The sequence below is a fragment of the Vitis vinifera genome, chromosome 13 (genome assembly GCF_030704535.1).
Source record: "Vitis vinifera cultivar Pinot Noir 40024 chromosome 13, ASM3070453v1".
NCBI lineage: Eukaryota > Viridiplantae > Streptophyta > Magnoliopsida > Vitales > Vitaceae > Vitis > Vitis vinifera.
Window position 1 is genome coordinate 21,441,171 of NC_081817.1, and position 72,089 is coordinate 21,513,259.

General features: G+C 32.4%; 3 protein-coding genes across 6 annotated transcripts in view; 2 read left to right on the forward strand and 1 right to left on the reverse strand.

Annotated features, from left to right (window-relative positions):
• Positions 1-3,657, reverse strand: part of LOC100245449 (uncharacterized) — a 7,492-nt gene extending 3,835 nt beyond the window's left edge. The window contains exons 1-4 of one of the 2 annotated variants that reach the window (XM_002265746.4): positions 3,392-3,657; positions 837-964; positions 409-644; positions 73-331 (exon numbers count right to left, since the gene is read on the reverse strand). In XM_002265746.4, coding sequence (XP_002265782.2) covers positions 73-331; positions 409-644; positions 837-863 — 522 coding nt within the window. In that variant the 5' untranslated portion in view covers positions 864-964; positions 3,392-3,657. Of the gene's footprint in view, positions 1-72; positions 332-408; positions 661-836; positions 965-3,391 lie in introns of both variants that reach the window. The other variant, XM_010660756.3, reaches the window with a different exon arrangement.
• A 15,538-nt stretch (positions 3,658-19,195) lies between these two features.
• Positions 19,196-43,284, forward strand: LOC100243733 (ABC transporter I family member 6, chloroplastic). Of its 3 annotated transcripts, none has more exons than XM_002267167.4 (7): positions 19,196-19,650; positions 24,712-24,762; positions 29,059-29,280; positions 30,051-30,173; positions 31,278-31,454; positions 32,853-32,953; positions 43,112-43,284. In XM_002267167.4, exons 1-6 carry the CDS (start codon positions 19,351-19,353, stop codon positions 32,943-32,945), a joined length of 966 nt encoding a protein of 321 aa, XP_002267203.1. In that variant the 5' UTR covers positions 19,196-19,350; the 3' UTR covers positions 32,946-32,953; positions 43,112-43,284. The 3 variants fall into 3 exon arrangements, 2 of the variants coding, with proteins under 2 accessions (XP_002267203.1, XP_059597871.1); XR_009467404.1 differs by lacking the exon at positions 43,112-43,284 and adding an exon at positions 31,660-31,817 and having other exon boundaries at positions 19,308-19,650; positions 32,853-32,951; XM_059741888.1 differs by lacking the exons at positions 32,853-32,953; positions 43,112-43,284 and adding an exon at positions 31,660-31,818 and having other exon boundaries at positions 19,308-19,650.
• Positions 43,285-58,455: 15,171 nt separating this feature from the next.
• Positions 58,456-59,831, forward strand: LOC100248873 (probable carboxylesterase 15). The gene has a single exon (XM_002266933.5). The coding sequence runs from the start codon at positions 58,654-58,656 to the stop codon at positions 59,662-59,664; it is 1,011 nt and encodes a 336-aa protein (XP_002266969.3). The 5' UTR covers positions 58,456-58,653; the 3' UTR covers positions 59,665-59,831.
• Positions 59,832-72,089: the final 12,258 nt, after the last annotated feature.

A 72,089-nucleotide genomic window follows, 5' to 3' on the forward strand; every position in this document is an offset into this window, starting at 1 on the left:
GGAACAATAGCCTTTCTCACATTTATCACAGGGAAGCAAGTAAGATGACAAGTAATCAGAGAATCATCAAACCTGGTTTAGCATCCACTTGAACCCAACTGCAGCAACACAATCATTTTTTGCAGCACTACTGATCCACTCTAGGTTATAGATAGTATCTAAAGTTCTTTGAATTGTTTCCATACTTTGTCTTCTTTGCTTCAAGGAAAAAACCTCCCCATTTGAACTAATATTGGGATGACTGTTTAATAACGTTTCAAACCACCCACTTCCTGATCTCTGCATGGACAAAATAACAAAGAACCGGACTGGGGTACATTTGCATTCCTCCCTGATAAAGTGAATTTTGTGGGTTAGGCATAATAATTGAATATGGAAGTGACAAGGTATATAGGGATGAAAATTGACCTGCTATAAGTCTTGGGCTGAGGAAAATGTACATAGACTAGTTCTTCTGGTGGAATGCCATTGATAGAACAAGTTCTCTCAACCCTCGTGAAGGAAATTTTTGTCGGTTTTGATGGCACAGTTACCCGTGTGAGGGATACACCACAGATATATACCCCAAATGCCATGATTAAAAACAAAAGAACCAGCCAAAACACATATGGTGATTTCTTTGATGCCCTGGATGAAAATACAATCTGCAAAAAGGATCAACTAGACAACTACAGTAAGTAAATCCTATATGTTGAGAAAACAATTAGAATGTTATTAGGTTGCCTTTTCTGATAATAATCCAAACTTTAATGAGAGAAAGCCCAAAAAAATAAAATAAAAATTATAAGGAAGAGGGATCATTTGAAAAAGATGAATAATCAGGCTAGCAGCCATACCTCCTTGTCCATTATTATGTTCCTCATGCAAACAAAGATGGTGACAAGGCATCATTTCATTGAACTAGCTGTGTTGTCTTAACCAGAACACTCACTTTGATCCTCCTCAGAAATATCATCAGTAATACCTGCAAAATGCATTGTGAACTATCATTCTTTCTTTACAATTTATCAATGCTTGAACCCTTCCACAAGCTATGATAAAATGGATTGTGATAGAAACCGAACAAAAATGAAGAAAGAAACCATGACAAATGGAACACCTCATTACCACTATTTCTTTATGGGTAAATAGCAATATATTAAAACAAGGTACTCCAGAAAAGTGTCCCAAAGCACACAGGAAGTATACAAAGAATGCTTAAGAGCAACTCAAAAAAGAGTAGGGGACCAACAAAAACAACATCCCCTTAAACAGAGCCCAACCAAATGGAACAACTCATTACCACTCCAACTTGGATGTAACAAGTGATGAAATATATTGATAATCAAGGGAAAAAGGTATTGGAATTAAGACTAGAGTTAGTGAAATTCAGTGCCTCCAGAAATCCACCCCACCTCCTTGGTTCCATTCGTATTGGATTAGCATTTTTCCTCACTGGTGTTAGGTTTAGGTTCAGTTTCATTTTTTCAACCTTATTGGGATCAGATCTGATTCCATTCAAAAGCGTTATAGCTAGAATCTAACACTTAATTTTTGTAGGCATAGTCTTGGGATGTGTCTTACTCAGAATCCTACTTAAAGGTAGAATACCATACCAACAAGTGTCAATTCAATGCATGAATGATAACATGCTTCATATTGAGTTCAGAGCCCAACCTAATTTGACTGATGCTCTCTGATAAATATAAATCTTTCCAAGAGGTGCTGTTATTACCAAACTTGATATTGCAACTTAGTAAACTAGTAAGAAGCAAGCAAAGAAAATAAAATTGCTCAGGGTTAACCACCTTTAAACAATCCTAGACCAATCCAAAAAGCTATGAGGTAAGACTGTTTCAAAGCTGATCCCAAGCACTCAAAATCCCCAAATCCTCCTGTTCTTGTTCCAATGCACTAAAACAAGCATAAAGGAGCCACCATCCAAACTTTTTAGAGTGCCTTACCCACAAAACTTCCATGGTAGTTGATCAATGACTCATTCATTGACTACCAAATCACCCAAGAAATCCCAAACCAAAACAATAACAAACAAAACAAAACAAAAGATGCCACAAATTGCTGACCTTCCCACAATGGATGAGACTGGTTGGCAAATTCCCCCCTGAACTTATATAGGCCAACCAACTAATCAAGGGCCCACACTGCCACAGGTCAGTCTTTAAAATTCGTCGCAAACCACTTCCCAAATAAAATGTTTGAAAGAAACAAAAATGGAACCTTCAAAACCTCCTTTGCAAGAAACCAACAGGACCACCCAAAGATAATGATTTACAAAAGGATTGAGAGTGTCTTAGGCAGTGTTTGTATACAAACTCTTTTTAGTGGAAGTGTTTTTTGTATAAGTGCTTTTAGGAGAATCACTTATCAAGTACTTCTCCAAAAAGCATTACTAGTGATTTTTTTAACTTTTTAAAAATGTCATCTGAATTTTCTTAAACACCTTTTTTTTTTTTTCAAAAATGCTTTTTATATAAGTTCCAAATGGACTCCTAATAAAAAAAAATGCTCATTTACACTGCTCTGGACCACACTGCCCAAGCACCTCTGAATTGGATTGCATAAGGCACTGCTCTACCAACTATAAAAGCCAATCATGAAAAATCCTCGTAAAACAAGGATTCCAACGACCCAAGCAGCTCCCATTAACCCACACGCATATCCTTCTCCTAGGAAAAGAGCCACCCCTTCCTTAGCTTTTCAGAAGCCAAAGCTCCCTTTCCCTTCCTAGAGTATCCAACCTAACCTTCTTACTAATTTTCCCTAATACGGCCCATATCCACTAAGGATTCCTTCTCCCCAGCAAATCTCCATTCTCCACAACCATTTTCCCTATAGCATAGTTAAGTAACTAGGGTTCACTGAGTTGAGTTGAGCATTCCCATATATAACTTAACCCCCTCAGCATTATCTTTCAGAGAGAGGTATATTGGTTTGTACTCCCCACATACAAATCCCTCCCCCTTCCAAATCAACAACTAATTCTTTCTCAAGAGGGAAAAAATAAATAAATAACAAAGGAGGAATCCTCCTTTTAGTGTAAACTTTCCCATTATTTTCTGTTTGGTTTCTAAGAAAAAAAATTTTTTAAAATGCAGAAAAAATAGAAAATTTTAAAACCAAGAAAATGCAGCATCATACAGTGACAAAGCTCCTCAATTTTTTTCTCAACGAAAATTAACCATCAAACATTAAACACAATGACAGCCACTTTCTGGGTGATAACCAAAAAAAACGAAAAAAAAAAAAATCAAAACAGTTAGAATCTAAAAGACAAATTAAAACCCAGAAACAAACACTACACTCCCATAATTATCGTGCATGAAAAAAGGAAAAAAAAAAAAAACAACAAACAAACAAAGGCAAAGAAAAATAGAGGGGATTTGAAGCTTACCAGACAGAGCTGAAGCTAGAAGCAGGCATTTGAGAAACCCTACTTCTCTATTCTATAGACCATTACCCAGCAGCGAACTCGGAAGGCTGTTTCCTTGCAGAAGATGAAAACTAGAAGAAAAGAAAAGAACAGAAAAAATTGTTGAATGATTTCACAGAGAAACTGAAGCTTCTATGACAGCTCAACAAGAGCGCTGGAGTCATACTAGTTTCCACTCGTCTAATTCCGGTGTTGGTGGGAATAATTGAATTCTTTTTTTCCTATACATTTTGTGATTAATTGATTAAAACAGACGAAAATATCTCAAATTTATAAAATTAATCTTTTACATTTTTTAATTTGAAAAGTAACCTACTTTTACCATAAATACCCTTCAATATTTTCACTATTTACATATATCTTTTAAAAAAAATGTTATTTTTACGAGAAAAAAGTGAGGGTATTCTGGTTCAAAATGGATATGTTTTTAATAAAAAAATGAAAGGTTAAATTTGTAATTTCATATTTATTATCCTATTTAATTGAAAAATAGAGAAAAAGAAGGAAAAATGAATAAAATACTTTTGCAAAGAAATAAAAAATAATAATATCCAAAAATTAATCTGCTTTCTTTCATTGACCTCTAAATAAATTAGTTTTTCCTTTTATCCCTCTTTTTTTTATTTAGTTTACTTCCAACTTTTAAAAAATTTCATCGAAGTTGAATTGATATGGCCATTTATATCGGAAAAGTTATCAATTATCATTGTTCGGGATTATAATATCCAATGAAATATTTAATTAAAAAAGTTGAAATAACATCCATTTTAAAAATTATTTAGTTAAAAAGTTTAATTAATATGGTCATTTATATCATTTGGGATCATATACCTATAATATCCAATGAAATATTTAATTTAAAAAGTTGAAATAATATCCATTTAAAAAAATATATATATTTGGTTAAAAATGTAAAATAATCCTCAAATTATGAATTTAATATTTCTCTATTTTTTTTTTTAAAAAAAAAAAAGGGTAACTCATTTTTTATATAAATGTCCTTTATCATTTCAAATATTTACATTTAAATTTTTAAATAAAGTATTAATTTTTAAAAAAATAATCAGGATATTTTTTATTAAAATAATACCTAAAAAAAATATAAATGGTTAAATTTCAAAAATTGAGTTTTCACTACCTTTTAATCAAATGAACCTTTAAAAAAACAATTTATATTAAAAAAAAATAATTGGTAGTAGATAAGGATGAAAATATTTTCCAATGATAATTTAAAATATGGAGGTCTTTCAATCAAGAACAATTAAAGTTCATAAAAAAATTTAGAGTATGTTTGATAATTGTTTTTAAAAAACTATTTTTTATCCTTTAAAAAAATGGATTTGATAATAAAAAAATAAAAAATTATTTTATGTTCTTAAAAATAAAAAATAAAGTGTTTTCAAGTTACATCTTTTTATTATTTTAATGTTTTGTAATGATTATTTTAAAAAATAATCATATAAATATAAAAAATTATTAAAAATAAAGCATTACATATAAAAATTATTTTATAAACATAAAAAATAGATTAAAAATATTTCAAGTTCCAAATAGAGATTTTTTTTACAAAATATCAAGGGTCTGCTTAATAACTGTTTTTTAAGATAATTCTGAAAAATAGTTTTTGAGAACCGTTTTTAAAAATTGTTATCTAATTTTTGTATAATAAAAGTTTGTTTGAAAATATAAAATGTTTTTAACCTATTTTTAGTGTTTTAAAAACAATTTTTATATCTGGTGTTTTATTTATAATCCTTCTAATAAATATTTAAAAAAAAATCTTTTAGAAAACAAGTAAAAGATGTTTTGTGAAAACAACCTAAGAAAAGAAATAGAAAATAGTTTTTAGTTGTCAAATATGTTTTCTAATATTATTTTTTGTTTTCAATAACAAAAAATTATTTTAAAAAATAATTCCCAAACAAACCTTAAAGAATCGTTTTTAAACAGTGTTCTCAAAAATTGTTTTTGAAAATAATTATTGATCTGGATCTTGGTTCCTCCCGCAAGTATAATGTAAAAGTAATATTGTCGTCACTTCAAATCAAAAAAATTAGTTTATATTTATTTAATATTTATACATAAATTATTTAATTATATATTATATTGTGGTTTCATGTATTAAATATGTTCCCATATATTAGACCACTAAATGGATCTAACCGGAGGTACCGTACGGGAGAGGACCGAATCCAAGGAGGATCACGTGATCTGCATGTGTGCGTACCGTGGGAAGAAGACCACCAGAGTTGTCGAAGGCCGTGTACTTCCACTAGATTCTGGAGCGGACGCGCTTTCCTCGTGGGATGGTTTAATCAGGATATGGGCCCACCACACTTTAGGCCCAATCCATCAAGCTATAATCATTTAGAATTATAACCTACAATTAATATTAATTTCACTAATTAGAAATATTTTTGAATAAAAAATTAGAATTTTTTTATGTTATGTGAATTTATTTTCCCTTTTTGAAAATATCAGAAATCTGAGTAGAAAATAAAAAAATAAAAAAATAAAAGTTTGATTAATATGTAATTGAAAAATATTTAATTGAATTTTAAAAATATTTAAATGAATTTAAAAAATATATTATTCAACTCAAGTGGAGTGTCAACAACTTTATTATCTATTAACACGTAATAAAAAATGAGATTTTATACATATTTAATTAAAGACAAAATATATTCGTAGGAGATGTGTCAATCTCAATGCCAAGAAAGTAACACAAAGATCGAAGATTTTTTACCTCAAAAGAATTATATAGGTCAGGATTTGATATCATTCTTATAAGGAACAAGCAACACAATATCTTCAATAATGTACTCAATAAACATATCTAAATCATACAAACTATGTATTAATCAAAATCCAAGATTTATTGAACCAAGCTTTTCAAACCTAGCATGAATAACCTGCTTAAGGCTATACAAGACACAATAGAGTGTACATCCTTGATTTGATTGATGTGGTCACCCACGATGAGGTTGTGTATAAACTAATTCTTTAAGGTTAACATTTATCCTCCTTATGTCATGACCAACGAGATATGACTTCCAAATTATGGAATAGGTTAAAACTCAACTTATGATGATTATGGTATATTTACCAATCCTGCTACATAAGTGTCATATGCCGTTCTATATTAAACGCAATGAGAATTTCAAACAAGTAAATGAGTGAAGTTCGAGTTTTTCATTCATAAAGGGTTATTAGGTAGGACTCCAAGAAATCTATGTATGACACGTGCTTATAATTATAGTCAATATTGTGCAAACTTCGCATTACAGTACCATTATTGTATTATGAAACCACATCAGACTTTTTTTTACTATTAAAGGGAATTATTATAATGCATTTTGTATACATTTTTTATATTTAATGAAATAAAGTATTTATTTTAGATTAATATTGAGCTAACACTTTTAAAATTCATATTTCTTATCAGTACACATTGTATTATTATTATCACAAAATTATAGAATATATATATATATATATATATCGACGATAAAACAATTTTAGTATGTGTGTTATTATTTCTTTTATCATTTATTGAATTTTTTTTTCCAACCTTTCTTTGACATTGATATTTTTTGTTCAAATTTATATCCGATATTTTCAATATTTTTTGAAAATTTATCCATCGATATTTATGATATTTTAATCTCTGGGTAGAACGAAAGATGTTAGATTTATTTATTTATTTATTTTTACAACAATGATGATGATTATTTGTATTATTATTAATAATTATTATTTGAAAATAAAAATTAAAAATAATATTTTTTTTATTAGTGTTACCTTATCTTAGATATTAGATGTAGGGATAGTGAATGGATTTAATTTTTAATAATAATTGATTGAAGTGTAATTGTGAAGCAACATTTTGAGTAGAACACAATGGAAGAAGCAAAGCCTCTCCTACCACAACCGTAGCCAATCTCACTTCCAATCAAAACTCATTGAATTCACACCTTCTCTCTTTCAATCCCTAATCATATTCAACTTGACCTATCCTTATTCCTTACCTAATTTACATCTTTTCATTAAAAAGACCCAATGGTTTCCAATGTGAACTGCTAAACCCTCATATCTTTCTCAAATTTTACAAATACGTGTCACTTGCTGAGAACCGAGACCACACATCCTAGTATTTGTCTTGATCAATTGAGCTATCCTGACGAGTAAAAAGGATATGAAATACTTTTAGCCACTCTAAACATACATTCGTAAATAATTAAAAAAATATAACATCAATTAGTTAAAATGAGTGAAATAATCCTTGAATTTATGAATCTAATCATTTCTATTTTTAATTGAAAAATAACATATTTTTGATATAAATGCTCTTTACCATTTTAAGTATTTATATGTAAGTTTTAAAGTAAAAAGTTATTTTTATAAGAAAATAATGATGATATTTTTGTCTTGAGTATAAAAAAACGATGAAAGATTAAATTTCAAAATTGAGGGAGTTCAATTATCAGTTTAATCAAACAACCCTTATTTTATATTATCTTATTTATATGTCAAATGTTGTTTTTACATGTTAAAAATATCTATAAGTTGATTATTATATTTCTTTTTATTTTTGAAAACTAATAATTTGAAAAACTAAATAACATATTTTTTACATATTCCAAAATATTAGAATTAATTATTATTATAATTTTTAATTGCTAATTATTTGCTTAATAATTAAAAAATAATTACAACTTCTAATTTAAGAAATGGTATCAAATCTTAATTTTTATTTTTCAAAATTAATTGGAATTATTGGTTTTAATAGTTATTTCAATTAATTTGAATTTAAACAAATTATTAAAATTAATGGTAGTTGATTTTTGTTATAAAATATGAGATTCTGTACCACTATGGTAACTTGTGGATGATCATCCATAAATATCTTATGTAACTCCTTATAAAAGAGAGAGACCCCTAATGAAATTCAAGAGAGTTTTTTTATACATTTTATTCTCTTCCTACATTCTAATTTCTCTTTCTTGTTTTCTTCTCCTTTCACTTTATAATTTTACAACACGTTATCAGCACGAATAGTCTTTATAAGAGAAATAAAAAGACTCTTCTCTCTTCTTTCTCACAAAAGGTATGTGATAAACTTATATCATGATTTTCTATTTTATTACCCTTTGATATTTATTTTCATTTATTTTATTTGAATACATAAATATATATAATCCCTATAACCAGAAGTTATGGGGTAAATTATAAATTATGGGGTAAATTCATAACCAGAAGTTATGAAAAATATGTGCAATTCTTATAACCAAAAGTTATGAGGAAAAATTACAGAATTACAGATACATAACCAGAAGTTATGTATATGATCTCTAATTATTTATTTTTAATTATATGATATAACTAGAAGTTATACCAAACAATATTACAACTAGAAGCTATAAAATAAATAAATAAATAAATGTTCATAGCCTAAAGTTATGCACAAATTTATATAAAAAATAGTTCATATCCTGAAGCTATGTACAAATTTAAATATTTTCTTGTTCTGACAAAATAATCATGGCCTGAAGCTATGAAAGATATTAACTTTTAATTTCTTTAATTTCTTTTAATTATATTGTGTAACTAGAAGTTATACATAAATAGTTCATAGCCTGAAGCTATGTACAAATTTGCATATTTTCTTGTTCTGACAAAATGATCATAATTCAAAGTTAAGAAAAATATTGGCTTTTAATTTTTATTTTGTACTCACTTATTTTTCACAACAGGAATTATGGAAAACAATTTTTATTAACAATAGTTTCATAGTCAGAAGCTATGCATACAATTTATAATTCTCTTGTATAACTAGAAGTTATTCAAAACAAAATTATCAATGAATCTTGGAGCTATGATCAAAGAAGCAAATCAAGCATCCTTGTAGGATCGCACAAAAACACTAATTTTCCTTCGTCATCATCTCCATGAAGGTTTAATAAAAAATGAGTTTTTGATGAGAAATCACCAGTTTCGTCCAACTATATCTGAATCATTCCCTGAAGTGAATGTAATATTGTCCCAAACTCATGGACAATGACGAGGACGTGGTCGTGGAAGAAATCCCCGATACCATGGTTCTTATAGTAATAATTCACCAAATTCTCAGAAAAGGAAAGCCTCATTGCACCACCAGAAGTGGAATAATATTAAGGTAAAACAAGAAAATGGGAAGTGTTTATTAGATAAACCTCCTAAGAACCATGAGAATAATTGTTATATATATAACAACATAGGCACTAGTAGATGTGAGATCATCCTTGTTTCCAGCCCAGTCAGAATCGGAAAAGGCATGTAGAGAGAAGGGGAGAGTCATGGTAAAGTTGAATGCCATCACTAGAGGAACCACATAGATAGCGCAGGAGACGTTTCACAACGATCCAATGTTCTGTAGTTGGCTGATGCATGTATTGAGAAAGCTTGTTAACAGCAAAGGCAATGTCTGGTCGTGTGATCAGTAAGTATTGTAAACTGCCAACAATTGTTCTATACTCTGTGGGATCCTTGAGGGGAGAGCCTGAGTGCAATGTAATGTGAGGACTGGTAGGTAATGGAGTATGTACTGGTTTAGCATCCATCATTTTTGTGCGAGTAAGAAGATCAACAATGTAACTCGTTGAGAGAGGAGTATACCATGATCATTTGGAATAACTTCTACACGAAGAAAATATGATAAGTGCCCCAGATCTTTTAGAGAAAATTGGTGAGCAAGCAGCTGCATAAACTTGTGAACCATAGTATCATCATTTCCGGTAAGAATGATGTCATCCACATAAACCAGAAGATAGAGAAGGTTACCACCAGTGGTTAGAACAAAAAGAGATGTATCGGCATAAGAATTGTGAAAACCCGAAGCAATAAGGAATTTGCGAAGCTCGTGGTACCATGCTCGTGGAGCTTGTTTAAGCCCATAAATTGCTTTCCGAAGCTTGCAAACATGAGTTGGATTATCTAAATCAACAAAACCTGGAGGTTGAGACATATAAACATCTTCAGAGAGATGACCTTGCAAAAAGGCATTTTTACATCCAGTTGTCGTAGAGACCAACCACGACTCACAGCAAGGCTAAGAACTAAACGGATTGTAGCAGGCTTCACCACAGGACTGAAAGTGTCATGATAGTCAATTCCTGGTCGCTGATGAAAGCCTTTCGCAACCAAGCGTACTTTGTGCTTATCAATAGAACCATCAGAGTGACGTTTAGTTTGAAAAATCCACTTACATCCAACTATATTGTGAATAGAATCTGATGGAACAAGCTCCCATGTCCCATTTCGAACAAGAGCATCATATTCTTCAGACATGGCCCAACGCCATTTTGGATCTTTGAGAGCTTGGGTCATAGTGGTTGGTTCTACATCACAAGGGTGAAAGAGTTGTGTGGAGAGATTAAGTTTCTGGATTGGTTTTCAAATGTTGTTTTTGGCTCTAGTGGTCATTAAATGTGGGGGTGGTGGCTGTGAAGTGGTGTTAGGGACAGAGATAGATGTGTTTGGTTGGGTGTTGGGTGAAAGCATGGAGGTGGTTGGTTGGATTTCAGGTGAAGGCAGAGAGATGGTTGGGTGAATAGTAGACTCATGTGATATGTGTGGGGTTGTGTTGGTAGCAGGGAACGAAGCATCACATGAGAGCTGTCCTTGAGGTTGAACTGCAGATGGTGTGTTGAATGTCCCAGTGGAAGCCTGGTTGGTAGGAACTGTGATGATGGGAGGAATCCATGTGGAGGTAGTGTCGAGTTGTGGACAGGCAGATGGCATGGATAAAGGAAGAGAGGAGAAGACAGACTCAACAAATTTGACATGAAGAGAGACATACATTCTAGATGTGGGAGGATGATAGTACAGATAATCACTTTGAGTAAGAGAATAGCCGAGAAAAATACAAGGCTTGGAACGAGACTCAAGTTTGTGAGATGAATAAGGACGTAACCATGGGTAGCACAAACAACCGAAAATCCTAAGTTTAGAGTAGTTTGGGGGAGAGCCAAAAATGTTTTCATAGGGAGATGATAGATTTAGTGTAGAAGTGGGCATACGATTTATTAGGTAAACAGCAGTGGCAAAAGCATGAGTCCAAAACGTTAAAGGAAGTGATGCATGAGAGAGGAAAGTGAGACCTGTTTCGACAATGTGATGATGACGTCTTTCAAAGTACCCATTGTGTTCAAGAGTGTGTGGTGGAGTAGTAAGGTGAGTAATCCCATGGGTAGTAAGAAAAGTTCGAAGAGCCAAGTATTCACCACCATTATCGGAATAAAGTGTATGAATTTTCTTTTGAAATTGTGTTTCCACAAGGGCTTTTAATCTGATAAACACGGTTTTAACTTCAAATTTCTGTTGAAGGGGATAAAACCAAATGTATTTAGTGAAGTGATCAACAAATATGACATAATATTTAAAACCGTTATGAGAGATAACAGGGGAAGTCCACACATCAAAGAAAATAATTTCAAGTGGTTGAGAGGAGACAATAGTAGATGTAGAGAAAGGTAATTTATGGCTTTTATTGCAGTGACAAGCATTACGCAAAAAATCAGAGATAAGAGAGGAAAACAGGTCTAACTGATAATGCGAAACAATGTGTTTTAAAATAGGAAAAGCATGATGGCCTAATCTACGATGCCACTCAGAGGAAGAAGTTTTGACACTAGAAAAAGCTACTGATGGAGCTGTTGGGGAAGAGGAAACCGACCATTCATACACCCCATCCTTCGTGTGACCCTTCAAAAGGATTGCCCCCGTGCGAAGTTCCTTCACATGAAAAGAGGATGGTAAGAATTCAACAGAGACATTGTTAGATGTACAAAATTGAGAAATGGAAATTAGATTCTTTCTCATGCTAGGGACACATAAAACATTGTCTAATTTAAATGATGTGTTATGAGTGGTAAAAGATGTAGAACCAGTGTGAGTTATAGGAAGACTTGATCCATCGCCAATCATAATGTCATCGGAAACAGTGTAAGGTGTATAGAGAAATAGATTACTTAGGTCGGCAGTGACATGATGAGAAGCACCACTGTCCAGTAGCCATTGCGGAGTGGTGGGAGTAGTGTTGGCTGCAAAATGAGCTCGAGGTTGCCATGGTGACAGAGTGTTGTTCACTAGTGCAACTGGAGCTGTATTGGGTTGATTTGGCACCAAGCGAAAAGAGGGACATCTGTTGGCAGTGTGCCTCTGTATTCCATATATCTGGCAATAACCAAGATAAGCTCGAGAAAGAGGTCGTTGGCTGCGAGAAGAGTTTTGTCCAGCGTTAGGAAACGCGGGGGAGCGATTGTTGGTATTAGTTGAGGGACGCCAATCTGTTCTGTTGTTACCAGAGTGTGTTGATGGATGCCAATTGTTGCTGGTATTACCAGAGTTGAAAGATGGACGCCAACTTGTAGTGTTATGATTTGCAGGATTTGCTGAGGCTAGAAAATGAGAGGGTTCAGATTTTGCACCTTGAAAAGACGCTTCAAAATTTAGAAGCTTTTCATGGAGCTCATCGAACATGATCATGGTATCGCGGGCTTGAACTGCACGTATAATCTCTTTATAGTCATCCCCAAGACCATCAAGAATTTTGTCTATGAGGTCATCTTCATTCATTGGTGCCCCAAGAATAGCAAGTTCATTAGCTCGACACTTCACCAATTGAAGAAACTTTGTAACAGTTTGAGACCCCTTGGTTAGATTTTTAATTTGATTCTTTACCTGCTTGATGCGCCCTCGAGATGGCTTGGCATATGTGTTTTCCAGGATCAACCAAGCTTTCGCTGATGTTTTGGCTCTAGCAATGAACGGGATAATTGTGGGAGAAAGAGATCCAACTAAAGCATTAAGGATTAGTTGGTCTTGTCTAATCCAGGTGTTGTGAGCAGGATTTGGTACAGTGGTGTTGTTTTGAGTGATAGTGGAGGGTGGACAAGGTTTGGATCCATCTATATATCCTAAGAGGTCATAACTGACAAAGAGAGTGTGGAATTGAAGTTTCCAGGAGATGTAATTGGCTGTGGTGAGTTTGAGTGGGGCTTGGGCAGAAATATTAATGGATATGAGAGAAGTGTTTGGTTCATTTGTGTTTTGAATAACAGGTGGAAAGTTGGAATTATTGGTTGTTGTCATGGTACTGGTGGCTGGAGAAGAGAGCAGCAACAATTAAATGCTCTGATACCATATAACAATGAGAGAAATAAAGGAACAAAGGAATAGAGGAAAGGGAATACACCACACACGACTTCTCATTAAAGTAGCAGATATAAATACAAGAGATTGTAACCGATTGGAAACTTATCCCTAAAGATAAGTGTTTGTAACATATTAGAAACTTATCCCTAAAGATAAGTGTTTGTAACATATTGGAAACTTATCCCTAAAGATAAGTGTAAGCTGTAACTTAAAATACAAATTCAAGAATTAAACAAACTAAAGTAGTTACAACAATTTATGAGAAGGAATCGGGAGACATCTCTAATAATATATGTGGTATGAAGGGGTATTGGTCGCGTACCTATCGTACACCTAAACATTTGGTCGACCTTTACCAAACATCAATAAAAGGAAATGAAGTTGAAATGAACTTCATTGATAGTGATGACTAAGTGGATCTAACCCATTTAGATGTTTCGGATTTCTTTGAGAATCTTAATGGGAAAATTGACCATCTAATTGGTGATGAAATGTTTGTTATGATTAAACGTTATGTTTTTATTTAGTTCTTTACAAATAGGTTTATTTTTGTTATCATCTTTGAACACATTGTTCATCTTTTATAGTTTATTTCACATTTTATTATTTATCATTTAAATTCTTTTCTTTATTTATATTTGAAGATACATGGATCTCTCTCATACCTTGATCCATCACTACAATTAGTTTGATTATTGAAATATTTCCTAGTTATTTCATGTATAAATTGCTCCACACTTACAAAATCAAATGTGTGAGATACTTACGAAATATATAACTTTAAATTATCTTTTCATATTTGTTTTATTGTGTTATATGTGCTCTCATTGTTTTTACACAATTTATTAAGTAAAGTTATCATTGATAACTAATATTTTTCCATTGATTTTAACTTTTCCTCTATGATAATATTTATTCAACTCTATAAAGATGAAGTCTTTATGACAATGTTTTATGACTTGTTACTTTGATGAAACTCTTGTTTCATTGATTGAACAACATCGATGACAAACAATGTTAATACTATATCAGGTGATAGAAACCTAATTAAAGGCTCCAAAAGAGCTTATACCATGTCACAAGTAGTATTTGATTCCATGTGAATGGCACTTTATACGATACTAGATCCAGAAGAATCTTGTAAGACCAACTTGGTCCCCCGGGGTAAAAGATCATATGGATATACATTATAAAACTAAAAGTTTTTATTTAGTGACTAGTCTACTTATACACTTAAAAGGTAGAATGACATGTTGTGCAGATTATCATTTTAATGAAACAATTTTCTCGTCGTTAGGAGGAGAAGAGTTAGTTCCAGAAGAACGGAGTGAAATTATTTGGAATGCATTAACTTTGACTCATCTTGATTCTCATACAAATCAATGTGAACTAGAAGTTCAAAGGATCATTCATTTGCAAAATTTTGCAAATCAATTAAAAGATGCATTCATTATTACAAAGAAAGTGACAAAGTCATATATCTCGGCTGCAAATACTCCAACACAGATTGATGTCCCTGTAGGATAGTTAACAAATTAATCTAAGATACACCTGAAGCGTGGTACACTTGACAGCTTAAAAGATGTAACTCTCCGGAAGATGAGAACCCAAGAAAAACTTGACACTCTAAAAGAGGCCATAAAAAATAACTGATTAGTTTAAAATTGATAAATCTATAGCCCCAGAAGAGACACAAATAATGTAGAAAGCCCCTGAAGAGGCAAATATTGAATAAGAAGCCCTTGAAGAGGCACATATTGAATAAGAAGCCCCTGAAGAGGCATAGGTACGTGAAAATTGTGAGATCTCAATAAGTTATGTATACACGGGAGAAAAATGAGATCAAAATAATATTATTATTAACAATATTTTCACTTTCCAAGTGGCCTCCAATATCATAAGAAATGATGAAGATCCTGAACCACGAAATATGGAAGAATGCCGACAAAGAAATTATTAACCAAAATGGAAAGAAGCTATACAGACAAAGTTAAACTCATTAACAAAATGAGAAGTTTTTGGACCTGTAGTCCAAACACCTGAAGATGTAAAACCTATTGGGTACAAATGAGTATTTGTACAAAAACGCAATGAGAATAATGAGATCATAAGATATAAAGTGCGATTAGTAGCATAAGGTTTCTTGTAGAAACCTAGTATTGACTACGAGGAAACATTCTCTTCCGTCATGGACGCAATCACATTTCGTTTCTTAATTAATTTGATAGTCCCAAAAGGACTAGATATGCGTCTCATGAATGTTATTACAACATATTTATATGAATTCATGGATAATGATATATACATGAAAATCCTTGAAGGATTTAAATTGCCTAAAGCAAATTGTACAAAGCCTCGTAACATGTACTCAATCAAGTTACAACGATTCTTGTATGAATTAAAGCAATCTGGACGCATGTGGTACAATCGCCTTAGAGAATACTTGCTAAAAGAAGGGTATATGAATAATCCTATATGTCCATGCATCTTCATTAAGAAATCAGAAACCAGATTTGCAATTATTGCAGTGTATGTAGATGACTTAAATCTTATTAGAACTCTTGAAGAGCTCACAAGAACAACAAATTACTTGATAAAAGAATTTGAGATGAAAGATCTTGGACAAACAAAATTTTATCTTGTCCCGTAGATCAAGCATTTTCAAAATAGAGTTTTAGTACATCAATCAACATACATTAAGAAAGTTTTGAGCGTTTTTATATGGATAAAACACATTCTTTAAGTTCTCCAATGGTTATCGAATCACTTGATGTGAAAAATGACCCATTTCGTCCTTGTGAAAAAGATGAAGAATTGCTTGGTCCTGAAGTACCATATCTTAGTGCTATTGGTGCACTTATATATCTTGCCAATTGTACACATTCAAACATTGCTCTTTCTGTCAATTTATTAGCAAGATACAGTTCTGCTCCAACTCGAAGACATTGGAATGGTATCAAACATATATCGCGTTATCTTTGCGGAACTATTAGTATGAGTCTATTTTACTCAAGGGAATCAAAGCAACAATTGCTTGGATATGCAGATGCAGAATATCTTTCAAATCCATGTAAAAGTAAGTCACAAACATGGTATGTGTTTAATTACAATGGTACTACTATCTCATAGAGATCTATCAAACAAACAATGGTGGTTACATTATCAAATCATTCAGAAATTCTTACAATTCATGAAGCAAGTCGTGAATGTGTATGACTAAGGTCAATGATCCAACATATACAAGAAACATGTGGACTACCTTCCATCAGAGGCAATGCAACCATGTTACATGAAGATAATGCTGCTTGTATTGCACAAATTAAGGAGGATTCAAAAAATGTGACAAAACTAAGTATATCTCCCTAAATTCTTCTATACTAATGAGCTCCAAAAGAAAAGTGAGATCGATGTTCAATAGATTCGGTCATGCAATAATAAAACAGATTTATTCACAAAGGCATTACCTTTGACCACATTGAAAAAGTTAAGGTATGACTTTGGAATACGAAGATTGAGAGATTTACCATTTGAAATGTTGAAGAAATCATAATCATGTTTACATTAGGGGGAGAATGATAATATGAATATACTGCACTTTTTTTTTTTCCTTAGTCCAGGTTTTGTCCCAATGGGTTTTACTGGCAAGGTTTTTAACGAGGCAGTTGTAGTGATCCAAAAGAATATTGTACTCTTTTTCCTTCACTAGGGTTTTTTCCCATAGGGTTTTTCCTAGTAAGGTTTTAATGAGACATATTCTTATAATCATCCCAGGAGGAGTGTTATAAAATATGAGATTTTGTACCACTATGGTAACTTGTGGATGATCATCCATAAATATCTTGTGTAAACTCCCTATTAAAAGAAAACACCCCTAATGAAATTCAAGAGAGTTTTTTTATGCATTATATTTTCTTCCTATATTCTAATTTCTCTTCCTTGTTTTCTTTTCCTTTCACTTTATAATTTTACAACAATTTTGGTTTTATTATAGGATAAGAGGTTAAATTTTGAAAGTTTATAGAAAATTAATTTTTAATCCAAATTTTATAATATTTAGGTTGGTATTTTTATTTTTGAATAATAAGCTATTAATTGTTTATGAGAATTTGATCAATTATGAGGTAAAAATTATGATTGCATGATTTACATCTAGTAGAATTTTGGTTTTGGATTATTGCTTATTTATTTATTTTTGATTATTTTTTTTATCCAAATTGTGGTGTTTATTATATTGCTTTTGTTTTTGGGTAATAATTTGTAAAAAATATTTAGCTGTAACTTTTCTTAATAAATAATATAAAAATGAATAAAACTAAAGCAATCAAATTCAATTTTTTTTAAAGGGCAATTTTGCTAATTTATAGTAAATTTATTTATTATTCATAAATAAATTTGGGGTTATTTAGAGTTTGGTTGATTGTGATAGTAGAAAACGTTTCTAACACTTGTAAATTTTAACTATTAAAAAAATTAGAAACATTTCTTAAAATCACTGTCAAACACAATCTTAGAATGTGTTTGATAGTGATTGTATAACGTGTTTTTAACTTTTTTTAATACTTGAAAAATAAAAATTTTCAAAGTGTTAAAATATTAGAAACGCTTCATAGAATCATTGTCAAACGCACTTTTAGCCTATTTGATAATAATTCTAGAAAACACTTTTAATATTTCTAATATTTGAAAGTTTTTATCATTCAAGTATTAGAAATGTTATAAATGTTTTCTAGAATCACTCCCAGACGGACTCTTAGAGTCTGTTTGGTAATGATTCTACGAAGCGTTTTTAATATTTCTAATACTTGAAATTTTTTATCATTCAAGTACTAAAAATGCTAGAAACGCTTTACAGAATCACTCATAAACGCACTTTTATTTACTTTTAAGAAAATAATTATCCAAATTTTTTAAAAATATATATATTTTTAATTTTATCGAATCATAAAAAGGTTAAAAAAAATAAAATAAAATTTGGGCCTTATTTGGTAATTATTTTTGAAAACAGTTTTAAAAAACAGTTCTTGATATTTTGTCGAATAAAAGTGAACTTGAAATGTTTTTAACTTGTTTTTTAATATTTTTAAATATCTTTTAAAAATAAATTTAAAATCTAATTCTTTATTTTTTAATCATTCCACATGTATAATTATTTTATAAAATAACTCTTAGAAAACAAGTAAAAAATGGTTTTAGACATCTTATTTTCATATTTTAAGAACAAAAAATAGAAAATAGTTTTTGATTACCAAACATGTTTTCTTATTTCTTTGTTCTGGAATTGTTCTAAAAAACAATAGTCAAATAGCCCCTTGAATTTAAAAAAATTTAACTTCAAAATTATTTTAAATGATGAGTTAGAAAGCAAATCATTATGAAAATGTCTTAATCTTAAACTATATTGTTTTATAACTTAAATAAAAAAAGTCAAACAACTCCTTACTATTCAATAACTTAAATTAAGTTATTAAATCATATTAAATTACATTAATTTACCAAACATGCTTGTGTAAGCTACTTTCCCAAACATAACCTATTTGTAGGCCTCCCTCACAAACCTCACTAAATTATTTAGATTAAGAACCTCAGTTATGATTCATAGTGTTTTCTTATGTCATTTGGGCTTGCCCCATGATTCAGGCCCCAAAAACTTGAAGCCCAAAGTTTCTTTTCTTCACTCATTAAGGTCTGCTTGGCACGCCGAGACGCAGATGGTGTTTCAGTAGGCAATGGCTCGATTCTGCTGCGCCTGTTCTCCACAATCTTCTCCTCTCACTTTCATCCCGAAATCCTCCTCCAATTTCCGCGCATTTACATGCTCTGCAACTCGTCTTCTCTCTATCCGCACCCCCTCTCGTCGCCCTCTGTCTCTCACCGCCACTCTTGCCACCGTTCATTCCGCTGAAGCTTCTGGCGTTGACAGCCGTGATAAGAAGCTTTTGCTTGAAGTCAAAGATCTGACGGCTGTGATTTCCGAATCCAAGCAGCAAATACTCAAGGGAGTAAACCTCGTCGTCTACGAAGGTGAGGTTCGTAACAGTCTTCTCCACCGCCCAATTATACATTTTTTTTTCCCTCTGTTTGGTTGCTAAGAAGAGCCAGGAAACAAGAAAAGAAATTGACTGGTGTTATTTTTTTGCTATCAATTTTCAATTCCTCCACGTTGGGATTGGATAGCTGTTCTTTCCTGATACATATTTTTGGCCTCTTTGGACAAGACATTTTTATTTTTTTAATCGATTTCTATTGTTGTTGATTAGCTAGAAATTGCCCCATTTTTTCCGGAAACATCCTCTGTGTATGGGTTTCATTATTTCTTGTATGCATACAGAAAATAATTCTCAATTTCACTGCCAAATAAGCCCCCATAAATTTTTGGAATTGGTTGGAATTATTCATCTTTCTTTTGATTCCAACGACCTATTGTGGCAAATGCTCTTCAAAAACGCATTTTGTAACTAATGGAGCAGGTGATTTTGGTCTATTATTAGGCATAGCAGCTCTTACACATGATACTACTAAGATAGCAGTGGGAAAGCTTCCTGATTTTTTCCTCTTTGGACATACCTTAAATGATATATCTATATCTTTGATAAGAACATAATGGTATTAAGCTTTGGTCCTCATAAACAACTAGACAAGGAAAAACAAGTAGTTAATATAGTATGGTTAAACGAACAGAAGATATATTGAGAAATAGGAAAGAACTTGTACGTGTTCCAAACTCTTCATTTTTCTATTTAATAAAGTGAGACATGTTGGGGATAGATTGGAAGAAATATTTGTTGGGTTTGACTGGTATTTTGTTTTCCTCCCTTTGTTTTGCTTTTCCTTTTGCCTAGCCTTTTACTTTCCCTCTCAGTTTATGGGGACCAAGCACTTGAGTTGCATTGTGGGAAATTTTTTGAATTTGGATTAATGTTATGAATTGACATAAATATTTTGAAGTATGGAATAAAAAAGAACATAATATCTGAAATATCTAATTTGGGTTAGACCTGAAGAACATATGGAAGAGCCTAGAATAAATAATCCAGTAATTTGTAATAATTGTTATGGTTTACTCTTAGCAATTTTTTTATAGGCCATAATGATTCTATTGAAATGCAGCTAACAAAAGGGGACTGATCTTACATACACAAGAAGTATACAATAAGTGACATAGGCACTAACAATATCTTAAATCCTGCCTAAAGTGATGATTAAATCTAGTGAGGAATCAAAGTTACAATTTGACATCATGTTAGACTGCAAAAGCAAAGTACAAGTAGAGCGATTTTCAATATCAGTTTGAACCTCTCCTTGTCCTAAAAACATCCTCTGTTATGCTCTCTCCAGACCAAAACAAATAGAGGGGTAGTCCTCGAAAACCTCTTCCTACTCTTTTCCACAAAGTTCCCATGACAACCTAACAACAGTTCCTTGATTGAGCATGGTAAAACCCATAAAACACCAAAATGAGAGAGAACCAAGACCATAAACTTTGTGCCACCTTACAGTGAATGATAATATGGTTGGTTGATACCTCATCTTGCATGTATAGGAAATGTGAACTTGCTAACAACCTAGAGAATATTGTTGGTTAATAATAATTGGCTCTACTTTGTATTTTCTCGCATTTGTTTCCTTGTAGTTTTGTTTTTATTTGGTGGGAGGATTCCTCATCCTTCTCTTGTACTTCCTTTTTATCAATATATTCCTTTGTCGTTTCCTATCAAAAAAAAAAAAAAAAATTGGCTCTATTGCAATGTGGAGGAACCTTGTCCTACCCAATATGGGGCAATCTGGAGCGAAAGCCTCATTTAGTAAGATGGGAGTTGGTGTGTTTAAGTAAGTCGAAAGGAGGATTGGGGGTCAAAAGCCTTTCCCTTCTCAACAAGACTCTTCTTGCTAAATGGAATTGGCGTTTCGCAAATGAGAGAGAGGCCTTGTGGAATCAAGTGATTAGAGGGAAGTATGGAGAAGATAGAGGGGGTTGGTGCTCGCGGGAAGTGAGAGAGGCTCATGGTATGGGTTTGTGGAAAGGAATAAGGGTGTATTGGAAGTTGGTGAGTGATAGGTTGGCTTTCATAGTTGGTAATGGGAGAAGGGTGAGTTTTTGGAGGGATAGATGGTGTGGGGAGTCTCCTCTGTGTATGTCCTTTCCCTCTCTTTTTGCTTTGACGGTTGAGAAGGAAGCGTGGGTGGCAGATATATGGGATCCCTTGGCTGAGGGGGTTGGGGGGGTTGGAACCCCTGTTTTTTAAGAGCGTTCAATGATTGGGAGGTAGAGGAGGCAGAAAGATTTATGGAGAGGCTTCAGAGTAAAAAAGTTATTGAGGATGTGGAGGATATGGTGTCTTGGACTGAAACCAAGAGTGGTAAATTCTCGGTCAAGTCTCTCTATGTAGCCCTTGAAGCGGGTGGTTCATCTTTGTTTCCTTCAAGCTTTATTTGGAATGTGAATGTGCAGCCTAAGATTAGCTTCTTTGCATGGGAGGCTACATGGGGCAAAGCCTTAACCTTGGATATGGTCCAGAAAAGAGGATGGGCCTTGGCAAATAGATGCTTTATGTGTCTTGAGAAAGAGGAGAACATAAACCATCTTCTTCTTCATTGTTCAAGAACAAGGGCGTTATGGGATCTTCTTTTTGCTTTATTTGGGGTGTCTTGGGTTTTGCCTTCTTCAGTTAGAGAGACCCTTCTAGTTGGAATGGTTTTTTCCTAGGCAAAAATCGCAAGAAGGCTTGGAGAGCTGCTCCTTTTCACATTTTTTGGACGGTTTGGAAGGAGAGGAATAGATTGGCTTTCAAGGATGAATCGTTATCAATTCAGAGACTGAAACACTCTTTTATTTTTACTTTCTGGGCTAAAGCTAAGTTGTTCATAGACGATTGCCCTCTACCTATAGCTAATTTTATTGATTGGTTGGGTTCTAAGTAGGTTTGTGGTATTCGGTTCTCTTTGTCTTTTGGCCTTTTTGAAGGCGGGTGTATAGGTATTGTATATTTAGAGTCGCTATTTTAGCGTCTCTTTTTTTTAATGAAATTTATTTACTTATCAAAAAAAAGTTCCCATTTGTAGTAAGGTATATTTTATTTTATTTTAAAAAATTTGTCATGTGGTTACTAAAAAAGTTATCGGAGCATCTTTTTAAGTACAAATATATTTTGAAAAATTGTCTATTTAACCTTGCCATCTAATAGGGTAGGTGGAGGTTCTTCTATATATGTGTAGAGCTAAGTATTTTTCAAAAAGAAGACAGCCGTATACATATTTCTGAGAGTTTTACGTCTGATCATTTTATTAAAGGGCATGCTTTCTTTACTTAAGGCATATGAAAACTGATGTATTTTTGTACTGTGGAAGGTTGAGCTTGTTGTGCTTGTTCATGCCTTAATTTACCTTACAACTTTTGCAAGTAAGAAAGTTATTATTATTATTATTTTGTAATTATTTATTTATAGGAGAAAGAAGAAAGCTATTAGATGTACCTTCAAATTAACCTAAATATGCTTTCAACCTAGCAGTAGCTGATGTTTTTACCTTCAAAATGTTATATTCATGGAGACCGAGAACTATCTCTTATGGGTTCAGTTTGTGGAAGGATATTCAGAAAGTTTGGGCTGAATTTTCTAAATTTGTGACTTTAAGGTATGGAATGGGTAGAAGGTATTTTTGTGGACTATCTATAGCATGGGGAGCAGGCTTTGGAGTTGGATTACATGGAGTTGTATAGATCAAGAAGCATTAAGTAGATGACTTGGGGTGGGATGGAGTGTTGGCTTCCACTTGTTAGGGGTTTTCAAGATTCAATTCTAAAGTTGATATCTGATTTCTTAGAGGGGATTTTGCCTAGTGAATGTAAGATGGGAGATATGGATGTAATTAGATGGAAGGGAGCTATTTAGGAGCCTTTTTTGTTAAATCTTTTTACAAATTTCGAAGAGGCTAACAACTCAAGTGGCACATTCCCTAGGAAGGAGGTTTGAGGCACTCAGGCTCCACTAGAAGTCTAGAGCTGGCATTCTTTTCCTTGTTGGCAACTAAGAAAAGAATTTAATTGGTGCTCCAACTAAGGATGGGAGGCATGACTTTTCTGAATTGGTTTTGTGTGGAGGGGTGGTGAAACAACTAATTGTCTCTTTCATTGAGGTATCTTTAATGAATTACGGGCATTCATTTTCACTTTATATGAAGTGTCTTGGGTGCTACCTTGTATAGTGCAGGATTTTGTTTTCAAGTTGGCATGGGCATTTTGGGGGGTGAGCGATGAAAAAGTATGAGGGATGAGGGTTTTTTTTTTTTTTTTTTTTTTAATTTTTTCTGGTGGTGTATTTGGAACACAAAGAGCAAATACCCTTTAGTAGTAGGAATTGTCAATTTAGAAATTTAAAAATATTCTTTAGATATTTATTTTGTGAGTGTTACTAGTGCTCAAGTTGCTAATGTTGTTCAGCTTGATTGGTCCTCAGTGTGTAGAACAAAAGGGGTTGAATGGAAACGAAAGGAGTTTTGTAGGGCTAGTGGAGATGCATTTGTTTTTCATTTTAGTTTATACTGGTTGGCTAGGTTACCTTGTATTGTGGTAGAGTTTAGCCATGTTTGATCAGTTTTTGTAGCTTTGGGGAGGACTCTTCATCCTTCTCAAGTACTTTTATCCACTTCTAATACAATTCTGTTTCTGATTAAAAAAAAAAAAAAAAAAAAAAACTGGTGCTTAAGTTGCTTCCTGAATCTTTACTATTAGAGGTTTATTAATTATAAATTGTTGGAGGGTTGAGTGCTCTGAGAAGTCCCTAGCAGGAGCTATGCATGCTTAATGCCTAATGACGGTGCAATGGCATTTGTTGGCCAAAAAATTGAATGTCATATGGCACCCTATTACTTTATTGAAGTTAGAGTTAATTCTGCTTAATAAATGGATATTGCTTGTATTTATCTGATTATCTCATTAAAGTTCATTGTTTCATGATGTTTTGGCTATTATGGTGCTTTTAGGTTTTTATTCATTCATTCATTTTGACATCAGGAAGGTAGTAATCATGTAAAAATTTCATGTATTTCTGATGTTTTTGTCTAATGTGGCTTAAATTCTCCATTTCTACTAGGTCCATGCAGTCATGGGGAAGAATGGTTCTGGGAAGAGCACATTTTCAAAGGTTGGTGGTTTATTTTGTCACATGAAAGTGTGGGTTGTACTATTAGACCAAATATATTAGCCCTCATATGTTGCATCTGAGGATATTGATTGTTCTGTGATTTCTATACCTTGTCTTAAAAAGTCACAAATTGTGATGCTTGAAATGCAGACCCAATATCAAGTGACGTAAGAGTTGCCTTCTTAAAAAGTTATCTTTTTATGAAATATCTTATCTAAAGTCAAGCTATAGTATCTTCTTTCTTGGTTTTTTTATATCAAACCTTGATTCTCATGTTAAGATCCTTTTTCCTTTATGTCTGAAACCTTAGCACAAACCTCAAGAAAGGTCCCTGAGATTTAAGGTGTGGTGTGAAGAGTAGCATCTAAGGGTGGTTAATCATGTATGGTGATAAATAAAAGCATGTTAAAAACCTTTGCTCTTCCAAGTGGATCTTTGAGCTGAAAAATGAAGTTGATAAACTAATAAAGACCAGAAATACTATTATTCTAAAAAACCTAAATTGAAAACACAAGCAGCATTGTAAGTTTCTAAAATTTGACTAATAATTATAATGAAATTTTTTATCAGTTAAATAATTTATTGGCTCTTTAAATAGACTATTTAACCTTGATCGATTAATCATCCACACAACCTAGCTTTATTCAACAACTGGTGTCGACTTACACAATGAATAATCTCAAATTGAAGCCATGACAATTGGAAGTGCAGATTTAGGGACTCTTACCTAGGGACGTATGGTTTTGGTCCTAATACATTTTAAGCAGGATTTTCCCAAAGTAAACTTGCAGGTCTATTACCTGAGTAAAACGATGCCTTGTCTTTCTAGGGCTTTCACTGAGGATCTCTGTCCCTCTATTAATGGACAAGAATGTGTATCATTGTTAGCATGTGCATATTAATTACACTATCTGTAAATCCAACTCATGCATTCTTTTCTTGAGAATCCAATCCTGTTTTTACGTCAATTACACAATTTATTAGATATATAAAATCACCCCAAGATGAATTAACAAATATTGCTTGGTTTGATTGCTCAACATCGTTAAAAACTATTTCTTTCTTTCCAAAGAGTCCAAAACAAGCATGAGTATGCAACCCTCTAGACTTTTTTTCGTTTCTTTCCCACGAAAGAGCCATGCCAACCCAAAAGATTATTTCTAATAGAAGAGTGCATTACCCAAACCACTCTAGGACCTAGATTTTAATAGATAAAGTTTTTAGGAAAATTGGTAATCCAACGTGATATCATAGCCTCGTTTAGCAGTAGGTTATGCATTTGAACTTCATTGTATGCTTATTTCCTTAATTTCACATGTATGTTTAAAGGAGGTTGTTTGTCTACGGATATGTGTTCTCCATGTATAGGTATGAAATTGCACATGAGGGAGGCTTCATCTACGGGAATGGGGCCGCCAATGAGGGAGGGTGTTGGAGAGCATGATATATATATCATTGTGGGTTGATATCCTAATAACTTACAATTTTAAGAACATTAGTAATCTGAATCATATTCTAATATCACATTTGGTAATTAATTTTTTTGAATTAATCATTTATTTTTTTGATAGGCAAACAAAATAATTATATTAACAACACTTAACAGAAAGCACACCAAAGTACACATGTCATATACAAAGGACATCAAGAAACAAAGCGAAAAGGAAAAGGCAGCAAAAACAACTCCTTTAAGAAGATCTTAACCAATCTTTAAAATCTAACATAATAAGAGAACCCTCATCTATGTATATCCTAACCCACAACAAAATATTACAAAGAAATGTGCATTTTATCACATGATTAGACATTTCTTTGCTTTCAAAAGATCTCTAGTTCCTCTCTTTCCATAATGTCTAAAATATGCACAGTGCGATAATCCTTCATACTTTCTTATTTTTACCAACAAAAAGAAGCATACCACCCTAAAAAGGCTTCTCTTACCAAACTTGACATCATCCATGCTACCCCAAATAAGGAAAATAGCAAGATAACCCTCTAGCTTGGGCTCAATGTAGAAGAATGTGCTATTGACTTTTCATCATCCTTATGGAGAAAGCATCGATTTACCAAAGACCATCGTCTTCTTTGCAACTAATCGAAAGTCAAAATCTTTCCCCAAGAAACTTCCCATGCAAAAAAACGTATTTTAATCATAACCACCATGTTCCAAATCACTCTCATTATGGAATGCGTTTGCTCTTTGCATCCATCCATTCCATCATGTCTTCCTCATCCCTTCTTCACAACCTTACCTTGAAGCTTTTAGAGGAAGGCCTCAAGACTTTCCATCTTTCAATCATTCAGATTCCTTGAAGAGTGAGGATTTCAATGCCTTTCCTCGTCTAGCTAATCCCGAACATCTGTCATTCAAGCATCCTTTGTCATAGCTACACAATATAAAGAGGGGAAAGACTCTCTTAGAGTTGAATCACCACACCATTGATCTTTCCAAAACTTCACCCTTTTACCATTGTCTACACTAAATGATGTTCTACTATTAATATCTTCTAGCCTCTCCTGATGGCCTTTCACAACCCAACATCAAATCCATCCCTACTTTCTAGGGAACATTAACCCTCCTCGCCATACTTCCCAACAATAACCTACTTTGAAAGGGACTTATTCTTTGAGGTGAACCTCAATGGCCACTTTCCTAGCAGTGCCTTGTTCAGGATTGAGAGCTTTCTATTACAACGGCCTCCATTACATTTCTCCCTGCAAGTGATTTCCCATCTCATTAAGTGCAGTTTATTTTTTATTTTATTTTATTTTATTTGCAATGAACCCCCACCCCACAAAAAATCTCTTTGAATCTTCTTAATCCTTGTGCTCACCTTCTTGGGCAAGTGGAATAGAGACATATGATAAATGGGGAAGCTTGATAAGGTGCTCTTGATAAGAGTAAGCCTCCTGGCCTTAGAAAGATATTGTGTTTTCTACATAGCCAGCTTTTGTGAACTCTTGCCTCCACCAAATGCTAATCGGTTGTTGACTTATAGGGGGCTAAAGGTAGGTCCAAATACATGACAAGGAGCTCCCCCTTCCCACAAACAACTTAGCCACCAATTCCTCCTCATGAGGAATATTGCCATCGATATTAACTCACTTTTTTTGCAAATTGATCTTCAAACTTGAGATGACTTCAAATCACATGAATTAATCAATTGTATTGATTATAGGTTCGAAGAATGAAATTTTTCTGAGCAAATTAACACAAACTCATAACCTATCATAAATTACACCTAAAAACAATGAACCTAAATTTATAGAAAGGAAAAATTTTAATGTAAGAAATATTAAATTTAGATTTGTATAAAACATTTTGGCACTAGATTTTTGAAATAAATTGTATATATATACACATAACATTTTATGAAATAAGAAGTGTGAGGAAGTATGGTGAATCCTTTCCTTGAACACAATGACTACATAACTATGATCAAAAGTGAAAAAAATTATCTACTCTAGATTTCAATGGAAATGGACAATTGAAAGTAGTTACAGCTAAAAACTCAAAACTTAGGGTGTAGAAAGCCCCCTAAAAAAGAGATCAAATGGTTGGCTCCCTGTTGTGTAAACACATCCACTACGTGGTTAGTTACTTGAGGAATCCAGCTGAAGGAACATGCTAGCTCTAAAGCAATATAAGTAATTTGATGCATCCACCTATCAAACCTCCATGAGCCTTTCTTCTTCCTGTCTACCCAGAACAGGACTATTGAAAAATCTCCCTATACTAAAAGGTTGGATAGACCCTTGGTTTTAGCTAGCTGTAGGCCATCCAACAAGCCTAATCTCTCTGCGTCGATGGCTAGATCCATACAACTGATTTCCATACAACAAGACTAATTACCATACAACTTGTTTCCCCGAAAGTCCAAAACTCCTCTCCACCTTTTCATTATTTTACTTTCTCCCTTCAACCAGTTATTCCCTTTCACTCCAAAGCATCCACAAACTTTGTTTAACTTCCTAAATTGTTCGAACACAATATATTCAATTTAAAATATAACTAATTTTAGCTTTTAGAGTTATCACACTTTATGATCTATAAGTAGCTGGTTTTTCTGAAATGTGGCTATTCCCATTTGCATATTGCTCTTAAAAGATTTTGGTCCTTTTTATTTTTTTTATTTATTTCATGTCATCTCTTGTTTCTTATGTCCAATCTGCTCCAGTGTCTTCTAATTGGAATCTTTTTAACATATTCCTTTTTATTTGCCTCATGCTGCTTGGGAATATACCAATTCTTATTTCTTGACCATAAATCTCAGCAAGGCTTTATTATTATTGTAGGTTCTTGTTGGTCATCCGGATTATGAAGTTACAGGGGGCACTGTTGTGTTTAAAGGGGAGAACTTGCTTGACATGGATCCAGAGGAAAGGGCTCTTGCTGGGCTTTTTATGAGCTTCCAGTCCCCAGTAGAGATCCCAGGTGTGAGCAATATTGACTTCCTAAATATGGCATACAATGCTCAAAGAAGAAAACTTGGCCTTCCAGAGCTTGGACCAATTGAGGTATATAACCATTTCGAGCATCTCTGCCTCCTCTCTATCATGGCCTTGAGGCAACCTTTTAGTTTCCTTTTATACCAAGTGGGAAAATGATTACTACTTTGTCTTTATAATGAAAATAGTACTGCATATGTTGTGTAAAGTGAAAGTACATTGCAATTTTGTTTATGTTCAAGACATGCCATAACACTGGGAATTCTTTCATGATTGCATTATGGCATTGCCAGGTTACACCAAAGGGGATGAGTCTGAACTCATTTGCCTAACCTAGGAGATATGAGAAGCTACAGACTGTGGTTATGATCATTTGTTCTTATTTTGTCTGTTGGAGGGGATGGCATCCTGTCTTCTTTCTTGTGTTTACCATAGTTTGGAGACAGCCTCCTGTTGTCATGATGTGGTTTAAGATCAATGATCAAGGGGGCTGTGGTGATTTGACTGATAAATATGGAACCTACTTATTTATGCATTTGGGATTTCCGTGCTGTTTTACTGAAAATATCCTGATTATCATTAGGTTTTCCTTTGCCTGTTACAGTTTTATGTTAATACCTATTAACTCTTTTTGTTTCCTGTAAATGAGGTGGCAAAATTTTCTTTCTTGGTAGGGTTTATTTATTTATTATTATTATTTGCTTGTTTTCTTTCTTGAATTGAACCAAAAGTCCTTCTATACCCATCCCAACTCCTTACTACCTGAATCACTGACATTTGGGTAAAGAGGTAGGGACCTATTTGATTTCTGAATCACTGACTTCATTGTGTCCTTGCAGTTTTATGGCTACATATCCCCTAAGCTTGACATTGTGAACATGAAGATAGACTTTTTAAATAGGAATGTTAATGAAGGATTTAGTGGTGGTGAAAGGAAGCGCAATGAAATCTTGCAGCTTGCAGTATGTATCCAATTTTTAAAAGCTTTGTCCATTGTGATATCTTGATCTAGAAGCAATATTCTTTTTGTTGTTGATACACTGTGCACTAGAACTTCTTTGTATGGAACAGAGAGCAGGAACGGTTGTCCCTGTGATATGGATGTGGCATGCATTTTGGTTTAACTCTGATTGCCAATTTTCCATTTATGTCATCAAAGTTTGTACCTGTGTGATCTACTTTTGTACAAGTTGGTCTGATTAGAAGTAGCATTTTAATTGTTGCCATTACTTTTGGGAAGAAAAAGAACAGTCCACATTAAATGAATATGTTTGGCATTCGAAGGAAATTTAAAAAATTTTCTGGAGTAAAAAAACAAGATAAACTTGAGCTGCAAGGAGACTTTTTCTGTTGTTGCAAAGACGGATACACCTTTCTGAGCTTCAAGGTTGAGCATCTTTCCAGATGAGTGCAGTTTTGTTTTAATTCAATTTTTATAAATATAAACTTAAGCTGCAAGGAAACTTTGTCAGTTATTGCAAAGACAACATACACCTTCTCAAGCTTCAGGAGGAGATAGCTTTTGAGATAAGTGCAAGTTTTTTTTCTCCTGAAGGAAATATTTTCAATAAGCTACTTTCCATTAATGGAATTTGTACTTTTTCTTGGATCTTACAAAAAGGAATCAAACTGTTATTAGGTTCTTACCATAGTTGTACAAAAATGAGCCAAAGTTGTCATTGAACTCTTGCTGTTATAATTTTAACCTGGCCCTATTTGGAAAACATATCTATGGGGTTTTTATCTCTTTCAAAGTGCTCATCTCTTTATTTTTTATTCAGCTCAATATTTGTCTTTCAAATGAGTTGAATCGGGCCTATGGACTAAAGAGTTTTGCAGTCTTTTGATGGATTCCATAACTCTCTCACACACATTGTGGGATCATTTTTACTCCATTTTTCTGCTATTGTAGTGCATTAGAACTGGTAAAGACCAAAATACACATATTTATTTATTTATATATGGACTGGTTGTGAGCACTTCAAGAGTTTTAGTTGCATACAGTATTATTGTTTCTGTTAAACATATCCTATCACTTGATGCGAGTTTGCTTCTTTAAATTGCAGGTCCTGGGGGCAGATTTGGCTATATTAGATGAAATTGATTCTGGTTTAGATATTGATGCACTCAAAGATGTGGCAAAAGCAGTGAATGGGCTTTTGACTCCGGTGAACTCTGTTTTGATCATCACTCATTATCTGCGACTTTTGGAATTTATAAAGCCCACATATATACATGTTATGGTAAGTTAGTAATATGTTAGGAAGGTATGCATCATTTGGCTATGTGTGTGGAAAGACCACAACTCTGTTCAATTTTACATGACACTAGAAATGTTCAGATTCTATTAGCTTCATGCATTGAAAATCTTATCTATGATGTCATGAAATGAAGTGGTTTTAGTATGTACATCTTTGTGGTGATTTCTCCATTTGTCTGCTTCTGCAGGTGTTGGATTTGTGCCTTAAATTCCATAGAAAGCAAATGGAACAGTTCCATTTTGGTTGGCAGTCTGAAAAATTGAAAAGCACTCTAAATTTTTCTCCCCTATGAAAATTTTTTCATGGGAAGTTTTGTCAGTGCATTGGAATTCAAAACCTTCATCAGTAAGTAGGGTTAAATCCTCAAAATACTACAATATAACAACTGGGCAAGGGTCTTGTGGTACAAAGTTGTCACTTCGTGTTCACCTCACAATGCCAAAGCTTGTGTTCTAGAGCTTGCTCATTCATTTCCTGATTTAAAATATTTCTGCCAGTTGGTGCACCCTTGATCTTTGCTTCCATTTGATGTCCTCACCTGGAGGATTCTGGTTTTTGTTCAATGTTTTTACTAATGCCAAAATCTGATGTTCACTAAACCTCTTTCATTCCTTTCTCAAAATACTCTTTTTGGCAGCATGCTGCCCATTCCTTGCTTCTATCCCATGTTAATTGTTTGGAATGTTCATTTTTTGATATCACATTGCTGTGGTTGCTTCACACCAACACCTAGATTTCCATGTATTTGGTTTTTGTTGAGTAAAAAAATGTGTAAATTTGGAATTTCATGAAAAGTAACTGAACTCTAATCTACTCCCGATCTGTGTTCTCCAATCCAACCTATCTAATCTGTGAAGATTGAGGACTTTGAAGAAGCATGTGACACTGCATACAGACAGAATTTGTCAAAACTTTTTACTGAGCCCATCTTTGTGAGACCCATCCAAAGCGTTTTAAAACTTTTAAAATTCCATTTGAAGAAGTTTGACTCAAAGAGTTTCAAATCAAAACTAGGTCCAAGATCAAGTGTTTTTGAAGTTAAACTTCTTCAAAAACATAGACAGGCACACTGTATGGGGTTGATTTTGACACTTGCTTGAATTATTTTTAAATTTTCCTACTTGGTGCATAATTCTTATTTGCCAACTATTGTTCATTTCCTTTTTCATGTAGCTACCTTGTATCTACCTTTTCTACGTGTATAACAATCATCATTAGAATGTTATGCCCTTAAAATAGACAACCTATTGTGTCATAAATAAGATATTAGTTTCTTTGTCAGGGCAATCTTTTTGTTGTGGAAATAGTTTCAAACAAGTTATTGAGGTGTCTTAGTCCTCTTTGGGGTTGACTTATTTATTATTGCCCATGGTCTCATAGGAGGATGGGAGAATCGTAAAGACAGGAGATATCTCAATAGCAAAAGTTCTTGAGGAGGAGGGGTATAAAGCAATTTCTGAGGCCCAACTGTAAACTGGCAGGTAGTACCATTTCTTTGTTGAAGAACTTCTTGTTCTATTTCATTCCAAGTAAAATACTTCTCTCTGTTCCAGCTAGTGAAATTCTGTTTTGTTGTTGCTTGATGTATTTGTTTTTGGGTCATTAGCATACAACTGCATGAGTGTTTGAGGGGATAAAATATGTTAAAATGGGCTTCTAATAACTCCAGTTCGAATATTGAAGGAGAGCCCTCAACCTTGAGGTTATTCCTGTGCTATGAGAAGATGAAGCCTTTTGCTTTAAGCAGTTTGAGAAATCAAAGAGTTTGATCACTAGATTATAAGTTTTAAAAACGTTAAATGTTGAATTTCTGAAAGTGAGAAATACACTGGTATTATTTGAAATTGTTGGACAACCAATTTTCTTAAACACTTAAGCTTATAGGATTTGGGACCACAATGTATATCATGCTCTTCAAGATCCTCCTTCACATGCCGCTCCCATATCTGCATGTGGAGAAACACAGAGACTCGTAGACAAATAAACCTTAGGCAACCTCCATTGGGCTTGCATTTGAGCTTAATTAATTAGGGAAATAAATTTATGGTGAGGTTCAAACATTTATGACTTTCCACCAAACTAGGCTCTAATATCGTGTTGGACAACCAATTTTCTTAAAAGTTTAAGCTTTCGGAAAAGTTGTTTGTCTAACAGATGTATAAGTGTAAAAATATGAATTTTTTTAATAGGTAATTTTTCTTTTCTTTTCTTTTTGTCCCCATTAGGACTTGTGGAACCTCCTACAAACCCACCCTAACCCTTTACCATTTGAGCAAGGCCTTGAGGGCTATAGCCTGAAAAGTGTACATGTAGAAACTGAGAATTACTCTAATATTCATTCAAAATTGTATTTGTTTACATAATCGAGTCCCTATTTAACATAAACACAGAGAGCAAAAAAATGGAAAAAAATACAAATATGGAAAAATTTAAAATCATACAAATTACCCACAATTGGGGCCTCAATCTTTCCCTCAATATCCTACAAATCACTATTCAATTTATACCGGATTTCCACACTCCCCCTCAAGTTGGATCATAGATATTAATCATGTCTAACTTGCAAATAAAATCTTCAAAGCTTGATTTCTGTAATCCCTTGGTGAAAATATCTGCCAATTGTTCCCTTGTAGGGATATAAGTCATGCAAATAATCCCTTTCTCAATTTTCTCCTTTATAAAGTGTCTGTCCACTTCTATATGTTTGGTCTTGTCGTGTTGAATAGGATTATGAGAAATACTAATGGCAGCTTTGTTGTCACAATAGAGTTTAATTGGGAGCTCTATTGTAATGTTTAGTTCTTCCAACAGTTTCTGCAATCATAGTCCTTCACACATACCTTGTGCAACTGCTCTGAATTCAGTCTCGACATTGTTTCTGGCTACTACACTCTGCTTCTTACTTCTCCATGTTACTAAATTCCCCCAGACATAGGTACAGTAGCCTGTAGTAGACCTTCTGTCATCTGCTGATCCTGCCCAATCTGCATCTGTATAGATCTTTACCTTCTTACTGTCACTCTTCTTAAAGAATAGTCCTCTCCTTGGAGAACCCTTTAGGCATTTGAGGATCTTATACATTACTTCTAGATGACTTTCCTTTGGTGAATGCATGTACTGGCTAACAACGCTTATGGCGAAAGCAATGTTTGGTCTAGTGTGAGAAAGGTAGATTAGTCTACCTACTAGTTGCTGATATCTCTCTCTATCTACGGGTTTTCCGTTGCTTTTCGTCTTTTTTCTTGCCTTGATAGGGGTATCGCTTGGCTTGCATCCCAACATGCCAGTCTCAGTCAACAAGTCAAGTACATACTTTCTTTGGGAAATACTAATTCCCTTCCTTGATCTGGCGACCTCCATTCCTTGGAAATACCGCATTTGACCCAGATCTTTTACCTCAAATTCTGTGGCTAAGACCTTCTTCAACCTTTCCACTTCTCCTGTGTCATCTCCAATGAGAATGATGTTATCGACATACACGATTAGGATGGTCATCCTTCCATCGTTGGATTGTTTGAATAACATAGTATGATCCGACTGTCCCTGTTGGTATCCTGGGTTCTTAATCACCTTTGCAAATCTATCAAACCATGCTCTTGGTGATTGCTTGAGACCATAGAGAGATTTCTTCAATTTGCATACCCTGGTTTCTTCTTCTTCCTTATAGAATCTTGGTGGTAGCATCATAAACACTTCTTCTTCCAGCTCACCATTCAGAAAAACATTCTTGATATCAAACTGATGGAGTGGCCAATCGAGGTTTGCTGCCAAGGATAAAAGAACTCATATAGTGTTCAGCTTTGCCACTGATGCAAATGTCTCAGTATAGTCGATGCTGTAGGTCTGAGTGAACCCCTTTGCAACCAGGCGGGCTTTGTATCGTTCTACTGTGCCATCCGCCTTATATTTCACTGTGAATACCCATTTTTTTCCAATGCCTTTATTTCTTTCATCACTGCCTCTTTCCATTCTAGAATCTCTAAGGTTTCTTGAATGTTTTTAGGAATCTGGATTTTATCAAGGTTAGTTGTAAAAGCATGGCACTTTGCAGAAAGAGCATTATAAGACACAGATTTCGAGATAGGATGGAGAGTACGTGAATGAGGTTGTTTCCTAAGAGCAATGGGTAAGTCATCTGTTACTTGATCAGGATTGGAGCCAGACTCTCGAGGAGTTGGAACTATCACCGGTTCTAACTCTTTTAGTGCTTCGGAGATGAGTGTCTCATTGAACTTCGATTTTGGCCTCCTTGAGTAGATGAGTGTTTCCCTATTTGTCTGTAATTCCGTATCTCCCTTTGAGTTTAAGTGTCCTTCTGTATTAGGCGAAGGGGTAGATATAAGGCACAGAGTGGATTCGAACACAGCAACATCGAGGCAGTCAAAGGTTAAAGGTGGTCTAGTTTCACTCACTGACTCCCCCTGAAGCGAGTAGTAGGGAGTATGCTAAAAAAATGTGACATCTAGGCTAACACATAGCTTCTGTGAAATTGGGTCATAGCATTTGTTGCCCTTTTGTGTGGAAGAGTAGCCAAGAAAGACACATTTAAGCGCTTTGGGATCAAATTTGTTCCACTTAGGTCCGTGAGTGTGGACAAACACAGTGGACCCAAAGACACGAAGTGGAAGATGTGCATCGAGTCTAGAATGAGGAAAAAACTCTTGGAATTTTTGGAGGGGTGTAAGAAAAGATAGGACCCAACTAGGCATTCGGTTAATAAGGTGTGTGGCTGTCAAAATGGAGTCACCCCAAAATTGTGAGGGCATGTGAGAGGTAAATAGCAAATCACGAGCAACTTCAAGAATATGTTTATTTTTCTATTTTGCAACCCCATTTTGCTGAGGAGTGTCAACGCAAGAACTTTGATGTATAATACCATTTTCTTGTAGATAAGTGCTTAAGGAGTGATTGAAATACTCAGTACCATTATTAGTACGAAGAATTTGAATTTTGGTGTGAAATTGAGTTTGTCTCATAGAGTGAAAGTTCATGAAGACTGATCGAACCTCAGTTTTATCAATCAACAAATATACCCAACACAGGCGAGCGTGATCATCAATAAAAATAATAAACCATTTTTTATGGGTACTATTAGGGGTACGTGAGGGTCCTCCATAGATCACTATGAATTAGAGTAAATGGTATGGATGGTTTATACTTAGCTTTAGGAGAAGACGCCCGATGATGTTTGACAAGTTCACACACTTCATACTGAAAATCCCATGAAGCTTTATTTGAATATAGTGAAGGAAATAAATGTTTTAAGTACTGAAAACTAGGATGACCAATCCTTTTGTGCCATAACAAAAGTTCACTGTCCTTAGGACGGGATGCAGAATTACAAACAGTAGGAGGACATTGTCCACGCACATCAGTTTTGTCGAAGTAATATAGAACCTCACGTTCCTTAGCACTGCCAATCGTCTTCCCTGATGATAGGTCCTGAAAAACACAATGAGATGGTAGGAATTTAGCTGAGCAATTAGACATTTTGGTTAACTGACTAATAGATAGCAAATTGCAAGATAAATTAGGTACATGTAGGACAGGGTTGAGAGTAATAGACTTAGAAATACGAATACTCTCTTTGCTAGCAACAGGGGATAAAGTACCATCTGCAATTTTTACTTTTAAATTACTGACACAGGGAGAGTATGCAGAAAATAAATGATGAGCATAAGTCATATGATCAGATGCACCAGAGTCAATAATCCAAGGAGTAATATGAGACATGGTGCTAAGTGTTGTCAGAAGGGTACCTTTTTGGGCCAAAGAACCAGAGGACAAAGTGGTAGAAGACTAACTAGAGGCTTGGAAATTAGAAAAAAACTCATATAATTTCGCAAGTTGGTCGGAATTAAACCCCACACTAGAAGCTGATTGACAAATTTCTGTGGGTGTTTTGTTTGTCTGGGTTTCGGTGGAGGCTTGATGACTATGAGCTTTTATTGGGCTGTCTGGGCTTCCAATTAGCGGGCTTGCCATGTAAAGTCCAGCAAGTGTCTTTAGTGTGACCCAATTTCTTACAATGCTCACAATAAGTCCTCTTGGACTGTCTTGGACCTGATCCATAATGAGGCCCAATAGATCTAGCAGCATGAGGCCCACTAGATCCAACATGAGGCCCACGGCTTAAAAGGGCTGAAGCCTCGGGCCCAAATGAGAGATCCAACATCACTCTCCTTCTGCTTGCCTCTCGCCACCGCACCTTAGAGAAGACCTCTCAGATGGAGGGCAACGATCGACGACTGAGAACCCTGCTCCTGACGTCGTCAAGCTCGCAGTTCAATCCCGCTAGGAACTTGAAGACCCTCTTGTTCTCCACCTTCTTCTTGAAGCGCACACTGTCACCCGTGCACTCCCACTCCTCTTCGCAGTTGAGATCGAGATCTTGCCACAAACCCAGCATCTCGGTGTAGTATTCCGTGACTTCCTGATCTCCTTGCTTCATCTGCCAGAGCTGCGTCTTGAGTTCAAAGATTTGGGAAGTATTCTCGGCATCGGAATATGTTTCTCGTATCACATCCCACACATCCTTTGTTGTCGGGAGGAAGATATAAGTTTTGCCAATGACTGGCTTCATGGAGTTTCAAGCATGAGGTGATGAAGGAGTTTTCAGACCACCATTTCTGGGATGCCGCTACATTGATCCGAGGTGGTCGCCAAGTCTCGTCGATAAGAAGCCCTAACTTTCCTTTTCCGTCAATAACAAGCTTGATTGCTTGCGCCCACTCTCTGTAATTCTTACTGTTCAATTTTTCAATGGTAAGATGGAGTGGGGAGTTGTCGAATGCACTGACGGGGACCATTGAGGAGTGTATCTCCAACACTCTTTCATGGGTTGCCGATTGACTAGACTCATGGTTGTCTCCTCTTTGGGCAACCATGGATTGATTAGGGTTTTAGAGCAAACACCACTCTGATACCATGTAGAAACTGAGAATTACTCTAATATTCATTCAAAATTGTATTTGTTTACATAATCGGGTCCCTATTTAACATATACACAGAGAGCAAAAAAATGGAAAAAATACAAATATGGAAAAAATTAAAATCACACAAATTACCCACAATTGAGGCCTCAATCTTTCCCTCAATATCCTACAAATCACCATTCAATTTATATCGGATTTCCATAGTACATCTTTCAATAATACTATATGAATAAATACCTGTGGACATAAAATGCTACGTGACAATGCCGTTTACAAAGATCTAATTAAATTGTAAAAAAAATATACTAAACAACTAAAATAGCTACAAATTCAAACTTGATTAGTAAATAATCTAATACGCAATTTGCTCACGAGGTTAAGCATGGAGATTTGGTCAGGTATTTGCCCCACCCCCCTCTTAAATAGGTGGATACCAAACTTCCACCATGGTGGAAAATTTCAAGTAAAATAGTCTCATCATCAAAAGGCATGAGAACCACATTTTAGCCATATTTAAATTATACAAAACATTTTTTTTTATAGGCATTAAACCATAAGGACCATATAGAAGTGCACCATGGATCACAGGTGCCTTGTTATACTGCATTTGTTTGAGATTTAAAGAATCCTACTTAGAGTTGCTGCTTTTCCAAGTTTATTAGTGTTGGCCACAAAATTAGAAGATAATTGCAGACACTGGATGCAAGATGGATATTGTTTGTCGTGCCTGAGGTATGCTTGTTAAAACATGCTAATCTTGGTCAATTACCTCATTTACAAAAAAATTTCAACATAGAGAGACCATCAAAACACAGTATCAGCAGAAAAGAAACAGTGGAATGCAGCCTTATACCATCAAATATTTTATCATCGATCCAGTCTATAAGCAAGCCATTGTTCCACATTACTTCATGGCAGATTTCTGTTTGCCATTACCATTGTCACTGGAAATTAGGATTTGTAACTACCATTTTGTTCCATGCGTAAAAACATGCTAGGTATGGAGACTCTGGAAAAACCTAACCAAAAAGGACTTGTGGTGGACATGTATTTTGAATGAGCATACATAAAGGAAAGAGATTCTTGGTTATTATCTTGCTGTGCAGCAGAGTCTTTGGACCTAATAGTAGTGAGTGAGTGCACATAGTAATCACTGCCCTAGCCTAGTCTAGGAGCTGATGCTTCTCATTTCCAGCATGCTGCCTTGCCTATTTTTTGAATATAAAGTTTCCAATTGAGCTGCTTGCCTTTGCTCCTTTGTTAGTGGTTTGAGAAGTTTAATGATGGATTTTATCATTCGTCACCAATACATGCTAAAAATGTTACAGTTCATATTTCATTGTTGAAAGAAGTTTGTTCTTTCTGTTTCTTGAGGACCTTTTTGAAACTTTTGAATTTCACATATCTTTCTTTAGTTGACTGAAAATGCTTGGGACCTTGGTCATTCAGTATGAAGAACAGAGCATGTGCAGGGTCATGGATATCATGCATGGGACTGGATTTTCATAACTGTAGAGTGCGAGGAGCATTTCTCAAATGTATCTCATAGTCTTCTACCCTGGCCTGCTTCCGATCATTCACTTATTTTTCCTGATATTGGAGGGTTGAGATCTGGTAAACCCCTTTTGGATTTTGCAAATATGTGATTCATGGAAAGAGCTCTCAGTAATGTGGTGAAAAATTATTGAGAGTCCTATGAATTCAATATGAATGAGTTTTATTTAGCAAGGAAAACCACTGCTACAAAAGGTGGCCTTTAATTGTGGAATAGAAATGTTTTTTGGTAAATGTAACAATTGATAACACAAAAATTTATTTTAAGGAAAGAGAGTAATCTTTATCAAAGGCATTGAAGAGGGGTGCCCTTGAGGGAGAATAATCACCTAGATTAGTTGGAGACAAAAATTTAGACCTCTATGGCTCCAGAATGTTGATAGGAAATACTAAGTTCTTTTGGACCTTGAGGCTTGACTCAAGTGGCAAAAGAGTGGGGTGGGGATGGGGAGGATCTATCACCAAAAGGGAAAAATGGTTCTTTCACAAATGGCCAATGCTCATAGAAGAGGAAATTCAGTCAGCAATTTGAGGGTGGATTACATATGTTTGACTAAGATGCATGATATTGTTTTGGGGTTCCAAGTTGCTTTCAATGTCTTTATTTAGATGCCCAAGTTAGTAGGTCAAGTATGAATAAAATCAATTTCAGAACTATTAATGAGGCATATATTGATGACCTTTGAAAATGATTTTGAGGAGGTGGTGGTTTAGGCAGCAGTGTAAGATCTTGATGGATTTGAAGTTTTGGCTCTAATGGGTATTTGATGGCATTTTGGCAAAATGATTGGGAGGTGGTTCAAGAGGATGTTATTGGGGTTCTGAGGGAATTTTATGTACTAGGGCGATTTAAAAGAAGTTTGAATGCAATATTTATAGTGTTAGTATCCAACAAGGGTAGCGTATGGAGGGTAAAAGATTTTGAGCATGAATGAGCTTTTAGTGGAGGTTCTCACCGATGGACTCTGGAAGGTGACTGCAAAACATTGCATTAGAATTTTGAAATGCATTTGTGTTGGGTAGACAAACTTAGGACACTAATTTGATTGCTAATAAAACATTTGATTGTAGGCTGTAGAACATGATGACTGGGTTGGGCTGCAAGCTGGATATTGAAAGCATGTTAATGGTGAGAATGGGCTTTGGGCATAAATTTGTTTATTAGATTAAAGTGCATATCTCTATTGTGAGGTTTTCTGTTCTAGTTAATGGGACACCCACTGAACTCCTTCCATGTTTTGAACTGGCCTCGAGCCTTGGAATTAATTGGGAAAAGGTGAACTAATTCCCATGGGTCCTGTGGGTGAGAAGGAGATGTTGGTTTTTCTGCTTGGTTTTAGTGTGGGACATTTCCCATGTAGCTATTTGGGGTGTGCTGTTTGTGAAAGGGGAAGACTTACACTCATCAAGAGCACACTTTCCAGTGTGTCAGTTTACCATTTATATTATATCATCTTTTGTAATGTCTGCCATGGTTCATGAAAGGTCAGAGAAGCTCCAAAGAAGGGTAGATGGGCATAGTGGATATAAAGATGAAGATGCATTTGATTATATGGTGGGATAGTTTGTTTAGCTATGGAGAAGGAAGATTGAGTTTAGAGGCTTAATTCTTATGAACAAGGGAGGTTGTGATGGATAGAGGGAAATTGTGAAAGTCATTTTAATGAAGTTTGTTGAGGAGCATTGAGGATGGAATTCAGGGATGAGCAAGGAGGCAATGAGCTTGGGGTTTTGCTAAGCTATTAGGAGAAGCATGTGGTTTCTTCGGCCGACTAGAATTTCTGTGGGTGACTGGGTTAGAATGGAATCCTGGCCTAATATAGGTGCAGGGCTATTTCTCCAGTATAGATCTCTAAATTTGTTTAACATAGCAGCAAACTGTGAAGCTGTGGTGGCTGATGGTCTACAGAGGTGTTAGTGGTCACTGGTCGTTGGATTCATAGATTTTTCAAAAGATTTCAAGATAGAAAGTTGAAACTGTTTGCTTTCTTGTTGGGTAATATTCAAGATTTGGTGGTAACACTAGGTAGAAAGGATAAATGAGTTTAGGAGTGATCAAAGGATGGCTGCTCCTACGTCTCACACTATTACAACAATCCAAATATGGATCCTTGCATTTCTTTCTCATCTAGGATAGTCTAGGGGTCATCTGCTCCTTAAAGGTTGGTGGGTTTTATTTTATTATATTTTACTATATATATTTTTGTGCTTACGCTGCTTGGGTTAATGGGTGAGTTGAAAAGAGGCAGAATTTTGATATTTGGTATTGTACATTTATGAGGAAATGGCTAGTCACTGCTTATAGAGTGGCTTGGAAGTCTCTGGTCCTTGCTCTTTTCAACCTTTGGATTTCTTGAATTTGTCTTTGTTGGTTTGATACTTAGACTTTGTGGCATGAAAGGCTCACAAAGAAGGATGCAGCAGAGTATGTAAAACAATGCCTGTGTCCATGTATTGGTCCTTGTGGTAGGAACATAACCAACGATATTTGAAGGCCTAAAAGCAGTGGAAGTTGCAGATGAAAATGTTGTTTTATAACTAAATTAGTATTGGGAGATCGATGCAAGTAAGGATACCTATAAGGCTGATGGTAGGAGGATCTTTTTCTCTTTCTTTTGTTTTTTAGTGATCCTTGTGTACTCTCCATGTATTGTTCTGCTGCTCCCGAATCTTACGTGCCTCTCGTCTATAAACTTAAGTTATAAACATCAGTTAGTAAATTTAAGAGATCATAAATTAGTGTAATGTAAAAATTGTTGCCATATTTACTATTTTGTTGTGCAAGCTGTAAGCTAGTTATGTTTAATAGTAAATGGAGCATTTGAGTTTACCCAAGCTGAACCTACTCCTCCGTCCACAAGTCTCAACATGTGCCTCAAGGCTTGTCTAAAACTATACTGTGCTCATATTTACTCGGCTAGATTTTTCAGTTTTTGATCCCTGATAAAGTGAATCAACTATGAACATCTCCAAATACCCAGAAGCTTCCCATTAATCCCTTCAATCTCACTACTAGTATTTAAAAGAAAGGCCCCTTCACACCAACATCACAGCAAAGATTGCCACTTAAAAAGTTGTGTTTCAATTTGTTTAACCATATAGATTTATTGTAAGTCGTATTTTCTTAACTGCTGGCTCCCATTCTTGCAGATATTCTTCAAGTGGTATTCTGAGAAAGGCAGCAGGTTGCTTCTCAACTCGTAAGAAGAATAATTTTCTGTATGTCTGTCTAAATTATTGTTTTGTATTCTAAGTTATTCAGAATGAGCATCTATATGCTTGGGCCTTGGTTTTTTTACCTTTAATTTAAGCCTGTTTCTCAATTTAAGCTTGCTTCTCCTAATGTGGGTGAGGATGAAAATATCGGTAATTACGGATATATCGCTATTTGATTTTACGGATATATCGGAGATATATCGATTGATATTTTAACACAAAATATCGGGATGTCAAAATTAATGAAAATTATGAAAATATCAAGAAAAACTTTAAAAAATTATATAAGATGTAGAAACAGACATTTTTAAGTTATTATTTTTTAAGTTGATATATATAATTTGTCATATTTGATAATAAATAATAATATATGTATGTTTTTTTTTTAATATTTATATTTTTTTATATTTAATAAATATATAGATTGTATAAAAAAGACGATGATAATAAATTAAATCAAATACAAAAATTAAATAATCAAAATTAATTTATTTAATAATCGAACAATTTTAAAAATAAAAAAAATGGTGAAATATTTGAAAATATTGATGAAATATCGGTTGAAATGCAAAAAAATTGAAAAATCAATGAAATATCGATAAAATATAAGAAAATATTGGTTGATGGATATATTTTTTCGAATTTTGTATCAGCATCCACGATATTGGATATATATACATTCAGATATTTTAAACCTTGAATGTGATTTAGTAAATTTAAAATGTATTGATCCCAAAGAATAAATTATCGAAGAGTTCTTCATCCAACATCAGCAAAGCACATGGGCCAGTTTGAAAGATGATTCTTAGTAGCTATCCTAAAACCCACTCCTTTATTCTGCTTTTAATATTATGACATATGTTATTTTTTTCAACATTCATATCAAAGAATCTTAGAAACCATCTCAATAGCCTCTAAACATTTCTTCCAGCATTTAATTCAACTTACTGTTGACTTGACCTGATCAACTTCCATATGAAATTCCCAACAATTTTCCTGAATCTAAATTCTAATCTCTTATTGACTTTTAGGCCTACCATACTTTTATTTTATTCACCATTTTTGTTTTTTAAATAAGAGCATGGACTATAGGAGATGCGGTTCACACTTTTTCTCCCCATACATGATGAGAATTAAATTCATTCAAAAATGTCTTATCATGCAATTAATTTTATGTATGAAAATCATATTTTAAAATTATTTTTCTATTAATTATGGATTTGTAGATATGAAATTTGGAAATTGGGAGGAAGGATCCAAGAAATCTACAATTTAAGCTTTGAAAATTTCCCTACCTTGCACTAATGGCATTCACTTACCACCTAGTCTACTCTACTTCATACCTATCTTCCTTAATTATTATTTTTTGAATTGAGTCTTAGGAGTTGGTAAAGAATTTTTAAATTCATGGGTTGGTTGATGATGTCGAGTTCCCACTAATTAAATTCTTTGATTTTTAAAAATCTCATTTTTAAATTAGTAAAGTCTGTTTGGTTATGGTTTTTTGAAACTTGTTTTTTAAAAGATATTTTTTATTCTTTAATTTAAAAACAGTTTTTAAAAATAAGTTTAAAAAAACATGATCAAATAAGTTCATATTTTCTATTTGTTTTTAAAAACCGGTAAAAACAACTTCTTATTTAAAAATTATTCTCTGTTTTACTTTGTTTTTAAGATTGTTTTCACAAAACAATGGTCAAACAATGTTAAAAATGTTTAAAATTAGCTTTTTGTTTTTTTTTTAAAAAAAACTATTTTTAAATCACACGTTCAAAGATGCTCTAAATTGCTTTTAAAATATATCTAGTTAAACATTGAATTACTTTAAAATTAAATAAGATGAAACTCAAATGGTTTTAAAGATGATTTAACAATACATTTTCAAAATTATTGTTACATTGGAATTAAAGAAAACAAAGGGTATAATCATTTTGAAAAAGAATTTTCAAAGGAAGGATCTACCACAACCACTAAGTTGATAAAGGTTATTCCAAAGGGTTTCCACCCCCACCACAATCTTCCACTTTCTTTGCATCTTCCCAGCCCTCAACCTCACAATCTTCTTTCTTAGTTTAGACTTTTATATGGTAGTATCAAACTAAAGTTGTGTGGTTGTCAGCCACTTTATTAAGCTAGGTTTATGTCTTTTCATACTTCAACTCTATCCCATTTCATTTATGCTATTTCTTTATATTTTAATACTTAGAGTTCATTTGCTTTCACTAGTATTTTTCAATTTTATAATTTCAAAGAGATGCCCAAACAATATTACTTTAAGCGCTTTTTAAATTTTTTATGTTTTTGTTGGTTTTATGATAGAAATGGTCTAGTTGATAACTTTTATTACTTTAAGCGCTTTTTAAATTTTTTATGTTTTTGTTGGTTTTATGATAGAAATGGTCTAGTTGATAACTTTTTTTGACGACAGATTTTTGTTTTCTAGAAGATAAAAAATCTGTTTGATAATAAAAAACTATTTTTTGTTTTTAAGAATAAAAAATATAATATTTTTAGATAACATTTTTTAATTATTTTTTATTATTTTCACTTATTTTTTATGATTATTTTTAAAAATAATTATAGAAACATATAAAATACTAAATATAAAAATTATTTTTAAAATATATTTAAAAATATTAAAAATAAGTTAAAAATTATTTAAGTTTTAAAACAAACTTTTTTTTTTTATTTTATAAAATATTAGGAAACAATTTTCAAAAAGTTTTTGAAAACAGTTGCTAAATATACCAAAACGTTTGAATTTTAAAAAATAGTAAACATGCATGTTGCGTGTGTAGTAGTTTAAAATTTGCTTTTGTATGGCAAAAACATGCAACATGTTAATTGTCGACTTTTTAACAAAGTGATTCCCGACAATGTTCCTAATGGCCATTGGAGAACTTTAATTTAGTCAAAAAGAGATTAAGTAGAGAACTCGTCAGTTGATTTTTCTATTGTTTAAAATTCATTTAGAAAATTTGATAAATAAAAAATGCTTGATACCTTTATGTTTTTATTTTGTACTATCAAATTTTAAAAAGGAAAATGGTTAACAAACATGAGTGATATATCTTAATTCTAAAAACAAAAATGTAAAAATAAATAAATAAATAAATATTTAAATTAGAAATTTTATTATTTCCCCATTTTTCTAAAGACAATTTCATAAAAAAGAATTATTACTTTGGATTGTATTTGACAATTATTTTCGAAAATAGTTTTGAAAAATAAGTTTTAATATTTTGTAGAATAAAAGTTTGTTTGAAAATCTAAAATAACTTTAAGTTATTTTTTATATTTTTAAATAGGTCTTAAAAATAACTTTTATATGTAGTGTTTTATTTTTAATCATTCTTCATATTTGTATCATTTGTTTTTAAAATAGTCTCATAAAATAAAAATAAAAAATGTTTTTTAAAACATCATGTTAATTGTTTTTTATTGTTAAATTTGTTTTTCTATTTTTTTAATAATAAAAAACTATTTTCGAAAACAGTTATCAAACATGTTCTTAATCTTTTAGTTTTTCATTCTGAAGGAATAATTAACTTGATAGCCAATTTAACTTTTAGAAACAATAGATTTTAGGTAATAAATTTTCTTTCCATATTTCAAATTAGAATATATATTTGAAGTTTAGAGATCTAAGTTAGACACACCAAGTGGGCAAAAATAGGTGTTTACTTATTTTAACCTAAAATTAATTTATTTTAATTGATTTTTTAATATTAGGAAGTGAAAAGAAGAAACAATGGCACCAATAAACAATTTTAATATGAAAAACCACTCACACAATCTTCTACAGACTATGCGAATGAAAAAACCACAATATTAAAGACTGTAAAGCACAAATCCAGTATTAAAAGAAAAAGTACAGAGTTTTAATTGTTGCTCTCTAAGTCTTAATCCCTAAGTCTTACTCCTTACTACCTATAGTAATTTTCACGTATACGACTAACACAACACATGCACCCAATGGACTACCTCAACACCTAAGATGATGTGGATATCTTCATGAACCCAGGGAATTAGAAACCAAACTTCTAAAAACTTGGGATGCAGGAAAGTTAATACTCAAGTTTTCCAAAGTTTACTTAAAAGATAAAAAACATTTTTGTCATCGTATTTATAGGGAAAATCCCTAGTAGACAAAATCTAGAGTTTTCCAAAATAAAATCAATTTAAATTATGGAAAAATGAGACATTCCAAAAATTGGAATTTTGGTACGAGCGCTTGAGTGCTCTAAGCATTGTTTGAGCGCTTCAAGAAGCGCTTGAGCATTGTGAATAATGTTTGAGCATTGTGAAAAACACTCACAAGGTTTTAAAAACTAATTTTAAAACATTTTACACTCAATTTAAAATCTGATGTCCACTTCATGCTATAATTGAACCTAATTAGCCTTTTCTGGACTTCTCTATTTTACTTGTGTCATCCTAGTTAATCATGTAGCAAACTTGAATTTTCAATGGAGAGTAAGACATATAAATGTAGAAAAGGCTTAAGCTAGGATGGGTGGAACAAAATTGTCAACTTAAACTACACAGCCTACTACATTGACAATATCCCATTTTGACAATTTTATAACAAAGTATAGAATAGATAAACTCCCTAATAATCTCAATCAGAGTTTAGATATCACTTTTTGTCACTCATCTAAACCAAAACATCCTTAAATGTGCAGGCAACGACTATATGACATCCAATGACAAATAATTTGAACAATCCTATGATCCACACACTAACTAACTAAATACCTAGGTAAGGCAATGTGTGGGAGAAATAATGTAACCATAGGCTTAAAAGATTAATGATAAATCAAAGAAAAGTCATGAAGAGATGCAAGTCATGTTAGCATTAAAAAAGATTATGTATATGTATATGTATCTCCCATTTTTGTTGCAAAAATGAAAAAGAATGAGAGATAATTCAATAAACACAAGATGAGATAATAAAGCATATATATTCACTAATAGAAAATGATTTCAAATAGAAAGCATAGACAAAATAAAGTACATCTAGACCAAAGCAACAAGACAAAAAAAGATTGAGCCAAAGTAGTTTCAATACCAAAAAAACATAACAATCGATCCAAAATAAACTAAAGATTATCTAATAGCTAGGATCAAAAGGTGTTGGGGGAGTAGAGTTCGAATTGGCTTATGAGCTAAGCCAGGACAAAATTGATGCAATTTACCCGTCTAAGTTCTGAGCTTGATCATACAACTCATCAAACCTCACATCCACATGAGTCTCTATATGACCAATGCGGGCATCCAATTGGTCAAAATGAGCATCAACTTGATAATGTTGTTAATCAATGAAGTTGAGGATATGTTAAAACTTAAATGCATCAAAAGGAGCAAACAAATGAGTTGTTGAATGAGAGGAGCTAGCTATCCCATGACGAACACATCCATGAGCTCGTTGCATAGAGCTAGAAGGATATTTTTTTAAAACTTTTCTTGCTTTGATACCAATCGAAAGTTTATAGATCTAAATTATGACACACCTAGAGGAGGGTGAATAGGTTTTTACTTATTTTAGCCCAAAATTAATTAATTTTAATTCTTCTTTTAATATTGGGAAGTGAAAAGAAGAAACAATTGCATTGAGCGAGAGACAACGATTTACTGCTCACACAATCTCCCAAAGACTATGCAAATGTAAAAACAATGAGTTCAAAGACCATATAGCATAAATTCACAATTGGAAGAAAAATACATAATTTTACCTAGCAGATGCTATCCCTAAGTCTTACTCCCCAATACCTATATTGATTTTCATGTTTGTGACACAAAATCACATGTATGTGTATCCCATGGACTACCTCAACATATGAAGGGATGTACATCTCTTCATGAACCAAGGAATAAGAAACCAAACCTCTGAGAATTTGGGATGTGGAAGGTTAATACTTAGGTTTTTCAAAGTTTGTATCAAAAAATAGAAAACTTTTTTGGCATGACATATATAGGACGAAACCCCTAATGAATAAAATCTAGAGTTTTCCAAAATAAAATCAATTTAAATTATGAAAAAAAACAAGATATTCTTCAAATTGGAATTCTGGTATGAGTGCTTAAGTGCCCTTACGAGTGCTTGAGCGCTCTCCAATGCCTGAGTGCCCTTAGGAGCACTTAAGCGTTCTCTAACACTTGAGTGCTCTAAGCACATTTGAGCATTCTAAGAAGCCTTTCTTGGACCTATTGTCCTTCATGACATAATTGAACCCAATTAACCTTTCTCAAACCTCTTTATACTTACTTGTGTCATCCCGATTGATCATGCAGTAGCTTTCAATGGGAGTAAAAAGGTACATTGTATCACTTGCTTCCATAAGGAGAAAATCTGTGTCAAATTGAAACTCTCTCCTCTTGGGTCAGTTGTTAATCATTACAATTGAAGGATCCACCTATGCACCATGATGAACATTAAAAAGCTAAGCTGCCACATCCATTTATGGTGAAGTCAGAACCATAGGTCCTGGAGGTATCATCACTCTAGGTTGATGTTGTGTTACACACCTTTGCCTTGGAATGTCTAAGGCTATATTAGGGTGAGTAACCTAAGACTTTTTTGATATGAAGAGAGATGTTTATGTGGAGGTATAGCCAATGATATGAGTGATTCAAGTGAGGGTATGACTAGAGTAGGTAGCTCATGCAAAGGTGGGGACAATGACATAGATGCCTAAATCAAGACAAGCAACATGTCATGGATCATAACTTAAAAAAATACAATATTAGTGAGTTGGATTAGATAGATTTAAAATACAATAAAACTAGAAGTTGTTATAGTACGTATGCAAATGAATAGTCATATCTGCAATAGTATGATAGGTTCAACAATCTCGATAGCACTATCCAAACTCACATGACATAACTCCCTAAATATCTAGTGTTATACTAAGGTTTTCCAAAGATAATCAATCAAGCGTGTTATAATGATAACCAAACAAAGGATTAATGTTTAATGATTTCAACTGAAATATATGCAAAAAATGATCTTAAAAAGTTAAGTCATATGATTAAGAAGAAGATGCAATTCAAGTAAAGATCTCAAGATGGAAGCTTTTGGTTAAGGTCTTTGTTCATTTTTAATGTTTTGTAAAGTTAGGAAATGGTGAAATCAAGATAGACTAAATTCTTCCAATCTTTTCCTCAAAACTTAGTTATTAAAGATGGATCAAAATTGAACTTTTAATGAAAAATATCATTTTGAAGTATCCATCTTAAAAATTTTGAAAATTGAATTCTCTTGAAGTTTTACACAAAAAAGATTTTCGAACAAAAATTATATCAAGCACTAAAAATATATTTGGGCTAAAACTTGCAAAATGGAAGCATTTTTTGGCTGGACTAAGGGGTGGTAGAGTTGTCAACTCAATCAACTGGTCAACCAAGGTGCCTAATGATGCCCCATTTTGTGTGTTTCAATTGTTCATTTTTGGCAGTGAGATATGGAGACTAAAATAGCTTAATTGGGCAATCGATTAGGTGGTCATGCTGATATGTCCAATTTATTTCCCAACGATCACCTATAGTACTATATTAAATGTGAAACAACTAGCTAATTAGTTGATCGAGTTGTTGATACTAGATCTCCTTTACCATTTTGGTGGCATCTACTTCAATAGAAGTAGGTGGTTTCTTTTGGAAATGTTAAACAAAAGTCAGGAAATTAGTCTCTAACGACTAGTTGGTTTCTATATCGTATAAAAATAGTCTCCTTAAATCATATTTATGATCTTCTAACAACTTACCGTTTAGTTATATTCATTGTGAGAGCGCAAAATAAAATAAAGTTAAAGATTGCATTTGTTCCTTGAACTTGCAAATCCTTGATGGCACCTTGAAGTCCAAGTCATTTTCTTCATTGTAATTCATTTGATGAAGAGCTAGCTAGGTCTTGTAAAATCATTCTAGTGCGATTTATTCATCTTTATATCATCTTATACTTATGTGTGAGTGAGAAAAGAGTTGAGGGATACTCCTTGAATAAGCATAAAGCTCCATAGGACTCTAACAAATCTGAGTATAAATTAGGAGGAGTCTTCATTGAAAGAGATTAAATACCTCCTAACTTGGGATTGAAGCTGAAAGGAGTGGACATAGAAGGTTTGTTAAGCCACTATAATAGTGTTTGAGACTTCTTCTCTTTTATCTCTTTATTTATTATTTACCTTGTCTATTGCATTGTATTCACATCTCTCTCAAATTAAAGATTAATCAAGGTTTTTCTAAAATTGAGTGACACCTAACTAGTGCCCTCTTGGGTGTGTGCTTAGATTGGATTAACTTGCCTCCACATTTGGTACTTATTATTTAAAAAAATAATTAGAAATACACAAAAAAGAATATTATGATATGTTTTATAAATTCTTAAATATAAAAATATTGCTTTGCTAAGAGCTTCAATATTTATTTTTTAATATCTTGTATTTTTTTTACAATGAATACAAATTACTACTTTATGCTATGACTTATGTTTTTGTGTCAAAATGTAGAATTTATTATATTAATGTTTTTTTTTTGTTACAAATTCATTTTTGGTAAAAAGTTGTATGGCATTTGAGTTTCGTAGAAAATGAATTAACTCATACTTTTTTGCTCGTCATAACATGTCAATTTTAGCAATGAGTACTTTAGATTGTTGTGGCATCATGTGAAATATTATATACATTTTTTTGGCAGCCTTTTGTCATAAAATTTATTCATGGCAACAAAAGTTGCCAAATTTTCATGGAAAAATATGAGTTTGTGGCAAAAGACAATAGGTTGTATAAATATTATCATCATATGATATTCAAATTTTGTTAGTAAGATTCTGTTTGTAAGTATTTTTATTTTAAATATATTTTTTGGAAGTGTTTAAAAAAAAATCATAAGTGATATTTTCTTTTTAGATTTTTAAAAATATTTTTTAAATTTTATTAAACACCTAATTTTTTTAAATAAACACTTTTAGGTTAAAAACGCTTCCAAAAATTACTATTAAATGGATTCTAAATGTTATTTTTTATTATGAAAATTTCATGATAAAAAAATGCATTTGCAAAATTCATAACAAAGGTTGCTTAGTACGGGGTCATAGAGGCACAACTAAAACATAAATTCAAGAGCAATTTGTGGTTAATTCAACGATGAATTCACATCAAACAAAGCCAATAGAATGTGAGAAAATAGAGAAGCATTTGATTTTCCAAGTATAATTCTAGGAATTTTGCAAATAATTTCACTATCAAAGGGACATTCATTAGAACCTTTGGAAGGATCATGCATATTAAAATCGCACCTTTTAGTTTTTGTTTGAAAATTATTCTAAAAACTAGTATTTTAATTTAGTGGGTGTTTGGTAAATCAACTTAATAACTTCAAGTGACTTAATAACTTATTTAAGTTATTAAATAAATTAAGTATGTTTAGTAAAATAACTTAATGGTTTGACTTATAATAAAAAAATAACTTTAAATAATAAATAAAAATAATTAACTTATTCTTAAATCTACATCTTCATTTTACATTTATATTTCCATTTTTCGTAATTATCTCAACAATCTCTTTTGTTATTTTATGACCTTTATTATTACTCGATTTCCTTTACCCTAATATCTAGTTATAATTTATGAGGGTAAATATGTGAATTTGATGATTTAAAATGAATTTTAAATTAATTTTATCAAACAATCATAATATTTAAAGTAAAAATTAAATAATAAATTTTAAGTCAATAAATTAAATATACTAAATAATAAGTATTAAGTTTTATCAAAATATCTCTTAGAAAACATATTTAACAAACTCTCAAAGGAAAAAAGTTTTTTTCAAAATTTGTTTTGAAAATAAGTTGTTTTAGAACATATTTGACATATTTTCCAAACAAATTTGATGAGTAACAATTGAAAATATAAATAATACTTTAACTTTATTATTATTATTATTATAATAAAGAGAAGTTGAAAACCAACGTAGTGGAGAGAGAAGAAGACATTGAATCGAAGACAAAGATTGAAGAAAGCCTCCACTTCCACTAGAGTTGCCTGCCGCCGACCCCACTACCCACAAGGCCACAACACATTTCTACCTTTACCACCCCTACTAAACCACCACGGCCCACCACCCCCTACAAGAAAGTGAAGGCAGGGGAGCAAAATTATAGTGGTTGGTAATGTTACAGGGCTAATTTCATGTGCCCCTCGTCCTGTGCCAGCATCCACCATCTCCTCATTGTAATTATATAATTCACGTTTCTCTCCCACTCATCTCTTCTTCAACATGCATGCAATCAAAACTCATTTAATTTGGATTTTTGTCCTTTTTTTAAAAAAAAAAGAAAAAAAACTAATGATCCTAATTAATTTCCTCAACCTATGAGTCCACCACATACCATACCTTAATATAGAAGTTGATATTTCACTTTTGGTGTAAATTATTTACATTTGTTTTCAATTGATCATATAATCCATCTCGATTGATAACAAGATTATCATTATCTAAAATTTGACCTATAATTACATAAGTTTAACGTTTTGATTAAATATCATGACATTTGTATTGCTCTCCCACAACCCCGTTTTCATGGTTTAGGTTGCTCCCATTTCTCTTGTTGCTACCATGGGAATCACTTTTGCTTTTTTTTCCATTGGCTATTAAGATGTTTCAATTTGTCAGATTGTCTCTTGCTTGCCCATGGATTCAATAACAGTTCGAAAGGTTGGCCTATTCGGGAATCTTCGGATTTATGCTAATTCTCAACTCCCTGAAGCATTTCGTCGCTTACAAAACCCTTCCTCGTCTTTGGGTGCCTAGGTATCCACTGGAAGCCTTTTCTCGTTTCAACCTGACCCTTTAATTTAAGGCTACGTCATCCGAAAGTGCTGCTAAATGGAAGGATCTTATCAACATCCATCAATCATCTCCTCTAATGGTTGAAGAATAAATTTCTCTTATATTATTTTATTTTCAAGTGTTAATTTCAATGGTTTGTTAAGTGATTTTAGTTTAATTAATACACTTGATTCCAATTAGTTTTAAATTTCATCAAATATTTTCTTTATTTTTAGTAAGATGACAGATAAATGAAATTTCAAATAAAGAGAAACTAAATATTAAAAAAAAATGAAAAACTAAGAAGAAATATATGAAACTAACCATTATTTTTAAATAAGAGTATTGAAAATAAACTTTTATATATATATATATATATATATATATATATATATATATATATATATTTTATTTTTTAAAAAGGATTTGTTTATAACATTAGACTAATATCTCTCGAAAAAATATTAATATCTATTGTAAAACACATCCAAATATATAAAAAAAATTCTTATAATTTACCCTTCCTTAAAATAATATCATAAAAATTAAGTAATAATACAACATTAACGAGGTATTTGGTAAAACTTAATATTTATTACTTGATAACTTAAGTTGACTTCAAGTTAAATTATACTTAAGTTATTAATTTAAAACTTATTATTTAATTTTTACTTTAAGTATTAAAGTTGTTTGATAAAATTAACTTAATATTTATTTTAAACCATTAAATTGATATATTTATGCTCATAAATTAAAACTTGGGTAAAGAAAATTAAATAACAATAAAGATTGTAGAATAGCAAAAGAAATCGTGAAGGTAATTAGGATAAATAAGAGCAAAAAAAAGTAATATAAAAATATTGATTTAAAAATAAGTTAATTGGTTTTACTTATTACTTAAAATTGTTTTTGACTTTAAATCATATTATTAAGTTATTTTACCAAATATACTTAATTTACTTAATGATTTAAATTAAATGATTAAATCACTTTTAAATTATTAAATTGATTTAACGAACCGAGTACTCATGGCAATTTGATTTCATAATCTTCCAAAACTATGAGGACACAACAACTTACATGGCCACTTCTGCAAAACAACCAAAAATGCAAAGGACAAAACATCATGAAAAAGCAAAAGGAAATTGAACACCCCCCCTCAATTATTTGATCAGTAGATAGCACAGAATTATTGAAGGAGATGGGACGATGGGCCATGACCAAATTGTCACAATGGCCAACTTTGTGAGCCTTAGTGGTCAGGATTAATCCAAGGTGGCCAGCAAACTTGCTCTTGAAAATGACTCCACCATCCAAGAGGCTTCCATGTACTCATCACTTGGGAGGGGCTAACGGGCTTGATACACGTTTGCCCTTTTATTTATTTATTTATTTTTTTTGGAAAAAAAAAATTAATTACTTATATTATCTAATGATCTGAACATATCCTAAGATAATATTAAACAAATAACTTATAACTTTCTTTTCAATATACTTTTTGGAACCTTCACATTAAGTCATCATTTGTATCAATGTTTGAAAAAATGCAAAAGTTAATATGAAAACATCCCAAATTTTTATTGAATGGCAATGGGGTTCGGTACAATTTGCCCCTTCCAACCTGTTTCCTATTCAAAATAATTTTCATTCCTAACCCATTAAGAAAATTAATGGGACGGGAAGGGCACGTGAATTTCCTATATTCACCTCACCCTATCTTGTTTAACTTTTTTTTTTTTTAAATTTTTTTAAATTATATTAAAATAAATATATTTTATAAATAATAGAATATTATGATTTTTTATAATTTATATTTTTTAAAAATATTTTATTACTATGTCATTCCTTGGCTTTAGGTACCTAGGTATCCATAGTAAGTCTTTCCTTATTTGAACCTGATCCTTAACTTTAATTTAATGTCATCCTAAGTGCTAGATGGAAGGATCTTATCAACGTCAATGAATGATAAATCATAGATCAAACTGCAATTGTCTCCTCTAATGGTTGAAGAATAAAATTCTCTTATATTATTTTATTTTCTAGTATTAATTTCACTAATCTCTTCTATGATTTTGATTTAATTAATACACTTGATTCCAATTAGTTTGAAATTTTATCAAATATTTTCTTTATTTTGAGTAGGATGATAGATAAATAAAAATAATAAATGAAAATGATAAAAAAAAATATGTTCTATAAAAAAAATGAAAAATTAAGAGGAAACATATGAAATTAACCATTATTTTTAAATAACAGTATTGAAAATAAACTTTATACATATATATATATATATATATATTATTTTTTTTAAAGTATTTATTTATAACATTTTGACTAATATCTCCCAAAAAATATATTAATATCTATTATAAAACACATCCAAATATAAATAAAAAATACTTATAATTTACACTTCCTTAAAATAATATCATAATAATACAACACTAGGGGGTGTTTGGTAAAATTTAATATTTATTACTTGATAACTTAAGTTGACTTTAAGTTAAATTATACTTAAATTGTTAATTTAAAACTTATTATTTAATTTTTACTTTAAATATTAAAGTTGTTTGATAAAATTAACTTAAAATTTATTTTAAATCATTAAATTAACATATCAAATCACAATAGTGATTGTGGAGTAGTAAAAAAGATCGTAAAAATAATTAAGACAAATAAAAGTAAAAAAGTAAAATAAAGACACGAACTTAAGAATGAGTTAATTATTTTACTAATTACTTAAAATTATTTTTTATTTTAAGTTATATTACCAAATATACTTAATTTATTTAATAACTTAAATTAAATTATTAAATCACTTTAAATTATAAAATTGGTTTACCAAATATCTACTAATTACTCACATGATTTCATTATCTTAAAAAAAAACACGAGGATACAAGCTTGGAATGTGCAACACATTCCACAACCTACAATATCCATATCTGCAAAAACAACCAAGAATAAAAAGGACAAAACATCATGAAAAAGCAACAGATACATGCTAGTACTACATTATTCGATGATCAGCAGACCACACAGAATTATTGAAGGAGATGGGACGAAGGGCCAAGACCAAATAGTGGTCAGGATTAATCCAAGGCGGCCAACAAACAAAAGTTGATGCAAACCTGCTCTTGAAAATGAGTCCATCATCCATGAGGCTTGGGAGGGGCTAATGGGGTTGATACACGTTTGCCCTTTTATTTTTAATTTTTTGAAAAAAAAATTAATTACTTGTATCATCTAATGATCTTAACATATCCTAAGATAATATTAAACAAGTAACTTATAACTTTCTTTTCAATCTATTTTTTTGGAACCTTCACATTAAGTCTTCATTTGTATTAATATTTGAAAAAACAAAAGTTGATGTGAAAACATCCCAATCGGTCTTGTATTCAAAATAATTTTCATTCCTACCCGTTAAGAAAATTAAATGGGACGGATTTCATATATCCATCCTACCCTTTCCCGTTTAACTTTTTTTTTTTAATTTATTTAATTTATTTAATTACATTAAAATAAATATATTTTATAAATAATTAAAATATTATAATTTATTTTAAAAAATTATTATTATTATTATACATTAAAAATAGAAAAATAAAATTTAAATTAAATTAATTTTATATATAATAAGGGTAGAACAGGGCAAGACAATACTTGAACCCGTTCTGAACCCGTCTTGGATTTTTCAAAAATCCTCAAACCTGTACTTAACCCGTTTATTTAAATTTCAAACCCATCCCTAATGGGACAAAATGAGTATTAGAAAAAATCCGCCCGTTCACTTTCCTATCTTTTATTGCAATTGTTGATCATTAATGTCTCTTTCTCCAAGTCAAGAATTTGAAAGAAAAGATGAGAAAACTTGTTAACTCGCCTTTCATTGAAACAATCTATATTCATTAAAAAAAAAAAAAAGCTGAAATATTATTATGAAACAATTTTTTTAATTACCAATGCAATGGACAAATTAAGAAAAATTTAGGTTAGTGTCTCCATCTGGGTAGAGTTTATTAGAAAAAGGTTGGGTTTCTGTAATAATATTTCAAAGTCAATGCTTGCAGAATCAAGACTCTGAGGATGGCAACGTGATTATTACAGTCACTCTATGAAAAATAATTTTCTTTCCACTTTTTTGTGGTCACATTTTGAGATAGAAAAATGGTTGTCTTAAAAAGTAATAATAAGAAAAAGAATTCTATTTATTTGCTTTTCTTTCGTATGGTAAAGTTATGAGAAAAGGTCTAAATAATTAATTCTCCATGTAGCAAATGCTTAAGGGCGAAAAGAGACGAACATGTCCAAGAAATTACAGGATGGAGACAGACAGAGGGGGGGAGAGTTACACGGTGGAGACCAGGAGGCATAGAGAGGGAGAGTCGTTGGTCAAGCAGCCGCAAAAAGAGGAAAAAGGCGGTCACCCCCAATTTTCTAATCGTGCCCACAACGTTTTTTTAAATCAAATACCTTTTCCCCTTCTTTTCAAATTCTCTGCGGTGGCTTTGAAGCTTCCTCGTTCTCACCCCCAAGCCCCCTACTCACCTTTCTCTCTCTATATAATCCCATTCCACTCTTCTCTTACTCTTCAACAAACACACATACCTAAATACTCTCTCTCTCTTTCTCTTCATAGAATCATGGTCTGTCAGAAAAAGCTGGTTGATGAAGTCTCAGGGTGGCTGAGGATTTTCGACGATGGCTCCGTTGATCGTACCTGGACTGGACCTCCTGAGGTTAAATTCATGGCAGAGTCTGTGCCTCCCCATGAAGATTTTCTGGACGGAGTCGCCACCCGTGACGTGGTTGCTGACCCTAACTCCGGCCTTAAAGTAAGGATCTATCTGCCGGAGAAGAAGGCTGATTCCAGCTACGATAAGATGCCGGTTGTCATCCACTTCCATGGGGGAGGCTTCTGCATCAGCCGAGCGGATTGGTACATGTATTATAGTACGTATGCCAAGCTAGCAGCTTCCGCCGGAGCCATCGTCGTCTCCGTGTACCTCCGCCTGGCCCCGGAGCACCGCCTCCCTGCCCCCTGCCACGATGGCTACGCCGCCCTCCTCTGGCTCCGCTCACTCGCCCGAGGCGACTCCCACGAGGAGTGGCTTAACTCCCACGCGGACTTCACAAGGGTGTTCCTCATTGGGGACAGCTCCGGCGGGAACATCGTCCACCAAGTCGCTGCCATGGCGGGAGACGCCGACCTGAGCCCGGTGAAACTCGCCGGAGCAATCCCCATCCACCCAGGCTTCGTGAGAGTCGAGCGGAGCAAGTCGGAGCTGGAGCATCCGGAGTCGCCGTTCCTGACTCTAGACATGGTGGACAAGTTCTTGAGCTTTGCATTACCAGTTGGGTGCAACAAGGAGCACCCAATAACCTGCCCGATGGGGGAGGCGGCGCCACCGCTACAGGGGCTGAGACTGCCGCCGGTGCTGCTGTGCGTGGCGGAGAAGGACCTGATCTTGGACCCAGAAATGGAGTACTATGAGGCCATGCAGAAAAGCGGACAAGATGTGGAACTGGTGGAGAGCAGTGGAATGGGCCACAGCTTCTACCTCAACAGGATTGCAGTGAAGGTGGATCCCCACACTGCCCAACAAACCCAGAAGCTTTTCGCTGCCATCTCAGATTTTATCCATAAACACTAGCATTATTATTATTAATTTTCTAAAAAATTCCAAGTATTGGGGAGAATGTTATTACTTGGATGGGTACGTAGCAGTCCTGTTAAATGAATTTATATATGTATGAAACTCTGTATGTGATGTTAATGCATGGTTGTCGTAATTCTGACATTTGAAGTTGGACGTACTGACATCACCTGCCTCGCTTGCTTTCTGCACGCACCTTTGAAGTCCAAGCAAATTTTTTTCCCCCAGAAAAAATAAAATTTAAAGAATATTTTGGCATTGAAATTGAAATTTTCCTTTTGAATCAGTCAATTTAAACAAAATTAGAGACAGGGGTAAAATGGGGATTTTGCCCCCTTTTGTTTGCATGTGTTTGCATAAAAAATTATTTTCATTTCCTTTTATTCCTTTTATTTTATTTACATGTGTTTCCAACAATTTTTCTAATTAAAATGGGAAAATTAAATTAATTACAAATAATTGGTGGCATTGGATTAAAATCAGTTTGGTTTTAGATGATGTTTAAGGTGTAAATTAATTAAGGTATTTGGATTGCTAAATGGGATTCATTTAAATTTATTTTAGGGTTAATTTAGAAATGTGGGGTAACTAACAGATTGTTTTGACAACTCTTTTGAAGAACAATTTTTTTTTGGTTCTTCAAAACAAAAAAAATTAGGAAAACATATTTGATAACAAAAAAAACTATTTTTATTTTTAAGAAAAAAAAAAAGGTGTTTTTTAGAAAACATGTTTTAGTTGTTTTATGTCGTTTTCATTTGTTTTCTAATAGCAATTTTAAAAAATAATTATACAAATATGTCAAATAAATAAAAATAAAACATTAAACATAAAAATTATTTAAAAAAAATATTTAAAACTATTAAAAACATTTTAAGTTTTCAAACAAACTTTTATTTTACAAAACATTAAAAAATAATTTTAAAAAACTATAATTAAAAATTATTTTAAAAAACAGCTACCAAATAAACCTTAAATTTTTAAAAACTATTTTTAAAAATTGTTATTCAGAACCGTTTTAAAAAATAGTTACAAAACACACCCTATTTTTTTTTTTTTTTTTTCACTTTAGTAGAATTAAATAGTAAATAAAAATTTAAAATATACAAATCTTTAAAGAAAGCGGTATTTTTATTTTTATTTTTGAAAAAAGATATTCAAATACAACCCAAAATATGTATAAGATGATGTGATATTTTAACATTTATGGTAAACATATCTTATTTAATTATGAGCCCTGTATATGTATATATATATGCATACACTATGCCCCACCCATAAAGATTCCGAACTTTCTATATTCACATTATTGCACATCAAGATTGCTATCCCAAGTCCCAACCACCAGAAACATCCATTTATTTAAATTTTAAAAATTTTAATTTTGCACTTCTGGATCACATGCCTGACAGGCTATGAAAATTACCTTTTCAAAAGATATTTATAAAAAATATTATTTACATTTAATATATCAAATTTGAAATTTATTATGGTCAAAGTAGTTGTTCATTGTCACTATTAATAATAAATAATAATAACAAGGAGATAGGTTGAAATTAAAATAAATAGGTTAGAAGCCGATTGTCTTACCATTAAGTGATTATATATAATTAATTTTAAAAAATAGTTTAATACAAATTTATTTTCTAATAAAATTAATTATAATATTTTATTTATTTATAAAGTATATTTACTCTGAATGTAACAAAAATATTTTTAGAATCAAAGTTTTAAAAACTTAAATAGACAGGACGGGATAAATATGAAAAATCCTCGTAAATGACCCATTTTTATTAGGACAAGGATCTGAATTCCTTGGTATAATTTGGATAGGTCTAGAAGTGAATAAGACATAATTAATAGATTAGATGAAGATGCACCATTTCAATAATGGTAGGGTCGGAGCTTGGGCAGGAGGGGCCAATGCTCCACCTAAAATTTTGAAAAAAAATGTTAGGGGTTGATGGGATTTAATCAAAGAAACCTAATTACGTACGACTAGGTTTGCTCCCATAACGTATTTTTTGGTTTTTGATAATGGGTGGATGTGATAGTCTTGCCAATATTATAGAAATTGTCATTAGTATATGTTTTAGTTTATATTTAAATATTATTATTATTATTATTATTTTTGTAAAAGTGATAATATTAAAAATCAGTCTTTTCCAAAATGTTGATAATTAATGAAACATTAACTAAACTTTAAGGTTATATTTGGTTATTAGAAAATACTAAGAAATGAAAAAAAAAAAAATATTAAGCAAAATGGTTTTCTTATGTTTAGTTTCATAATAGAAAATATAAAAGAAAATTAAATATAATTAAAATTAATTTGAAATTTATATATTTTTAAATTATTTAATCTTGTTATAATAGAGAGAAATAAGTAAAATGAGTTTGAAGAAATATATAAAAATAATTTATTAGATTTAAACATTTTTTTTTTTCCTTCATTTTTTCTTTTCTTTTATTTTTTCTCTATTTGTTTTTATTTGCATTTTCCTTCAAATTTTTCTGAAAATAAACATAGCTTAAGAAAACGGAACCAACGAAAAAGAGAATAAAATTAGAAGCAAGTAAAATGGATGGAATTGGAATGAAAAATAGGATGGGAATTCTATTGAAATATTTATAGAATTATGAGTAAAAAGAATGAAAATGATTTGACCTTGAATTGAATTATAAAAATTATACCAATATGATCATGAAATGATGATGTTCTGATTGAAGGATTAAATGTTGATAGATGCAAGACGAGTTGATGCACCTAATGCAGCCTCTGTTTGGCTGCTGAGAAAGTGGAGGAAAAGGAATGAAAAATCCTTAATGATTCCATGAACTATCTAGAAGTTAGAGGTTCTTCATGCTAAGTTAATCAAGAATGGTTGTGTTGGCATCCGAGAAAAAATCTATTAAGTATTAGTCCAAAAATCACTAAATAATTTTAAATATGTTTAAAACTTTATTAAAGGCTTAATTTTTATAAAGAAAGTACTTTCAAATATTTAGAAACACTTTTAACCCTTTATTAATCACTCTTAACCATATTCTTATTAGGATGCTAATTAGTGTAACTATGAGGAGGTGTTTGGTAAAACTTAATGCTTATTACTTAATGATATAAGTTGACTTTAAGTTAAATTATATTTAAATTGTCGACTTAAAATTTATTATTTGATTAAGTATTAATGTTGTTTGATAAAATTAAGTTAAAATTTATTTTAAATTATCAAATTGACATATTTATTATCATAAATTATAATTAAAACAAATGAGATCAAGTAATAATGGAGGTCATGGAATAGCAACAACGATTATGAAGGTAATTAGGACAAACGATGATAAAAAGATAAAATAAATATGTGGACTTAAAGAATAAGTTAATTATTTTTACTTATTACTTAAAGTTGTTTTTTACTTTAAGTTATATCATTAAATTATTTTATCAAATATATTTAATTTATTTGATGACTTAAATTAAGTTATTAAGTTGCTTTAAGTTATTAAGTTGGTTTACCAAATAATAACTTAATTTCAAACTTTAAGTTAAGTAATTGTTTATTTATAATTCAATTAATATATAAATTGTGAAATATTCTATTTTACACTCTTCTTCAAAAACATCCCCATCTCTTAGCTTTCAATCATCATAATCAGTAGTAAATTGACAAGCAATATTAATCATATGTGTGGACCCCGCATTTCGGCTCATGCGTTTCACACTCGATGGCAAAACTCGCTTTTTATTTGAAAAATTGATTTTTATTGATTATTTGAAAATGACTTGGAGTCGCCACTTATTTTTGTTTTATTTTTAAAGGGTAAACAAAATAAGAAAGAAAACCCTAAGAGTGACTCTTTGTTTTGGAAAAAGTGATCTGCGAAAATCGGATCGGATTCGGGGGTCAGGTTACTTATCAGGAAGGTACGGTAAAGACCGTAGCACCCCTTTAAGTCCATAAAGACGAGTCTCTACTAATAAAATGAAGCAATCATGACATCTAATAAATAAATCAATGAATACCTGAATTGATTATGCACATATGGGAATCAGAATATGTATAGTGGATGATCAGAATGAGTGAACGCATACCTGGACAGCAAACTGCAACGCGCTATCATGGAATGGGGTTAGTGAATAAACACAGAATGATTATATGTATATCAAGGAACAGAGTAAATCAATCACGCCTGACAAATAAATAAATAAATAAATCAATCAATTATGAATTCACTTATGCTGACTTTTGCTTATTTCAAGACAATTTAAAATGGGAAATTATATGGAAAATGGGAGTTCTAGGACCTAAAATTAAATCTAAGGATGGAAATTTGAAAAAACAAAATTGTTGAAGGGTTTGGCAATTGGAAAATTATTTAAGGAAAGAAGAATTTTAAAAAATAGTAATCAGTTGAGAGCTAGGGGTGTGAGAAACCACTTATGAAATCAGGATAATGATGGAGAAGTGGGTGCGCTGGCGGGGCAGAATTCCGGATGTGAGACATCCGGAGAAGGTGGAACGTCGGCGGGAGAAGAATTCCGGATGTGAGACACCTGGATGGAATGGCGACGGAGAAGGATTCCAGGTGTGAGACATCCGGATGGAATGGCGGTAGAGAGGAATTCTGGGTGTGATACACCCGGATGGAATGGAGGGGGAGAGGAATTCTGGGTGTGATACACCCGAATGGAATGGCGGCGAAGAAGAATTCCGGGTGTGATACACCAGAATGGAATGGGCTATGCCGCGCGTCGCAAGGGGGACCTTTTGCGTGTCCAAGGGAGAGGGAGCCACGCGACAATTTTTAGGGAGGATCCCTCAGGTAAGTGAAAGTTTAGAGAGAGAAACGGGTTTGGTGGGTTGTATGGATATGGAGGCTTGGGTGAGTGGTTTTAATGGATACGCGAAAGAGTGAAGGATAGCATGCACCCGTGGGACTCCATGTAAGTGGGGGAGTGGGATAGAGAATGAATGAGAGGAAAATGGGTATGACGACCTAGAGAGAGAGGTGTATAAATGAACGATGGGTATGGTGGATAAAAAAAAACATGGGGATGAGATGACGACGCGCTTGCATGAGAACAGAGATAACAGGATAGCACCAAGAAGAAAAACATGAAGACTTTAACCAGCATATTGGACCCATTTCATCGTTTCATCCATGGGTCCAATATCTAGTGAGTTAAGATGGAAAATACTCGTCAGAATAGGACATAAAACACAACAAACTCTTCCGATATTTAATCAGTAATCACCAAAACAAAACGACCCAACAAGCAGACATGAAAAAAAAAACATTGACAATTAGACCTGGACAGTATGAAAAAAATGGAAAATATACAAAAAAAACCAATGGTCGTACCTGAAAATCTCCCTTCTCAGCTCCGTGCCCTGGACTCTCCCCAGCAACTCTATGCTCCTTTGTTTTTCACTTCCTACTGCAGTTCAACCCCCCATCTCTTTCCCTCAAAATTCTCAGAAAAACTAAAAAAACTCTCCCCGTTCCCCCACAATGTTGTCTCCTTTTTTCCTCTCCCCTAGTCCTCTCATTTTCCTTCCTTTCTCTTTATCTCGGATTTGCCTTCCCAACGATCTCTGCTGCAGCCACCTTTTCTGCCACCTTTTCGACCGCCACCTTTATTTGTCCCACTCCTTCTGCAACTTCAAAAGGCGAGGTTGATTCCTTATGGCCACTAAGGATGCGACATGTGGCCCGTTGGGATGGCGACACCTGACTAAAAATGTGATATGTAAAAACAAATAGAGAAAAGGTGACCCATGCCTAAATGGGGGTCTACAATATGATAATAAAACATAACTAATGAAAATTACACAACATTTAAATATTGGTTGGTTGCATGTAGGTATATGGCTATATCTAGAAGTTAATAGCTAAATAACGCACAAGTTAGTGGGATACACTTCCCATTTTTTTTAAAAAAAAAAAAATAGAAATTTTTATATAAAATATAAAACTCTTACACAAAAAAAATTAAAAAAAATCTTGTATTCTTAACAACCCCTTTTAAAATTTAAAAATTTTGAGGAAGCGGAAATTTTTTACTTGCTAAATTTTAAAAAGTATTTTAGTATAAATTTTTTTACCTTCTTTTTATATAAAAATTAATATTTTTAATATAATTTTTTTTCTTTTTAAAAATAAAAAATAGGTTATGTATCTCAATATATACTAATTTTTGTGTATAAACTATTATTTATATGGCAAGTTAATTAACTCACATTATTGAATGTATGACCTTGTCTACTTGTCATGACTTTTTTTTTAAAAAAAAAATTAAATTAAATTTCTACATTTTATATAAGATTTTAAATTTTAAATTTTAAAAAATAAAAAACTAAAAATATATCCATTACTCTAATTTTTCTTTTTAATTTTTAATGTGTTATTTGATTAAAAGAGTTAGTCGAAACCCAATTTTAGACTAACCCTTTGTCTTTTTTTGATATGTCATGTCGGTCGAGCCTCTTGTTGCCTAACTTTTTGTCTCATTGAATTATGAGTAGGACAAGAAGTCAAGATCATAGATTTCATAAAATGACAAACAAATGTTAGTTGGATAAAATTATAAAGAAAGGAAAGATTAACTTGTGGAGCCTCTCGTATTTAAATATTATGCGTATACATATATGTAAAGAATAGGAAAAAAAAAGAACACAAAGGGAGCGTGTGGAAGCAAGCCATTGTGTTCAAATCGGGGTTCCTGCTCTGGTGGTTCTATCATATTCTTTGCTTTTTAAAAGCATGCATGCGACACAAAGATGTGAACAGTTTTTTTAATATTGGCATCTATCTTTTTCTTTCTCTAAAATAAATAAATATTAGTAATAAATAAAACTGGCATGACAGTCAACCTCAATAATTGAGAAAATTATGAAAAGTAAATCAATTATCATCAATAATTTACTAATTCCAAGAAAGTAACAAAAAAAATATTAAAAAAAATAATTTTCTTATATTTGGTTATATATATTGACTATACTTGATTCCTAGAAAGTATTAAAAAGGGAAAAAAATATTAAGAATTTTTTTTCTATTTGATTTTATATATATATATATATATTAATTATATTTGATTTTGAGAAAGTACTAAGAAAAGATAAAAAAATATTAAAAAAAATAACTTCTTTTTTTATATTTGATTATATATATTGAATATATTTGATTCCGAGAAAATACTAAGAAAAAATCAAAAAAATATTTTAAAAAATTATATATATCGATTATGTTTAATTCCATAAAGTACTAAAGAAAGAAAAACAATATTTAAAAAAAATAAAATTAGTTAAAAGTTTACGCATTTCCAAATTATAATCTTTATATCAAAGAGTTATAATAAATAAATAAAATAAATTGAAAATAAGATATAAAAATAATTTATTAATTTTAAAATAATTTTTTATTTTTTTATTTTCAAATTTTATGGAAACAAACCATATCTATTTTTCTTTTTTCTCTATGTTTTCCCTTAAATTTTCCGGGCAATCAAGGTATGATATGATTTAGATAATAGAAATGACAGACATCCATCTGCACAGCATGCCTAATAATAAAGGGAAAGAAATGCACCTACCAAGTCATTTAAAAATGGAATTTTCAGTTTTTTTTTTTTTTTTTAAATTTTTTTTAGCAAATTTAGACCAGCAAGTACCAATATATGGACAAAATATTAAATGAGATGGAATGCATAGGAGTGGTCCACAAGGTGTTCTAGTTGCTGCATTAAAATCTTGTCCATGGAGTACCTACACTGCACCTATGTCTTTATTTAAATATTAAAATAAAGGTTCTAAATTAGTTTCTTTTACTTTATCCACTATTTTACAACTTTTAAAGTAAAAAAAAATATATTTTAAATGTTTACTTAATAGTATTAAGTATTAAATTATTTGTTTTTATAATATTTTATTTTTATTAAATATTAAAAAGTAAAATTAAAAATTAAAAAATCACTACATTACATTTTTTTTATTTAAAAAAAATCAAATATTTTGATTTTTTTTTATTCCATCCAAAATTTATAATAAGTCGCGAAAAAAGCAATTTAAACTTTAAAATAAAATCTCTTTTAACAAAAAGCTAAAAATAAAAAACACCCTCTTGGGGTATATTTGATGACTTCTTTGAAATTTTTTAACACTATGGTTAAGAACTATTTTTAATTGTTTTTAATAACAAAATTTTATTTGGGAATTTAAAATTGAAAAACAGTTTTTTTTTTTTTTACTTATTCTTTTATAAAGGTATTATTACTTTTTTACCATGTAAATTAAAGTTTCTAATTAATTTTTCATATTTTCAGTTCATATTTTCACTTATCAAATATATATTTTGAATTAGAAAAGTGATTTTTATTTTAAAAATAGAAAGCAGTTTTGTTTTATTTGTTTTATAAAAAATAGTAGACATGCCCTTGTATAATAACACTAAATTTCTTGTTTCATAGCTGGCTTGCCTGAGAACACATGGAAACATCCAGGAAACCAAATGTTTGACTAATGATAATGAAAGAAACCCTAATAGATGGAAGTTGGGGCCTAGAGTTTTAGCTGTCATTATTGGAGTAGTGTTCTTCATCTTGATCATGAAGGGTTGATCGGTCAAGCAACGTACGTTGAAAATTCCTTGCTACTTGTTGTGGAAGACAAGGCTAAGAGTCATGACAGACAGCAACAAGGCAGGCAAAGAAATATACTGGCTGTTTCCTTTAGTCAAATCAGCCTAAGGAAACACATGCAAACTGTATACTTTTTTTACTAGCTTAGCTACGAAGTTTCCAGGGAGAAGGCTTTCAAAGGAGTGGGTCTATGCTTCTTCTGGCTATGCTCAAGCTTAATTTCCATCAGCTTTCTTTATTCTCTTCTCCTTTCAAGCTTAATCTCTCTCTCTCTCTCTCTCTCTCTCTCTCTCTCTCTCTCTCTCTCTCTCTATATATATATATATATATATATATATATATATATATGATACAATAGCTAGCACAAGGAGTTTTTAAGTTATCAAACCCTATTTTCAAGTGGAAATGGGTATCTTAACCCTCACAAATGGAGTTTTGGAGCCAAGAGTTCATATGGTAATTGAGAGGGTGGTGTTCAAGTCATATTTTTCGAGCCAATAATCAAGTAATTATGAGGAAGACATGCAAAACTACCCTAGAGAGGAACAGTGAAGATTCCTAGCTGGTGGTGTGGAAGAGCATGCCATGAGTCACGACAGCAATGAGTCCCATGAGAAACGACAGCAACATATCAAGGGCCACACAATGAAGAAATACAAGTAGTGGTTTAAAATGATTTGTTTGCTTCCTTCACTTCTATCAATCACCGGCTTAATTTTGTGATCAGGATTGATTTCCACCAACTTCCTTTATTTTATTCTCTTGTTTAATTGTGTGAGACATTAGTATCTCCCAACCTTCATGAAAATTCTCAATATTGGTTTAGGAAAAAAAAAGGATAAAAAAAGACATAGCTAGTGTGAGAGTAAGAAGAAGAGAAGGGTGAGCCGAGTCAAGAAATAGAAAATTTATTTCTATTGATTTATAGACTAAGGTGGTGTTTGTTTTTTTTGCTTTTTGCTGAAAGCAATTTAGTTTTAGAATTTAGGTTGTTTGTTTTTCTACTTTTTCATAATTTATTATAAACTTTTTACTAAATAGAAAAAGTCAAAATATATAACTTTTTCTAAATAGAAAAAATAACATATTGAGCTTTTTTACTTTTTAATATTTAATAGAAATAAAATACTACAAAAACAAACAACCTAATATTTAACACTATTAAGCATTAAGGTTCTATTAAAAATTAAGTAAAAAAACAAACACCACCTAAGATAAGAATTTTATTTTTATTCGTACGTGTATATTCGTTATCTCTTTTTTATTGTCGCTATCTTTTCTATAAGTAAAAATCTAAAAATTGATAAAACCAACCCAGATCGATGAGAACCAACCAAATTAAATTGACTTTAAAAACTCACGAGACTTGATTTGATTTGAGAATAATAGAAATTGATTTTGTTAGTTCAATTTTTAATTTCCTTATATCCCAATCAATAGAGAAATTGACGTTTCAAGGCTTGTGTTTTCTCTACCTTATAATTACTTTGTGTTAGATGAATTGGTTTATGTTGATTGCTATGTATATTATGCGGACTCTATTAAAGTAGTTCATTACAATTAAGCTATAACACAAATTGATATTTAAATGTATCAATTATACTTCGGGTTTGAAATTTCAAATGTAAAAATTTGACGAAAAATTCCCGAAATATTGGAAATTGATGGCTGAGAAAGCGAAATAGGAGGTGGAAATTTCAGTCGAGTCATCAACGATATTTCAGTGCAGAATGATATTTTGGCAAAGTTGATTGGCCAATCGGTGAAATTGCAAAAAATGGATGATTTTTGTCGATTTTTAGGTGGATATTTCTAATGTTGATCCAATAGCCTGGATTTTCAGCTCTTGATCCAACAATAAGAAAAGTGCTCGTGTCTTTTAAACCCGATCCAACAGTGAAATGATTAATCTAAGGGCCAGAATTAAATCTTAGACGTATGATAAGATCATATTTGTATTGATGTACTCGATAAAATATATAAATGTGAAGGAAGATCGTTCTAAAAATGCACAAACTTAAAAATACAAGGCTAAGACATATTATCTAAATTATACAACTATTACAATAGTCATTTGGTCATCAATTTGCTTCAATAATTAAGGAGGAGATTTTCTTGTGACTTGATCATAGCTATTGCTTGGCTTATTCCTTATATATGCCCTTAAAAGATTAGGGTACCATCAAGGAAGCTAATCTCGGAACATGGTGTTGGGGATACTAGATTGGTCCATTTCCAACCTTGGATCAATGGGTACATGCAAAAAATTTCCTATGGGCTTTCTAAATCTAACAACAAAAGTGAAAAACATATAAAAACATTTAAATATGGGAAAATATGCTTTACCTCATAGTTGGATGTTCTCAAATCAATTCTTGTCAATGAAGAAGTATGACGTGCATGATAGATCTTACAAACCTACTTGTCTTTTATGTGATGGCTTTTTTTGGATCTTGACATGATGGGGGTAGAGTCCTCTAAGAAGGTTACTAGTTGGGGTTCCTTTCTCTCTGGAGATTGGAAGATAAGAGATGACCAAAGTTTGAAGCCCTAACCCCTAAAGGAGGTTTATATTGACTCTCTATAGGCTTATGTGACTTGAGTCCATCTTGAGCTTGGGTCATTGAAATTAGCCCACTTAGGTCCTAATTGATTAATTAACCTTATGAGACTCCAATTAATTAATTAATTAACCTAGTCCATTAGAGACTATTCACAAACTCATATGCAACTTTGTGTATTTACCAAAGCTCCTTTATATGAACAAGTAAACAAAGAATATAACCAACCCTCATAGACCATCACCATGGAAACTAAGCTCGAGCAGGGACCACATGGACCCATAGAAAAATATTGTCTGGTTGTTATTTACATAGGGTACTAAAGTGTAGTCGATTTTTTTTTAGTGGAATGTTAAATCAACTTTATAATTGGATTCTAAGGGAGTCAATACTCCCATGGGTCCCAATGGTCCCTACTCTACACTCATATACCATGATGGCACAATATATGAGTATTGGATTGACTCTAGGTTCATTTTTGTGCATAAGAGAGTTTTGGTAATTACACAAGGTTTCACAGGGGATAGTGAACATGGTTTCTAGATTGGTCTAATTGATTAATTAGATAGTCTTATGTAGTTAATTAATAAATTAGGACCTGTTTTGGGCTAGATTGAGTGACCCAAGTCTTGTTGGGCTTAAGTCACTTAATCCAAGTAAGGGAACCCTATAAATATTCCCTTTGGGTTTAGGGTTTCTGTTACTTTATGATGTTAAAGTCGTCTTTCACCTCCAGAAAGAAAGAACCTAGGATTTCTCCCTTCTAAAGCCCACATTTTGAAGTGTCAAAATTGTGATTCGAGTCATTGGACGGAATATCTTAGGTGTACGAGACCTCTAAACTCTTCAAGTTTTATCTTCATTAGATGGATTTGATCTGGGAACATTCAGATCCAGGTATGAGTTTCAGAGCTCTACATCATTATTCTAAAATGGTTTTGAAGTTATCATTTTCTACTGTGTTAGATCTAAAGATCCCTAAGGATAGATACATGCACCCTATGAGATCTAGGGTATAGGAATGGAGTAATCTAGGGTTCCCAACAATTGGTGTCAAAACCCTAGAGTAGGTTCTTGCATGCAAGATCTATTCTAAACTGTGCTAACTCTATTTTATAGGGTATTTTATTCATCCTATAACCCAAAAGGCTGAATGGATGAATTTGATAGTCATATTTGTGATTTAATATTATGAATATGAATGGATATAATCTCTGCCTTTT

Bases quoted from the DNA above. Each gene is read 5' to 3' on its own strand.
- LOC100248873 (XM_002266933.5), top strand. From the start codon at position 58,654: ATGGTCTGTCAGAAAAAGCTGGTTGATGAAGTCTCAGGGTGGCTGAGG.
- LOC100243733 (XM_059741888.1), top strand. From the start codon at position 19,351: ATGGCTCGATTCTGCTGCGCCTGTTCTCCACAATCTTCTCCTCTCACT. The intron at 19,651-24,711 runs GTTCGTAACAGT...CATTTCTACTAG, and splicing joins TCGTCGTCTACGAAGGTGAG to GTCCATGCAGTCATGGGGAA. The intron at 24,763-29,058 runs GTTGGTGGTTTA...TTATTATTGTAG, and splicing joins GGAAGAGCACATTTTCAAAG to GTTCTTGTTGGTCATCCGGA.